The 72,089-nt window shown below is 37.0% G+C and overlaps 2 protein-coding genes across 4 annotated transcripts; one reads left to right on the top strand and one right to left on the bottom strand.

Moving 5' to 3' along the window:
* Positions 1-23,592: 23,592 nt before the first annotated feature.
* Positions 23,593-38,373, bottom strand: LOC581159 (trichohyalin). Of its 2 annotated transcripts, none has more exons than XM_011664702.2 (14): positions 38,217-38,373; positions 36,981-37,146; positions 35,994-36,270; positions 34,993-35,101; positions 33,991-34,088; positions 33,282-33,361; positions 31,110-31,316; positions 30,409-30,483; positions 29,679-29,779; positions 28,788-28,915; positions 27,590-27,745; positions 26,845-27,072; positions 26,323-26,415; positions 23,593-25,516 (listed from the first exon to the last, which is right to left on the bottom strand). In XM_011664702.2, the coding sequence occupies exons 2-14, from the start codon at positions 37,121-37,123 to the stop codon at positions 25,457-25,459; spliced, it is 1,755 nt and encodes a 584-aa protein (XP_011663004.2). In that variant the 5' UTR covers positions 37,124-37,146; positions 38,217-38,373; the 3' UTR covers positions 23,593-25,456. The 2 variants fall into 2 exon arrangements, with proteins under 2 accessions (XP_011663004.2, XP_786265.4); XM_781172.5 differs by having other exon boundaries at positions 36,981-37,162; positions 38,217-38,372.
* A 439-nt stretch (positions 38,374-38,812) lies between these two features.
* LOC752490 (cilia- and flagella-associated protein 299) lies at positions 38,813-42,903 on the top strand. Of its 2 annotated transcripts, XR_004062993.1 has the most exons (5): positions 38,813-39,065; positions 40,058-40,188; positions 40,886-41,119; positions 41,832-42,313; positions 42,351-42,903. XR_004062993.1 is itself a non-coding variant. In XM_011664700.2 (4 exons), the coding sequence occupies exons 1-4, from the start codon at positions 38,958-38,960 to the stop codon at positions 42,058-42,060; spliced, it is 702 nt and encodes a 233-aa protein (XP_011663002.2). In that variant the 5' UTR covers positions 38,813-38,957; the 3' UTR covers positions 42,061-42,903. The 2 variants fall into 2 exon arrangements, 1 of the variants encoding a protein (XP_011663002.2); XM_011664700.2 differs by having other exon boundaries at positions 41,832-42,903.
* The last annotated feature ends 29,186 nt before the right edge of the window (positions 42,904-72,089 follow it).

Below are 72,089 nucleotides of genomic sequence, written 5' to 3'. Positions count from 1 at the left end.
GGTCATCTAACCACGACAGTCCAAAAGACTGCTTTAAACCATACATGGACCTACTACCTCATAGTAGGTCCAAGGAGTTACTAAATGTCTAAACTACTCCTAGCAAAATAATCTAAAGATAGCTACCCATCCAAAATTCAACCCAATTAGTATTCAGAAAAATACCCGAGGGTAGCTATAAGTTTGAGGGCGGTTGTCCGGGAGATTGTTGTCCTATGAGAACTTGCCCTTGAACTTTGTACATTTTAACATATTAATTTAAGTTGTAATCAAGGATTTAATCTTATCGTTTACATATTTTAATATCTCATACTTTTTCTGGATCATTGCGTATAACAGAGTGGTGCACACTTTTGTGTACGTGTGCACGTTGACTACAACCGTGACAACTGCCTGAAAAAATTTCGCACATAAAAAAAGTATTTAGTCTTCCTTCTTTCTTTTATGACCAACTCTTTTAAAGGGAGTGTAGCATGACGAGACTACGTGTCTTTCCCGTGACCTGACTCGGGGCCGATCGGGTTCAATCACGTTCGTGCAACATAATGCACGCGAACGCTAGCCGCGATGACCATGTAGAGATTAGGGACTTTAAAATTTGCTTGGACTGATACGTGTGACGTCCATTCAAGGCAGTGCATTAAAAGGACGTCGATCGTAGCATAGACCTATTGGCCCGAATTCACAAAGGAGGTTTGTCGACAAACCTTGGTTCTCGTACGTCATATGACGCGTTTTAGGCGTTTTTTTTACAAACCTGGTTTGTAAAGAACAAAAGGAGGTTTGGCGAATCAAAAGGAGGTTTGAGCTCAAACCTTGGTCTGAGCTCAAACCTTGCTTTGTGAATTCGGGCCATTGTCTTCGTGCGAATCTAAAAGTCCCTATTAAGTCGCTGACAACCGTTAATCAAGCCCATTCGTTAACGTGCAGTTGTCCAAAAAAGTCGTAGATGGCGTCAACCAGTGTGCCAAGCTACTCCCCCTTAATAATGTTATGCTATTCTGCTGACAATGTCCCGACTTTTTACAAAGGAAAAAAGTTACTCGTCTGATTAAAAGAGACACCTATCAGATTAAAATAGGGTATCAGAGGTGAAAAGGGGCATACTACTTGAAAGAAAATAGGGCACTTATATTTGAAGTAAAAAGGGCACCCATCAGAGGTCTAAAAGAGCATTTATAAAAAGGGAAAGGGGCACTTATGGGAACGAAAATGGGGCACTTATCGGAAGTAAAAGGGGGCTATTTTGGAGTACTCAAAAAGGTGGGGCGCTCCTGCACAAACAAAACACACTCATCCCTCCAAAAATTGAGTTGCAGGACGTATCTTACAAACTCATGAAATGTTCATGTGTGTTATAGAGGAGCATAGCATACCCTTTAGCCTTTCACCTCGACCAGTCGACATAAGATATCGCAATAATTTGGAAAACAAGCAATAGGCCTAACATATATGCATGAAAGAAAAATTGAAGAGAAGGGATACACGAATCAATAAGGTATTTTGTTTGTCAAAAAAAAAATTGAATAGAAAAAAAGAACGCAACTGACGGATTTTTATAGCAAATTCTCATTAAGAACAGCCTAACTGATCTTCTTAAACATATCAAATTATGAATTCATCCATAAAGCAAAAGAAAGTGGCAGCTAATGGCTTACTTAGCGAAAATGCATGTATTTTAGCTTTAAATTTATTTTACTTTAATTTAACTTTTAAAAGGATTTAAAAGCAAAGAAGCACATGCATATATGCCCTGACCCACATTGGTTCATTAAGTCCAAACTAATAAATGAATAAATACATGATACATAAATAAATATATCAACTAATTTATTCATAAATGAGTGGAGAAAACGTGCGGATAAATTGATAGCTTGATTAACTGACTGCAGCTAGATTACAGTAATTGATTAATGGAATGAATAATTGTTTGCCTCACTTATAAAGAGAGATTCTATCCATAGCAATATAATATATTTCAATGAATGAACAGGCAACCCCCTCCTTAACGAAACCAGTTTTCTTGTTCGGAAGCGTAGCTGATGCTTGCGTAATAATTAATTTGACGAAGGGATAAACCGGTTGATTGATCAGTTGATAGATTGGTTGCTTGCTGGATTGCAAAGTAATTTATAGATTGACATATGAATTGATTGGTTGATTATGAATTAGCTGATTGGATCACTTCGGCGGATGGGTTGGGTCGACTCGTTTATCAAAATAATGATAAAGTGGTATGGTAGTTTTATTCACTTGACCCTCAATCTAAGGGTTGAGAGTTCGAATCCCAGTCAGATATTAGTCTTCTGTGGAAAGATGTTAATCCAAATTTGCCACTCTTCACCCAGGTATAGATGGTTACCCGACTGAGGTATTGTTATATATAGGTCCTCAGGAAGGACATCATTGATGTTGATGAGGCTTCCCTGTTTGAACAAAATCACTTTTGTTTCTATCATCATTTTGTAGCCTGTTGATATTTTCGCTCGAAGTATCACTTTTTTCATATTCTGAGATGATATCTAAACATCTGACAAATTACTAGTGTTTGATCGAAAGGTAACACTTATAGCTATGAAGTAGGACACAGTGGTACAATGTATCAAAAGGCCGTCCATTTTCGTAATGAAATCAAATTTAATGCATAAATCTGTTTTAAGTGCCTCGTTTCAATTTGTCTCATTCACTTATTATGAATAATTTCATTTCAATAGTCAAAATGCGAATGGCATACATTATTGTTGGTAGCTCGTCATACCTAACAACACGTAATGGATGTAACTCTCATTCTGACTAGCGAAATATGATTATTCGTAACAGGTGAATACAATAATTTAACAAGATTTTATGCATTAAATTTGATTTCTTTACGAAAATGACCTATTAATAATGATAATAATGATAGCGGAGTCTTCAGTCAGTAGAGCGTCTACCTCACAACCGGGAGGTCGTGGTTTCGAACCTTGAAAGATTATATAGCGCTCATGTCAGGCACATTGCCACTCCTGGCAAGTTTGACAAATGTAGATTAATGTCTTGCCAAAGGACCTTAGTGCTGCGACAGGGATTCGACCCCGTACCCTGTGGTTATCAGTGCGGAGACTTTAATATCCACTGGACCATATTACACCTCTACGGAGCAGAGTGGACAATATAGCAAAGGGGTAATGCCATTATCTTAAAGATATTAGGTGAATTTGCCTCTGATTCTAAACAAAATCCTTGATTTACCTCATGCTGCAATCATAATTATAAGCCCTTAGGTCAGAAATGAATCCCATGACTTCATATGGAAACGGTTTTTTTGTGTCTCGTAAGAGAAGTTGACCACAAACTAACTCCCTGCTTCCATACAGTGTTGAGTTCATGGGTCACAATTTGTCACTGGCTTCACCGGCCGGGCAGGTAGTTCTATTATGTTAATGGTAAATTCCGACAACAATATACAAACAGTCAAAACCAGTATAATACCAGAAGAAAGCTAACGATTAGTATATCCATTAGCCGCTCACCCCAAATCCGCCTGACCACAATGATTGGAATTCGATTACACTGCAGTATATTAGGGAAAAGGAGTATGGTTAAGCCGGTAACTCAAATACTTTTACTTGTTTTTGAAGCGATTCAGGATCATTTAGAAGCGCATTGTTTAGGGCTTCAACATTACACCATATCACATACTCTGATAACACGTAGGGCCATGCATATCAGATTTGTAAAGCTGGAAACATTGTTAAACGATGCCTTTACAAAGGGGCATTTATTCAGCTTAGAATCGAGGCTGACTGATGTATTGATTGTAACAATTTTCCCCTTATTACTAATGTCCTTTGAATTTAATAACATAGGTCTAACCTTGAATTTGTTTGTTATCGTCTATGGATTACACTGGGTAATGATAACTTTCAGGATACTATGAGCGATCTCCATCAAACATGTCAAAAAAACTCCTACATTACGATGTATAAGGAAATGTCCTGTGGAGAGTTTCACAAAGACTATAAGATCGACTTTAAGTTAGACTTAACTATGGCAGGATGTTCATGCCGCTGTCTGCTCTCACCATTTACTGACATTGGTCTCTCAAGGGATGTACAAATCATGGTCACAAATCTACAGAATTTACATTTGTTGATAATTTCAATATTCATTATTGAAGGAAAACATATTATCTTAAGATCATAGTGGTGAGAGCAACCAGTGGCATGTTTGGCCTGCCATAGTTAAGTCCAACTAAAAGTCGATCTTATTCTTTGTGACCCCCCCCCCCCCCCCTCTGAACTGATAGGTAATGTCTCGCTGATGAAATGAAATAAATTCTGAAGTTGTTTATGAATCTACAAAACCTTACAAGAACAGAACTTTTGAATTTATCATCATATTTTTCTCAATCTTTGACTCACTGCTTTTTCTATCGTTTCTGCCTATTGCCTTAATTGAAATGCAATTGAACAGTTATTTGATTGATCTGTTCATTTATTTGTTAATCAATTCAAACGGGTGAAACAAATTCAATTACTAACCTTGCATAATAGGTGTCATTGTGTAACACGTTTGCCTACCAGTCAATATCATGGACGATACGCATCATCATTGGGTATACTTTCAAAAACATATATATATACAATGGCAATTAAACTATGGAAGTAACGATATGATCGCATCATCTCTTCGATCCCATAGATAGACGGATGCACGTTTAATTGTTGCACCTTTTGACATGTAATCAGTTTTACTATCGAGTTAGATTTGATTAAAAACACGAAGCGTAGCGCAAAGTGCATTGCCTAGTGAAGTGGATAGTTGAATAATGAGGACCAATTTATTGACAATCCACATCGAGAATAATTGGTGGTACTATTGGGAAATGGGGGGGGGGGGCGGGCTGCATTCACCCCTCCCAAATATGAAGTTAGTAATATTCAGCAATCAACTATTTATCAGGACTTTCTTGCAGCTTATAATGCCAGTAATTTCCAGGTAATAATATAAATCATAATTCAGTGACTACCTATACTCCATTGACTAAAGATTAATATATATACTCTTAACGCTATATATACATAACGCTTCATCAACGGATTTTAGTAAAGTTTAAAAAGAATATTTACTTGCAACGTAACAAGAATTCGGGAAAGATACTGTCTTGTAAGGTGTAATTCGTATTGATGGGGTATAAAGTAATGTCTGTTTGAAGAAACAAAATCTATGACCACACATAATTTAGTGAACAAACTGGGAAATTGACCATCGAGTAATTTTGATACACCTCATCCCTTGGTGAATATATGAACTTGTGTCATTATGAGAACACCCACTTTATCACACCTATATATGCACGTCCAAATTACACGAGGCAGTCAACATTGGAATAAAAAATGCATGCGTATAGCAATTGCGAATATGGGTTTGCAGTTGCACAATGGTAAGTTGTACAGTGAAGCCGAATATTGAATACAAAATATAAAACCTGTAAGCACACGAAGGCGAAAGTGCCTTTTATTTACATCCACTTTGGTCTAATGAGTTGAGATAGAGGGGAAAAAAGTTACAATAAATTGATGAGAAAGTTTTTCAATTCATAGCTACTTTTTTTTGACAGTTAATTTCAAGGAATTTGTCCTTTGGTGACCTTTTGGCCAGGTGAAGTAGGTTCGGTTATAACTCAGGGGGTAGCTCTCAATACATAAAACAGAAGAAAGAAGTAGAATGGATCTATAGGATATAATCAGGGGCGTAGATAGGGAAGCACAGGGGCACGTCACACATATTAAAAAAACGACAAAACAAAGAAAGAAAGAAAAAGAGGAAAGAGAACAAAAGGAAAGAGAGACGAATGGGGAAAGGACAAGAAAACTATACAGTTAATGCACCCCCTCTCTTATCAGTGATCTTGTAAATTTGTGGGTGGACCTATTTATTATTTTTCCGAGTAAAAAAAATACCCGTACCCCCCCCCCCCAATCATGATATCAGTTCCTCCTAAATTGCGTTCGTTCTGGACAACAAGGAAATGAATAGTAAAGATTCAATTTAAAGTTGTATGAAATAAGCGTCCATTATTATTCTGCTAACCAATGCTTCACCTTTATTAACCGTACAATTTATAGCACAAACAGGTAAAGCTATCATTTTTTGGCAATGTTTGATTTGGCAATATTTTATTTTATTTAGTCATTTAATTTTTCAATTCAGGTATGATCGATGGTGTGGTATGTATGGGCCCTTTTTTAATGGGGGGGGGGGGGGGGGGAGGGGGGAAGATATGTTACCTCCATCCATCATATCTTTCCAAAAAGCAATACGTGTAATTGTATAAATATTATTTATAAACCACTCTCGGCCCTTGTGAACCTGAGTACTTCTTTTCCCCTTTTTTTGCATTTTGGAACATTGCTTAGCAAACTTGTCATCCAATTTCCCCCCACTCCTCCCCCTCGATTAAAAATGTTTTAGTGATGCCCCTGGTGTTGGGAACCCCTAACAAAAGGCATTTGAGTGTGATTGCACTCCTCTTGAGCAACTTTCGACGGGGAAAATAATTTCGTTAATGGAGAAACGAAAGCACATCCCGATAGAGGCCCCATTATGTGATGCACACATGTATTTATGTCAGGCTCGAATACATAATATACCTCACCCAATCAACTATTCACGTATATATCTAGATGATGACTGCTTCTAGCGGTCCCGACACTTCTCTATTCGTTGGAACCTCCAGGGACCGGAAGCATGATACCTCTTATGTCACACACGATGTGTGTAATGACAATGTGAAGCTCTTCACGCGTCAGACAAGGAACATGTTAATGAATTTATATTATGATATTTCTGAAATACTAATTCATGTTATTCTTTCTTCATGATCAGTAGACTTACGGTAGATGCGTAGGTATAAACTGTTTAGAACGAGTTGGGTGTTGAGTTTAATTTGGCGAAAGCGGATGAGCCGAAAGTTGTTTATAAAAAGGGGCAAAGTCTTCATTTTAGTCACATGCCTGAAAGGTATCAAAATTAATTGCAGACAGAATTTTCCCGTTCCATTTACAAGTCTGACTAGGGCTTTATATGCCGATTCGTTCCTAAATGTAAGTTCATACTCGTCATGCTACTTACATTGAGATCCGTCAAATTGTTTGAAACAGCCTACGTAGGTCAACAACTAAAAAACTTATAGTGGGAAAATGGCATGCAGTTGATTACTTCGATTGACATAATTACAGAGATTTCAATACGATGCATATCTGATTTTGACCCTAATTGAAACCTGTCATTCAAAATTATGTTCCCTATAAAGACTGAGGTGTCAGGGTAGTTGGGTCAAAATAGGGTTTTGACCAAAACAAATTGTTTTGCATCGTTTTCTGGTATATAGTGTTTGACATCAGGAACAACATACTAACGAATCTAAGAATACCATGATTTATGGGTATTTTAAGGTTTTGGCGGTCATCTTGGACGCCATTTTGAAAATATCAACTTTCCGGAGGTCCGAATTTTCTTAGAGTTTTAGTATGTTGTTTCTGTTAAAACCGTTGAAAGGCCTTTTATTGCAATCTTTTGGGGTTGGGGTGGGTTATATTGGCCGACAAGGAGTGGGTGCATGGTTTAGAGCATATCTTTGGATTCCGACGTCTGCTATTTTTAGCCGTGATATAAGTCTAACCAAAGAGATACAAAGTTTCAGTAGAAGAAGGTCATCCCGTTGGATAAAAATAAACGGATTTGTTGGAAGCAGTATCCTTGAAGTTAGTCAGTTTGTCGGTTCATCGGTAAACCATTTAACCCTTTAACTTTTTGAAATTTAATGATAAGCCTACATTTCATTTAGTTCTTTGGACAAAAATAGACCAAAAGATCAAAGTTGTAACAAAGTTAATTTGCTATTTTTTTGATTGAGCGGACGAGTCAACAAATTGACACACTGTTATCATTTTTAATGTATTTTTTAATTTTTTTTTATTTCCCCTATCTGACTGTTGTCCGATAGGTTGAAATGAATATATCTGTTGTCTATCAATCAAAGAGCATATACCGGTACTTCTTTGACACTAAGAGCGCTTGAAATGTACGCATTTTCACTATCGATGGCATATACATATATATTACAGTGCGTATCACAAAAATAGTGTACCCAACTTTGGTAGCTACGAATTAAAGAGGTTATAACTTATGTGATCTTGAATCACATTTCATGGTAAAGGGTAACTAATACCATGTCTAATGATACCGTTTGCATTATTGTGCTGCCATGAACTACTGAGCAGCAGGCCTTTAAACAATGTATTGTCAAAATCTTCTTGTACCAAGTTTGAGATGAATCAATGGATGTGGGTCAAAAGCTATTATTATTGTGTGTGTTATCTATTTCCTAAACAATTGCTCACTAAATACATTGACAGCTACATGAAGGCAGTTGAACAGAAAAGGTGTTAATATCAATTCATATCAACAATCGAATATCTAAACTCATGGGAATGTTTATGACAAGCCTATGATATTCTCTTCGTTATGATTATTACAGTCCTGACTTTGTTCGCATCTCTTGCTTAAGGTAACCCTTCTTTTATTTGCAGTTCACATTGTCACAAACGATAATCTCAAAATAAATACAATTTTTTTTAAATTCAATGATACAGAGACATGATTAAATGAAATGGAACATCTCATAAAATAGCATTCAGTAAGATTTCAATTATACTATACAGATACTATTTCATTTTTTTCTTATGGAATTCAAAACGGTTGAGTTTAAATAAAATTATGCGTTCTGTTTTTGCTAATTGTATTACAGAAAATAGGAAGGATTTAAATAAAGGTAACCCTTCTTATTGAGTGATACAAAAAGGATAAAGTTTGTAATTTTTTTATACTTATCGTCATAATTATGTTTATTTGTTTGCATGTTGCTTCAGTAACCTTTGATTTTCCATTCGCTATTCGAGATAAACACATAATGCTTCTTACGCGAGTGAAATGGCAGTGGGCAAGTGGGCAGAGAGAGAACTTAGATAATTATCATGAGAGGAGCAGTTAGAAGGCTGCTTAAAATAATGAAAGGTTATCCAATGGATTGAAACATGTTTCTCTCAAAGCATAGACACACTTCATCATTTTAGACAATGAAGCACTGAAGCCCGAGGATTTAAAATGATTTAAGATTAAAAAAAAAGAAAAGAAGCACATGTATATGGCTTGACCCACGTAGGTTACATCAACCCAAACATGAAACAGGCGATTTTAACAACACTTTTGTATAGACCTTGGTGATTTGGCTCATTCACCCGTAGCAGAACATTGGGCAGAAAACGATTAAATCTTCTTCATGAAATGGGTTTAAAGACCGATGTTATACCTTGAAGAGGTATAGTATAAGATCAAAACTGCGTATTTAATAGAAAATGAAACTATGTTTTCATATAATATCACTTCTTTGTTTGTGTCTACTAGGCCTATGTACTTTGCCAGATGTAATGAAACGACAAACTCCGTAAAAATGGTGACACAATGTGTCATGAAGGCCTCATTATTCTGCAAACAGCGTAAATGGAAATACAATCTCCTAACAGTTGAACACATTTGCTTAATCAGAAGGCAAAGTAATTTAAACTGCTGAAATAATTTGGATCTATTTTAATCCAAAGAAACAATATAATTATTGACATTTAACCGGTTACAGATGGTGATTTAAAGACTGACATACTTTAAGAAGAATACCCGCAAATATGTAATTTACCAGCAAAAGTATTTTCGGGGGCCTTCCTGAAGAAAATTTACATACATGTATGTATAAAATAAATGCAAAATAATTATTATAAAATATCACCGTAACCTGCATTTGTACTCGTTGGTCTTCCTTGTAGTAAACTAAATGAATTTTCTAACCTGTAACGTAAATACGTAACAGGGTATTTACCGTTGGGGAGATCCTCAATTAACTTACAAAGATGGAGTTTAAATCGCAAACATATTCACATTTGCACAATCATTACACCTGGGGAGTGTTTCACACAGACTAAGATCGACTTTAAGTTTGACTTAAATATGGCAGGCCGTCCATGCCACTGTTTGCTCTCACCAATGGTTTCTCAATTATGATCTTTAGATAATATTTTTTCCTTCAATAATGAACTTAACAAAATGGGTAAATTCTGTAGATTTGTGATCATGATTTTTACGTCCCTTGAGAGACCGATGCCAGTTAACGGTAAAAGTGGCCTTTTTAGGTTGATAGGTGACCTTTTTTCACTTACGCACATTTCTTCCTCTCTGTAGTGACCACTGCACAAATGAACTTACTCCAGCTTTCTCTCCCTCTCTCTCTCTCTCTCTCTCTCTCTCTCTCTCTCTCTCTCTCTCTCTCTCTATTTGTGGGTGTAGGTTTCTCAATACGAAAACATGTTCTTTTGAGCTTATCATGGGTAACAGGTCACAACGACATATAACATAATCATCCAAATTCAATCAATCTTATGACTTACCAAATGTGTTGATGAAAATTCCTACCGGCTCCACTCGAGTCTATGATCTATCACCGTGGATAAAAAAAAACCGGAAGAATGGCTCACTTAAAAATTACTTTTATAAAAAAAGGGCCTCAAATTGCCACTGTACCAAAAATAATACTCTGTGTTCATAAATAGGTGCCGCCTGTCATGAGTCTTCCTCAAAATTTAACATCAACGAAATGGTTCTGGAATCCCACTTGCGCGGTGTCACAAAACTCGCAAATAAAACATATGATGTGTTCTCTTTATCTCTGTCTCCCTTGATCATATCTGACACACACACACACAGTGATTAGTTGAAGCGGGTCTCATGCGCGAATGGTTCTTACACGCTCGCAGCTTTCCGCGTCTGTCTATTACCGATATATGCGCAACCAACCTCGTTTTATCGAAGAAACATTTCATGACAGAAAAGATGATGGCCGTATATGTATCTTTTTATCAACAAAACTAATACTCATCCCACAACACGTGCTATAGATGACAGTTATATAATGTTTTCATCACCACATCATACTCAACAGTCAATCCAATCCAGGAATTTAATAAAGCGCCAATATCTAGTTGCCTAATCCAGGCGCGGATTTCTCAGGGATGGCGGGGGGGGGGGGGGGCAAATTTGAAATCAATTTAAAATTTAGTGTTCTGAAATTTGAAAATCGTGCCGGCCGATATTTCGCTCAGTGGGAGGGAGGGGGGAGGGGGGAGGGGGGGGGGGGGGGGTAGTCAGCACTAATTTTTTTTCCCTCTTTTTTGCCCCCGGAAAATTAAAAATCGTGCCGGTCGCTATTCGCAAAGTGGGGGGGGGGGGGGGGGGGGGTACACCTTCCGCTCCCTCCTTGAGCAAAAAAAGAGGTAAATTTCTGGTCACAAATTTGTTTTTACCACGGGGGCCCGTCTTTTTTTGCGCCAGGGGGGGGGGGGGGAGGACCAAGGCCCGCTCGGCCCCTAGATCCGCGCCTGCAAGAGAACGAGGAGAAGAGAGAGAGAGAGAGAGAGAGAGAGAGAGAGAGAAAATAACAACAGGAAATTTGTTGCGTAAAAATAAAAAAGATTCAAGAGAGTAAGAAGCGGTATCTCGGTAACATTGTGGAAGGTTGGTAAAAAAACTGCGTCATTTTAGTATGAAATGTTACTTATTATATATGTTCTACTGTACTAACCCTATAACATGCAAACAATCATGAACAAAGTCTCAAACCACACAGATATTTATGGCTTTCTTTGAAGGCGTCACTGAGCGACACCCTCTAACAGTAACAGTACCAAGTCCCTTTAAAGGTCGGGTGACATCCAAACATTCGTTGATTCCTGTTGATATGCAGGGCTGCAAACTACTCATATTTTGTTGTTCAAACATCTAAATATATTTCATAGATTTCACAGTATCCAACAGCTGCTCAAAATAGATTGTGGAAGTCATTGTACTTTATTCTTTACAGTAGCATTTTGGACCATTTTTAAGTTGATTGTTAAACGATATATAACTGGGATAGACAAGATAAAAGTTGCTTCTAAACAAATATTCCATAGAGAAATTATAAAAAGATTGGAAAGTAAATCAAACATAAAGATGACCAGAAAGCTTTTACCAAAAGAACTGTTAGGTGTTATTTAAGAAAAAAGAAAAAAAGAGAGGGAAACAAAACTATCAGTATAATTATTGTTATGTTAATTATGATTCAATTGCTTAGCAAAGCAAAACTTGACTTCAATTCTTTGTTATGACAATAATAATGGTTTTTGTGATTATGTTAATTTGATTTGTAGTATTGTATCTTTGAATATAACCATGTATAAAAAGAAACAGAAAAAAAGCTTATCAAAATTCACATTTTTCATGATTTAACTTTATAAAAATTACTCTATAGTAGTGATTTTTATGTAAAGGGCAAGTCCACTCTATACATACGACCTAATTAAATTGCACTTCTAACCTCATTGATACAATATGTAAAAGTAATATAGCTTATATTTGATACAAATATAAAATTGAAATTTACACAGGGGCAGGCACGGATACACAAGGGGAGGGCCCGCCGGGCCCGCCCCCATCTCCCTCCCCCTTAAAAAAAAAAAAAGGAAAGGAATGGAAAAAGGGAGAAAGAAGTGCTAAAAACACGTGTTAGAAGTGGACCAATGGCCCCGCGGTTCAGCTAGCCATGCTTCGAATCTTGGGTTGTTTTCATGTCATTACTACAGGCATATATGATCAAAACAAAATGCCGCTGATCGCTCTACACTAGAGCGTACAAGTTACAACGTTCAAAATACTAGTAGGCCTTTACTCACTTAGCTCGAGGTCCATCTGTTGAATCATCATGCCGTTACACAATATACAGGGCTTGAGCCCCCCTTCTGTTTGGAAAAAGTATGTTTAATATAGAAATATAGAAAGAAACAAACCAAGGACAAGACCCTCTGCTAAATGCGAGACAACATTTACTTACTTAAAAGCGCAATTTAGCGAACCTAAAAAAAGTGCGAAAATAACACTCGTTTGACCAGGACCCCGTCTTATAATGAGTTGCGATTGTTCCACAACAATCTCAAATCCTCCACTTCAATCTAAAGTTTGCAGTCTCCTTTTTCTTATGTACATAGCTGCGATTGACATTAATGCCTTCATATTCAGGACACCACGGTACGATACTCCAAGCAAATATTTAATCTAATCAAATTAAATCTAATTCGTATTTCACTTAACAATTGGCAATAGTGTGTACAAAAAAAAGAGGAAAAGCATAGACATAGAGGGACACAGACAAGATGATGATGATGACAATGTAATTATAAAGCAGGCGATTCATATATCTGCCCTAAACCATGACAGACACTAATCCCTTTTGATATGGATGATATAGTCTCTGTCTGGTCAGCATAAGGTCATTATGCACAAGGAGGGTGGATGATGCCGATGATAATATGAGATGGCAATTTACTATGATTGTTTATTTTTATGAGCACAAAAAAAGAACAGACAGTAATAAAATCTTAAGAGAAAAAATTAGGTAGGAAGAAAAAAGAAAACGGATAAAGAAATCTAAACAAATCTTTTTCTAAGATTACGAGATGTACATGAGTAAATAACATCTTTACGTGTTGATTTGAAAGGATATTATATCAGTAAAAGGAATTAATATTTGCATCTTGACAAAAGAAAAAATTTTGCCCGGTAAAAGGTTGCCCGGTAAAAGGTCGCGTAGTGTGGGCGCTGGTGAAAAAAAAAGGGGGGGGGGAACCGAGAAACACGCTTTTGAAGTTTTAACCCCTACTTCAAGTGCTAAAAACCACAATATTTCTATGTTCCTTGTAGCTAAAACTATTCTTAGAGAAAGATAATTACCTGATTTAATATGTTCTCAAATTAATGTGCAAATATGCCTTTCTTTTGCTACACTACGTTTTACTGGAAAGAAAAAAAGCCCGAACGCGCAATTTAACTTCCCGGCAAAAGGTAGTGTAGCGCTATGCGACGTTTTGCCGGGCAATCAACGAACAATCACTAAAATAAAAATAATTCATTTTATTTGCATGCATGCGGCAATACAAATAATGCACCTGACTAAACTATTTGATTTTAAGTCATAGTGAGTTCATTCGGAGAAATGAGTCGTAGTGAGTTCATTCGGAGAAATGATGATCAAAGCACATGACCGAATCGGAAGAGTTCACATTCCCACCTTCCATAAAACCAACACCAATGGCGCAATATTGTTCTGATGGCACTGTGCGGAGCGGAGAAAGGGACTCAATCAGTATCCATGGGAACCAAATGGGTTGTAGAAAGGTGTCACTCTCTCCTGCGCATTCGTCTTTAATGAGTTTAATGTCAGTTGTCATATTGCATTTTGAGTAACACCAGGGAAATTCGTAAGGAGATGTAAGAATATTATGAGGAAGGAAAGTGGAGAGTCAGTGGAAAAAAAGAGGACGGGAAATTTGTGTGCGTATGTGTGTGTTGTGAGCGAGAGATAGAGAGATAGAGAGATAGAGAGATAGAGAGAGAAAGAGAGAGAGAGAGAGAGGAAGAAGATGAAGAAGAAGAAGAAGAAGAAGAAGAAGAAGAAGAAGAAGAAGAAGAAGAAGAAGAAGAAGAAGAAGAAGAAGAAGAAGAAGAAGAAATAGAAGAAGAAGACAAAGAAGAAGAAGAAGAAGAAGAAGAAGAAGAAGAAGAAGAAGAAGAAGAAGAAGAAGAAGAAGAAAAAGAAGAAGAAGATGATGATGAAGAAGAAGATGATGAAGAAGAAGAAGAAGAAGAAGACGAAGAAGAAGAAGAAGAAGAGTGAGGAGAAGAAGAAGAAGTAAAAGAATAAGATGAAGAAGAAGAATAAGATGAAGAAGAAGAAGAAGAAGACGAGTGAGGAGAAGAAGAAGAAGACGAAGAAGAAGAAGACGAAGAAAAAGAAGAAGAAGAAGAAGAAGAAGAAGAAGAAGAAGAAGAAGAAGAAGAAGAACATAGACACATGTACATGTGAATGCATAGTCAATGGGACTACTCATACACACTAGAAATTAAGGGTGCAATTGGGGTTCAGATTTGCATCCACTCTACGCGTATTTGGCAGACGGAGGTTACTGTTCATAGTTCCTTTATGTCGAGTAGTGTTCGTATGGCATTACGTTTGGTTCAGTGTTTTAAGTTATATTTAGTCATCTTTGGTATATGAGAGCATTTCATCTGACATTGATCTGTGATATTTCCCACAAAGGAATTCAAAGATTAAGAAAGTCATTTCGTTTACCGTTACCAAAAACGTGATCTTTGAAACCCCTTTTAAAGTTTTGAGAGCGCCAAAAAATTGATCTAAAAATTTCACTTAAATTGTATCATAATGTAAAAAGAGGATGTCATTCGAAACACATTTCTGCAAGAATTTTCAAAACAAATGAGTTAAAGTCAAATATTTATGAAAGAATACCAAATTTAGGTTTTCTGCTTATAACAGAAAACCCAAATTAGCCTTCATGTATACTTTTATCAATATTTGTCTTCAGACACATTTTTTAGAGGAAATCTTTGCAGAAGTGTGTCTAAAATGACATCCTCTTTCGCATTAGGATACAATGATATTTAAGTGTTATTTTTCCATCATATTTTTGGTGAATTGGGGCTCCCAACACTTTGGAGGGGCTTTGAATAAACACATACTCAGGCTTTTCCCTTTGCTAAACGTAACAATAAACAAAAGGCGAAATATACAACTAAAACAAACAATGTAGAGATTTTTTTCCTCACTATTAAAGGCTTTGAGAAAATCCCAATTCTGTCTATTTTTGGGTAACCGAGATCACCACCGGCAAAACTGTCAGCAGCAAGCAATCTCCTCTTTTATTAAATATATTTGTGGCATTCCACCCAGTAAATAAGATCGATTGATCGATCTGTATCAATAAGGTCGATTGATCGACCTGTATTGAAAAAACACAAGTCAGAAAAAATCTTGGAACCAGCGGGATTTGCTGCCCGGCAAGCAGTAGATGGCAGGTTCAAATCCCGCTGGTTCCAAGATTTTTCTGACTTGTGTTTTTTCAATACAGGTCGATCAATCGACCTTATTGATACAGATCGATCAATCGATCTTATTTACTGGGTGGAATGCCACAAATATATTTAATAATTGAAATTTCTCCCAGGAAGCATTACATTTATAAAAATCTCCTCTTTGTAGGGAAATCAAGGGATGGCGGCAAGAGGAATGGTCTTTATAGACAGTGCTGTATAGAGAAGTCTAAACTAAACAGAGACAAGAAAATGGTCTTTGTTGGCAGGTTGTCTGAAAGAGAAAGTATAATCTTAATAGTAAACCAATCTAAAAGAAAGGAGAAAAAATCAGGCTAGTGGAAGTGTGCGCAAAATCGGACACGAGATGAGAAATTTATGACTTTTTGAAAGCTGCAATCACTATTTGGAATTCCAAATTGGCTGTCACTGTGACGACGTGCCGGACAACTTTCCCATTTTTTCCAATACACAAAATAACTAAAATGTCAATTTGTTAAAATACTATGAATCATAAGGGTCTATTCACATTTAGAGAAGGTTTGTAATAATATGCTACCAACAACATTATTTTGATTAGTACCCCCAAAGTGAGAAGGCGCTCATGAGAAAACAGAAATGTATGATGTTTGTGTACACGATAAACGGGAGAGTATCTCAGAACCTAATTATCATTTTGTTTTGAATCATTAGAAAGTATTTTTTGAAATGATCCCATATTTGACTTTGAAGCCATTGATCTGTAACATCTGGTTGACGACATGAAACCGACATGAGAATGTTTTGCATATTCACGACATTACAGATTCCTCAGTTCCCTCGCAGGCTCGTGTTCCCGGCAACATAAAATACGCTGTGAGATAAAAATGGTGAAACCGTGTTTTTTCACAATTCCATTCAAAGATCTTATTTATATATTTTTTCCTAACTCATGCTCCTACTGTACCAAGTAGAACATACAAAACCTGTCTGTAACGACTTATATCAGACTGCTTTCGCATCCATGTCTAAATCTTCGAAGTCATACCGGCGTACGCAGGATTTTTTCAAGGGGGGGGGGGGGTTTAAAATCGGGCACAAAATATTTTGCTCCCAAAAAATTTAAAATCGGGGGGGGGGGGGGGGAGGGGTAAGCGGACACTTTTTTTTTTTTTTTTTTGGTCTCGAAATTTGAAAATTTGACATTTTTCTTCGTTGGGGGGGGGGGGGGGGGTAAGGTCACCTTTTTTAGGTTAGCCGTGGGCATTTTTTTTTTTTCAAAGGGGTTTTTTTAAGGTTTTTTTAGGGGGGTTTACACACATAAAAATACCAAAGGGGGGGGGGGGGTTTGAACCCCAAACCCCCCCCCCTGCGTACGCCCCTGCCCATAATGATTGTGATAAGTGTGTTCTTTGTATCTCTCTAGGTGCGCATCATCTGTGAAAAATATCGCGATGTACACATTTGCATCAAAATAATGGAAGGCCTTCGCGGCCTTTCCGCGGGGATGGTAGTGTAGTTCAATTTGGGTCTCTCACTCCAGCTCAGGGGCGGGTCCAGGATTCGACAGTTAGGGAGGGGCACCATGCCGAGGATTCTCTAACAAGAAAGCAAGAAAGCAAGAGAGAGAGAGAGAGAGAGGAAGGGAGGGAGAGAGAGAGAGAGAGAGAGAGAGAGAGAGAGAGAGAGAGAGCGAGCGCTATCACGTTTTTAATTTTTATTTTAAGGTCGAAAGAATACGCCCCCTGAACCCACTACCGCCCTGATTGTGGTACATACTGGTGGCACAAAATGAACCTGGAACTCATGTGCAGGTGCGACCATCTGTCATCTTTGGAGTACTCCTCGAGGAATAATAATCCTCAAAACATCTTTTCACTAAGAAGATTAGTATTTGGAGCGATAAAAAAAATCAAAAGCATTTGCAACTGTACTACATATTGTATACCTGACTGCAGATATGTCACAGATTTCAGAATTTGTTTCTGCTTGTAGCCAAAAGGGCATTAACTCGGTTTAAAGATATGGGTCGATCTCCTTCTAACTCCAAACAGAATATTGAGTCACCTAAACCATGGGCGACAGGGGGGGGGGGCGGAAATCTCTAGCGACGAGGGGGATCCCCCCTCCTCAACGATTTTGAGAGCGGGCGGGCACATTATCACACACGATCATGGGTCTTTTATTATGCCAAATAATGAAAATCACTCAAGACTTTATTCTCATGTACCGTGAAATTAATGAAATATGTGTAATGGTCTCTTTTTAATTTATTTGTTATTTATAATTTATATTTAATTATTTATAATTATCATAATGGTTAATCGTTTACTTTTTTAGCTCAACAAAGGAATCTAGATTTAATAATCTATCGCTTCCACGCTTGAAAAGAGAGGAGTTTTTTTATTTGTACTTTCAATGCAATTTAATCATCCCTACCTAAATCCCTACCGAAATTGAATTAATATGCTGCAAGATGTGATATCTTGACGTTTATCGATGTGATTGACTTTGAATTTCAAGTAGAATCTAATAATGTCTCGTCATGTCAATTCATGAGGGTTGAATTCAATATCGGAGTTAAGGATATTTGTTTTGACATCCACAAGCAGAATACAAATTGAAGTGTGTCTTCTGAAGTCATTTAAGAATATAAAACGACGCTCGTCATTTTTTAATTTAAAGGTCAAACTAAATACTTTAATTTCCTAAAGATGGAATTATAAATAAAGATAGAGGTTTTGTAGTTGAGTGGTTTAATCATTCCACAATCGTGCAAAGCTCATGGGTTCAAACCCCTGCACGGCACTGACGTCCTCGGTCATGGCATTTCATTTATCCCTGTTCTGTACCTGGGGATATATATATAGGTACCTGGTAGGTAGAATGCAGACATCATCGGAGCTGGATTGCAGCCGTAGCTGGATTGAATCTATAGCATTTGAGAACCTGTTAATATTCGATTTTTATGTTCAGGATCCTTATTGTAACAAGTGACCAGGGAAATTATATATTGCAAGTCTTTTGGTTACACTTAACGAAGTAATAGGTAAATAACATTTGGTCCGAATGTTAAGGTTCAAGTTGGTGACCGGCGGTCAACTTTAATTTATGCACATTTTTCGTAGTTACCATGTCAACGAAAAGCCGAGGAGGGCTCAAGTACATGTGCAAGCCATGATGTGAATACATCTTCTTTCTTTCTTTCCTTTCTGCCTTCAGTCTCCCATTTTCTTCACAACTTCACCTCCCTGCTTTATTTACCCATCTCTCTCTCCCTCTATCTCTCTCTCTCTCCCTCTCTCTCTCCTCTTCCTCCCCTCCTCCTCCTTCTTCTCATTTTCCTTCGTCTCCTCTTTTACCTCGGTCTCTCTCTCCCTCTCACTTTCATCCATTTCACCAATCACGTTCGACCCTACCCTTTCTCTTACTCCTACCTTATCTTATGTATCTCTGTCTCTCCTTGGCCTTGCTCTACTTTCTCCCCCCCCCCTCTCTCTCTGTCTCCCATCTCTCTCCTCTCTCTCTCTCTCTCTTTTTCTCCCTCCTCTCTCTCCCCCTCCCTCTCTCTCTTTTTCTCTCTCTCTTCCCTCTCTCTTTTTTTTCTTTTCTTCACTCCCTACCCCCTCCCACTCTCTCTCTCTTTCTCTCTCTCTCTCTCTCTCTCTCTCTCTCTCTCTCTCTCTCTCTCTCTCTCTCTCTCTCTCTCTCTCATTACCCTCACCACACACGTTCCTCCTGCCTCCTCCTTCCTCTTAACCCTTACTCCTTACCACGCGTCTTGCATGCCGGGCCGGTGAAGCATCTCACATGCGATTGACAGTGATCATGGGAGAAATGGAGTGTATTTAATTGGTTCTTGTGATTTACATTGTCATCAATCTAGTCTGTACATGGTGTGTTTAAAGTGTTGATAGAGACCCGGCCATCTCGTATGCCTGATATGAAGTAACAGTGCAAGGTTCGTTCGTTGTTTTCCTCTTAGAAAACAGAAGATCTCTAAAATTAAGATAATATTTTACTCTTCCAGGGCCATGGCGCTGACAGTGATCCAAATTAAGGAAGCGAAAAAGGCAAAGGCAGTTTTTGTTTAAAGTGGCGGATTTAAGAGAGACGCGGGGTGGGTGGGGCAAATGGGCACGTGCGTTTACTGGCACTGACCCTGTCTTGGCAAATTTCCACCTGATCATATGCCTATATCTTAACTACACGACAAACACAAATGGTCGTCATTTTGTGAAGGCGTGTCCCCTGTCGAAGTTGTAATCCTGTGTTCTTGATTGATAGAGAGTTTGTTTTCCAGAATGTGTCAACCACCCCCCCTTTCAAATCGTCAGAGATTTTTCTATCCGCAACTGACTATGTGTGGCACGTTTCTGCGAAAAATAAAATGAGACTGTATCATCTGCTTGCTAAAGACAACGAAATGTAATAAAGAAGGTGGCATTTTCTTATTTAACATATTAATTGCAGATGATGAATCGCTCGAAATTGATTTGAAAGGTATTATTTCAATTATCGTCGGAGAATGGCATGGTGCTCATGATTTTCAAAATGCATGTAATAATGTTTTCTGCAAAAATTGGAGTAATGATACCGCAGCTGGTTATGAAAAATTGTGACACATTGGCCCCGTCTTACAACAGTATTGTTGATATTAATCGAAAATTATATCAATCGCATATAAGAGATAGGAGATCGCAAACCTGCGATTGATTAGAGGAATCGCGACTGATTCGGATCAATCGAAACTCTTTATGAGACCTAGACCCTCATACATAAAACTTGTTCCATGACAGGTTATTATCTACGTGTATTACTATTATAAGCTACTGAAATCGTTGCATTTGATTGAACGAGAGCATAGAAATTAGGCGTTTGCTATTGAAAAGAAGTTTTATGAAACATTGCACTGCATGAGCATTGTATGTAAGTGCGAGAATGTAGGCAGCCCATCCAATGCAGGCTTGACCCATTTAACATACTAAAAGCTCGATAATGCGATTTGATGTTTCATTGATTACTCGTTCAATGGCTTATCGAAGTGGCAAGAAAGTGCCGGAGGTATCGAAATTTTATTTGTTACTCCCCCCCCCCCCCCATAACTATAGAGAGCATTTAACGAATTCCTTCGCTTCCGGGCAACTGACGGTCAAATGATTTATATAGAACTGAAAAGTGCCTCATCCAGTCTATCTTCGAAATATCCTACATAATCATGAAGTCCTTGCTCTATTACTGCCTGTGTCAATAACGATGAATCAAGAACAATCGATCAATCTCGGGTCTTTCGCTCGAATCAATTCTCTAGATATCAATCGTTGATTAATTGTCTTAAATTGCTTTTAAGGCTATACTTTCGCCCAATTTCCTCCTAGTATACCTGTGACGTACACGCTCTCGAAGCCGATTACGATCATGCATTAGCGTAATTGATCATGATCGACAAATCCTTCTTGATATCGGAAATAATGTGTCGTCTGCGTAAAAGGGCATGCACGTTTTTGGCCGGAGACGAAACGTTTAGAATGCTTTTATCGCACAAAGAGATCTTGTTGAGCGCAATTAGATATGTCGGCAGTGATTTACTCTTCTTTCGAAGTCTACTTGCTCTCGAGGCGTTGTCAGAACATTCTAAACGTCTCAAGTGGAAGGAGGGGGGGGGGGGGGGGGGGGGGGGGGGGAGTGGTTGACATGCCTACATACCTTCATACACCTGAGTGCCAGCATCTATGCACTGTCGGTCCGTTCCATCCGTATAGGTCGCTTATTCCATTACTTCCTGAAGATTTAGAGATGTGCACCGGCCCACATCTAAAACTTTTAAATGCGTCACAATCAATAGGCCCACAATCTGCCGTCAGTGCATGGACGTCAATACATGTTCACTATGTGAAGAGGTGGGGGGGGGGGGGGGGGTGCAAACACATACCAGGAATGACTGCCCCCTCGACCACCTACCAATAGGATTACTACTTTCAGGACATGTACCCTGGACAACTACCCCCTCAAACTACCTAGGTATAAACGACTTAGTGGATAGTTTTCTAGGGGTAGTTGTCTGGGGGCAATTGTATCGTACGTGTGACATTTATTCTTGAATATCCCCCCCCCCCCCCAAGGCTACAGAACAGGGTCAATCCATTTGTCTGCAGGACTTTCAAACTAAGAACAAACCAGGAAGCTGTAATGAACAGACTTTTCAGGAATGACTTTTCCAAGGTCAAGGCAATGCCTTTATATATTTCATTTATTATTTTCAGCCTTCAAGGATAGTAATTATTATATATACAATATTGAATTATACGCGATTGGAATGGCAAAATAAACATCATATATGCAGTGAGATAAAGTGTCGAAAATGTGACCCCCCCAAAAAACCCAAATCGACATTCATAATACAAAATTCAACTTGAATGGGAACAAATGCAAAAGGCACATGATATTGAAGGAGAAAATATCCTATGCTTATGGGTAACAGTTTTAAATGTTATGCTTGCACTCTTGATAACATTCTGGATTTGCAATGTCAAAGCACTTTATAGATATGTGTATATTCAGTAAAAGTGCTTAATAGTTTCACTCATCTTATCAAGTCATATTTGTTCATTTTGACCAAAAAGTTGTTAGCATCTCATTGGTTAGACATAGAAGTAGGCCTATAATTCATAATAATAATAATGGAAGTTTAGAATACTATCACTCATAACTATCAGTAATACTGCACAGTAATAGACACCTATCAATCAGTCATTTGCATAGATTTCAAAGCATACTTTCAACAAACACACAGTATAATTTAACATTATTACTATGTAATCAGTCATAAAATATAGCACATAAAAGGCAGCCTTACAATACTTGTGCGAGAAACCTTAAAATAATGGGATGCAAACTATTACCATGCCCCATTAACCAATACCAAGCCCTAGCATATACACAGTGCACAGTATACATGTAGTTTTATATTATCACTATGTCATCTGTGATACAATATAGCACAGAAAAGGCGGCCATTACAATACTTATGCAAGAAACCTTTAAAATGGGATGCACGCCAATACATTCTATTCAGCTCTAGTGGATGTCTCTGATCCAATTCCATGATGGTTGCATGAATACTTCAACAAGAATGAAATACTTGATTAATTTATTTCTTTTGACTGAAATATTACTTCACCAATTTTTTTTCTTTTGATTTAGATTGAGGCATCTTTATAAGGGAAAAGACCAAAGGCTTTCCATGTCCATTATATGCCTATACATTTCCTTTTCAAACTAGATTTTCTTTAAAAAAATAAAATATGAAAATTACAAATGAATGATTGTCAAAGTCAGCTGGAATCGGTTACACACAATCAGAAGATAAATCGAATGTCTTTCAATAATTAATGCAAAAAATCATGTCAATTATTAAAGATCATGGTTGTTTACCACACAAGCAATAAGTTTGGTTTACCATACCTAAATTTTGATTATATGTACTTCAGTAACAGGTGAATGCAAATTCAAGAATTGCACTTTGCCGAAATTCTGCACATGATGGAAAATTGAATATCAGCATATTTTCACTAATTCATTAACCAGAGGTGACAATTTGCCCTATCTAGCAAATAAAATGCATATTTATTTTTAAAAGGCACAGTTAGATAATTTCATATTGCATAGACAGACGGTACGTAATATACACCATATATTTGTTAAATCATATTCACTTTAAGATACACATTAACCTTATGTTATAAGAAAGATACTTGCCCTAATATCTGGAGAATGTGTGTTAATCTTCATACAAGTCATAATCTAAATTCTAAAAACATGTGATTGCTTTCATTTATACTGGCAGGTAATTCTGCAGTTTTGTTGTAAGTATTTTACATACAAGTTGTAGATTAAGTGCTCTGCTGGCTTTCACAAGACAACGTTTGCTTCCACTGTGTAATACAAAATGTCTCCATACCTGATTCATTGCATTACTTGAATAATAAAGGTTTCACAATATATATCAGCAGCATATTTTAAGTAATGAAAGACAATGACAATTCATCTCTTCAAATTGATAAAAGTGTAAGAATACCTAAAGCAAAAGCACAATAAATCAAATCAAAAGTTCAATATCAATTTCAGACTCCATCAATTTAAAATATGTGATACCTCTATTATTCAAAACCAGAATACACATCCTATAAAATATATGAGAAGAAAACCAGACATAGTGCAAGAACAGCAGCTTTTTCATAAATCTTTTTATAAATAATAACTGACTGTAGCTACAATGTAGCATAGCAAGGAACACATTTAATGCAGGAATGTGGTAGTTATCTTCTATAACAATTTTATGAAACAGGGCCAAGAAGGCTATCTACCATGTCCATTTTCAACAGACAGAGACTTCCATTAGTGATACAAAAAGAGGCAATATGATTTACACAAATGGATGCATTCCCCAAAGGATTCCAAGAACCCTTACCCAATCATAGCTCAATTTGATCAGTGCCTGCATCATATGGGCTTAATAGGTTGTGTTTTTTTAATTCATAAGCAAATGGAAATAATGTTCTTGCCTTCTACCTATCCCTAATATCTCAGAAAAATCAGCAATCATTTCAAATAAAGAATTTGAAATACTAAAAAATAGGTAAAGTTTGGTGAGGCCACTCACTGACATTACTGTAAATGGCTTTAAAGAAACTAATATAACTTGTGCAATTTCATGTAAATATGTGTGAGCACTCTTTACCAATTAAAGAGACTGGTAGAAGTCCTCTCTTGGAAGAAAGAAAAACGTAATGTAAAGTGATGCTTCAGTCTGAGAAAAGTAGTCCTTTACATCAGAGTCCAAGCAAGTGCCAAAAGTTGAGATTATATGGTTGACCCGCGACCCTCTGTCGCGTATGGTAGTTTAGCAAAGTGTAGTGGCACGATAAAGACGCATCCGGAACACGTACAAGAGGCATATGGTAGTCGGTGAATCAAAAGTGGTTATTTGTGACATCTGAAATATAACTTTGGGTATTTCAGGGCCTAATAAAAGGTAGTAAAGGTATTTATCAATTTCATGTTCTTATCTTATTCTACTTCAATGCACTAAGAATATGATTGCAACAATTATGTTTTTTTGGTGCATTTCCGATACGTCTTTTCATGCCAGTCTCTTTCGCTAAGCTCCCTAGGAGTGGCATCAAGGTCTTGACTTGACAACTTCTTTCCAGATCAACCTACGTGTATACAGCAACCATATCACAGAGAGGAAGAGTGAAGATCTTGCATAGCCCATCGATAAAGGAAGGTGTCACCATGGATACGCATCACATGTCATGCTCAGATGGGAGGATGATTAACCCTCCTTACATGTTCATTATGATTTAAGCCTCTGCATACCGTACGCTCAAAATGCCATCAGAAACTATACATGGCAATTCCACATATGAAACTCAGAGAGTTAAAGGCGTATGCTCTGAGATGATCAAGGTACACTGCTCAGCACGTCACTTTTTTGTCCTATCCTCATCAGCCTTTGATGTTCCTGTGTCAAGAAAAAACAATCTATAATCAGTGGACAAGCAAACATAACCTGGCTGTTAAATTCCATAAATTATGCCATAAGACTGTAATCTGCATTTGTAATGTTTATGCAGGAGGGAAAAAATCCTATTAGCATTTGAAAAAACATGGCAAATGGTGGGGAATTATGCTCCTAAAATGGAGAGGTGCGCATGTTGTGTGAGGACTGGTGTCATGATATAAAGCATTTACAGATTAAAGCTAACCCTGAGTAAAGGTTCTGGGATTGTAATTCTGGATGGTCTATTATGCAGTAACGTTGGTAGTTTAAACCAGCGAATATTAGTATGATGGGGACCACATATCATAGCATATTAAGCACACATAATAGAGATGACCATGCACCCTACTTTACTGTGATGCATTTCTACCCAAATCATTTGGCACATGCTATTTCTTTGTATTCGCAGACTCACTGTATGTTTTGTTTATTTTATGTCAATACGAGGTCTCAAGATTACAGGCCCATCTAAAAAGGTGGTGGGGAAGTGGTTTGATAAGTGTGACCCCCCCCCTTTCAGAGTGAAAACATGACCACAACAATCTGATATTTTTTCTTCTTCTTTTGTTTTGTTGCTTGTCAGAGAATTTTGTATGCATCCCCCTCATTGGTGAAGAGAGATTTCCAGCTAAACACATATGTCATATTTTAATGAAAGAATGCTGTACCCTTTTTCAAAAAGCTTCATATGGACCTTGATTATCTTTTAATCTTTTAATAATGATCTTTCTCTAGAAATGATTTAACAGTAGTCTAGTCTATCTCACCCTGGCAGTCTCGCTGAGTATATTGACATCCTCCACCATAGACATCCTGTGCTTCTGGAGTGTAAGATACCCCTCTTCACGGTTAGTATGAGCCTGTTTACAAAAAATGAATTGTTCAGTTGATGTTTGTTATAATAGATACAAGTCAAGATGAGTTTTTAGTTGTCAGAAGAGGAATCCACATGATTGCTAAACACAATATATACCACAGATTTTTTTAAAACATGACGTAAAGGGTAATATGCATCACATTATTGTAACACAGAGCTCAGCGAATATGAGCAGGACCTTTGTTGCACGCAGTCGACACATCTTTATACATTTAAAAGAAACATGATTTTTTTTGTTGGTGGTGCATGGTTTACCATGCCACATCTGACGAGCCTTGACGGTACTAAAAACAGTTTCAAATAAAGGTTAATCATATATACTGAGTGACAGTTGTTCAGAAGTTAGTTGTCCAGCTGGTAGCAGTCTGGCTCATAGTTGTTCTAGAATCCACACACAAAAATAGATACACACCTTTGCTAATTCCGACTGCTGCCTGAGTAGTTTCTGCTCTAGATCTCTCTCCTTGTTGGCACAGTCGATCATCTGTTGCTTGATGAGCATCTGATGTTGCCTCTTCATCTCAGCCAGCTTGCTGCTGAGGCGCCTGGCCTGCTGCTCCTGCTGCTTGCGAGACAGCTCCGAGTCTCGCACTCGGTTTGATATGTTGTGCTCGATCTCCTCCAGCTTAGATACAGTCCTCTGTTAAACAATGATGCAATAATGATTGTTCAAATAAAATGTGGTAACTAAATATAATTTCAGATACATAAATGGAAAATTTCATCTTTTCCCGAAGTACAAACATGGCTATATGAAGTCAATAAGGAAATGATATCCATGAGCTAAAGTGTTTTTTCTTCTTCATTACAGAACAATACATCACTGACTGGTTGTTTAAAAGATGGTATGACAAAAAAAGTGAGACACATATAAAATAAATCAATAAGAACATAGACCACAGTCACGATAACGAATTACAAACATAAACAATATCATTAAGATAAACAAAAATAATGTGAACAGTCATATCATATATATTTTTAAACATATATAATAACATGAACATAGGACAAAACATAGAGGGAACATTATATGCAACCATGCAATGGGAAGACATCACTTTACATGCTGAAGACACACATATAGGATGAGACGTTCTGTGCTAAGAATGTTTTTGGAAGAACATGTGAGATGAAAACCAATCCCGACATCCTACCTGCGCATGTTTCATTGCATCTTCGTTCTGTCTCCTGGAAGCGTCGTAATATTTCTTGCTGTATCTCTCGGTCCACTTAGCCACAGACGCCTTGTGTTGTCCCTTCTTATCGGTGGTGATGTTCTGCAGTCTCTTCTCTCTCCTTGCATTGTGAATCTGAATGGAAAAACAAATATTGATAAGATATTTGTCACCTTGAAATGGTTGCTCATTTCACTAACTGCCCTTCCTTGAATAGGGAATTCTCCTTTAAAGGGATCCGGTAACATTGTCTCAGATTCTGAAACAAAATCCTGGATTTAGCTCTTGCTGCAATGATAATTATAAACCTTTTATAGGTCAGTCAGGAACTCCATGACTTTTACAAGCCGATCGCCTGTCTGATTATCAAGATATTTCTATTTGGAATTACAAATTTTGAAGACCATTTGCCAAACGGTTGTCATAACACTACAGTCTATTGGGGATAATGAGTATGGTAAAACTGGTCACTCACAGATTTTTACTATTTTGAGGCACTTCTTAATCACTTTGAAGCGCGATTTTTTTTAGGGCTTCAATATTACACCATATCACAGACACTGGTAACATGTAGGGCCATGCATCTCAGATTTAACATATGATTGTTAAACGATCCCTTTAAAAGGAATCTGATATTCTTTTACTCAGAAACTGTTATTATTCAGTTACTGCTGACTCTTTGCTCTCCTAGCATTGTCAAGCTGATGTAAAAATTTAAACTTTTGTAATTCTTGAATATTTACAGTTTAACTGATCTTTTTCCAAAGGAAACAATTCTCTTTATAAGGGAATCTGATATTTCATTCAGTATTTGGTATAATTTCTTTATTCAGAATACGCTCTGATGCTCTGCTATCTCCTTTCCCTTGTTGCATCGAGAAGCAAATGCAAAAATCACAACTTCAAATGTGTCAGTCTGAAATGCTCATTATTTTCTTTATTAATTAACTTGAAAGGAGGCAAATATCTTTGAATGCAAATATCTTATTCTTTATTCATCACCAAAGCCCTTCCAGAAAATGTAGATATATTCTTGATAAAAAAAGTTATAATTCTATCTTTGGTGCATTGTTTAAAAGGTCTGAAGAAATAGTTTGCCATCAAGGATGGGGGATGGAGGGGGGGGGGGGGGGGTGGGAAGTACACAAATGTCAGCTCTGTCTTTCCTAATTCTTACCTGAAGCCTTCTTTCTATCTTCCTATTGGTCAGGTCTAGCTTGGTATTGAGAGCCTCCTCTTGTAGTTTCTTCTGGGTGAAGCGGTTATCTCCCAGTTGATTCCTGGTATCCAGTAAAGCTCTACCCTCTGGGCATTAGCAACCAGATAAAAAGAAAATTGATATTTAAATGAATTTTGAACGATGATATTGAGAATTCAATTTTGTTGATGAAAAATATGCAGATATGTTAATTATCATTTACAAATAACAGGTGTCATGGTCTTATGGATAAGTCGTCAGAATTATATAAAGCTCAGCATACAGGGTTTAAATCCATGCCATGCACAGCATTAATACTGTTCACGCATCCTTGGGTAAATAAGACATGTTATTCCTATTCCAAATTGTTTTTCCAAATTAGAAAATATCCCTACTTGTTGTATCAGTTTGGTATTGTAGGGAAAATGAATGAGTTATATATGAAACATATCTCATTTAATTTTTAGTAATAATTATACATCTGTGACACGAGGGGTAAAAGTATAACAAGAATACCACACAGAGGGTCCTATGGGCCAAAAATAGCATCTTATTGAAGAGATGTTATTACAAAACAGATGAAGTAAACCTACTGCCTATGGCAACCAGGTGGCTCATGTATCAGTAAAGCATGTGAGATTAAAGAGAATTCTTTAGTCAACAGGTTACAAGAAAATAGTTGGTATTTACTGTTTTTTTTCTCCTCTCTTTACAAAAAAAGAAAAAAAAAGAAGACATTTACAATGTACTTGATACAGATAGAAACCATCACAATACGTCCCTCGTTACTTCTCCCAAAATACAGCTAGGCAAGATCACATATTCTGTTACATATCATCATAGAAAGTGATAATAGGCATGTTCTCTCACCATCACGTATCTTTTCCTCCATTCCAGTTCTTGCTAGTGATTTATCAAGACTCAGTTTCCTCTTGCTGTTCTCAAATACGTCTGCCTTGTCCTTCGTTTTCCTAAACACAAAAACAAAAAAAAGTCAATGGTAAGTATTAACTTGATAAGTTTTTCACGAAGTGTAGACATTGTTTTTGGCCAGCATTATAGTGAACCAGAACATGTCTACAATATACACACATTTTACAGTTTGACATAAAGGAAACAATTCTTGCACATCAAATTGATAATACCTTTTATTCACCATCAACCACACATAAGTATCAAATAATTAGTAAGCATAACAGAAACAATTCGTATAACAGCTAACATTCTAATACAATGAAAAAAAATGGAAAATCCAATGTCTTGGAACCATGACAACATAGTAAATACTCAATTCCGGTAGCCCTTTCTTCGGATCAGGTCTATATGATTCCATTTTAGTGGAGAAATGCCTACATTTTGCCTAAATCATTCTGCCCTAATTCACAAACCATTTGACAAGTAATCTGTAATATATAGATTGAATTTGCTTTGAGGTTAATTTTTAGACTCTCCAAATTAACCTTCAACCCTGGAGTCTACATTACATCAAACACTAAAGCCTCATACTAACCTAACACTATATATTTGACAAAATTAACAAAAGTAAATGTAGAAAATATTGGAAAACAATCACCAAATTATCTTGTTCTATCAAACTTACTTGAGCTTTTGTTCGTATTTCCTTTCTGTCTCGTTTGTCTGCCTCCACCTATCGTTGCCTTCAGCCAGAGCATCTCTGTAAGAGAGTAAATGAGAAAAGACACAGTGTGTTAACATGGTAAAATAACAGAAATATAGATTTAGAACATATATGTTTAACCTCAAGGGTACAACAAAGTTTACAAATGTGTAAACAACTCTGATTTTCACACCCTTGTACCTAATCGAATGGTGTTCATTTTGTGCCAAGCAAAGATTCAATCAGTTTAATTTTGGCCATTACAAGAAGTGGGTTATTGTTGTAAACAAATGCTCATGTACCCTTTACAGCTCATTGTATGTATGTTATTACCAAAGAAAAAAAAGTCAGGCAGTTACTCAATAGTGTCTGACAATGAAGTCTAAAAAGTACACAGGTTTCCTTGCATAATTTGAATACTAGGACATTGCTAACTTTTAAATTTCACAGATAGGACATACATGACATATTCATAATTCCTGCAAAGTTCTACAGAATTTGAAGTTGGCTGCAAATGGGACACAGCATCTTTAATCTACATTTGTTACTCTACACCCAGGTGTATAAATGGGTACCTAGGAAATTGCTAGGGTAATAGAAATTGCAGGGCCTTCAGGAAGAATAGCATTGACGATGATGACGAGGCTTTCCTGGGTAAGCAAAATAATTATGAAGGAGCTTACTCTCTAGTGTCTTTGATGACGGTCTGGTTCTTCTTGATCTCCATGTTGATGTTGAGAGCGAGGTCTGTGAGTTCATTGTTGAGTCGATGGGTCTCTTCTTCCTTGAGAACCATCCTCTTGGTGAACTCCTCGCTCAGTTTCTGAACCTCGATGCGGCGCAGCTCAATCTCATCCATCTTGGCACGGTACTTCCTTTCCAAGTCACCACTGTAGGGTGATAAAGTAGAACAGGAAGATATTAAGATATATTCATATAACTATATAGATGAATATGAATTAATGAAGAAGGTGGTAGTAGCAATTAGAGCAATATTATTACCTAATCCCAATGTTAAAGACCGTCAATACTACTGGGCCAGAAGGGATTAGACCACACAGCGAGGTCACTGACAGGTGGCTATCTCATTAACTCAGCTCTCAACTAACATTATAGAAAAAGAGGATCATGGGGGACCAACAGGCACCGATTGGAAGTTTTTTTTTATATAGAGGGAGCAAGTAGCTACAAGTAGGACAGTGGGGCTTTAAGGACGTCCAGTTAAGTAGGTAAATATGATTGTCAAAATCACAATATTATTGTAACTGATTGAGGAAGTGGATACCTGGTAAAAAATACATGTAACTAGGAACATCTGAAGCTTACATATGGACATTAAGACTTACAAGAAAACAAGGGGATTTCCCCTTTGCCTCCTAAGGGGGTACTTGTAAAGAGGGTAAAATGGTGGTTGTTCATTCACTGGTGGTAGTATGGGGGTATTTAATTCAGAGTTTCCTTGTCAGCTCTTGGTTGAAATGAGTTTATTTGTTTCTCTGGGCAGAATTTGGGAACTAGCTTATGAAAGAAAAATGTATAAATTACATACATTGTTAAGTACTACCACTTTGTCCCCCAAATGAAAAAGACACCATGGTGCACGTAATTACACCACACAAACACCAGAATAAGGGACAGCCTGCAAAGTTATGAAACAGATGAGATACCAGTGCAATAGAGTCCTGTTTGTACAAACACCAGAAAATTTAGTGTTCCTTGGGTTCTGCAACATGATTTCTTTATGTTAACCAAGTGAACAATGAAAACTAAGTGTTTTGTAAGGTTTTACCAACCACAGCTAGTACTAAAGTTGAAACAGGTATCTATGACCCCAGTATACATGTACAGAGTCCTTTTCCCTACAGCAATTTTTGTTGTTGTTTAAATTGTGAAACTGCACAAAAAAAGGCCAGTTCAGGTATCAACAAACAGTGTTTGACAGCTGTTCAAACCAGCAATCAACAGCAGCAGTACGGACAGTCACAAATAGACCAATCAAATTGGTTCAAGCTTTGTCTCAGGACTAATTAAGACACCTTCCAGACTACATGTAGCTCTCACAGCTAACAATGATTGAAATCCAAAGCCAGGTGTCCAAAGAACCCAAACCTCATTAATAGGACAACTTCTAATTTGCAAAGCAATTCAAACATGATTCAGTCACCTGAGACGTATTGGCATACATTTCCTCTTTAGAAATGGATTTCTTTTAAAATTGGAGTAAATAAATGGAAAACAAAATGGAGTCAGTAAAAGCTGTTAAAATATATCTTGCCCAAATCACTGTGCCTCAATTAACTTTAAGTCACCAATACCAAACACTGAAGAATATCTGTGTTTTTTGAAAGAATTTACAATTTGGATTTTGAATGCACATTTTGAATCCGATAGGCCTTCTACGGAGGCATCATCTATACAAACGTATAAAGCTATCCAATAATTACAGTACAAATTTCAAGCCCTTATTGAAGATCTTTGTCCTCATTTGCCCATTTGCATACCGTATCCAATGACTGACACAAACACAATTTTGACAATCAACCAAGCAACAGCAACCACTTGTGTAGAAAGACCAATTTTTGTTGTTCCCTTGAACAGTGTTTTATAGAAATGTGCTATTAAATAAACAAAATTACATACAAACCACCTGCCCATAAAGACCACTTTTATCGTCTTCCTTGATTGGTGTGTATGTAAAGGTTTCAATAAAATAAAGGAAGACAACCTCCCTACAAAGACCATTTTTCCTGTCTCTGTTTAGTGTTCTTTTTTTATGTACATGTTTTATTCCTGTCTTTCATAAACTCTTCTTGTCTCCCTTGAGTGGTCTTTATATACAGGTTCATGATACTCACACTGATAGAAGAAGCTTTCTGTCTTCATCCTTGAGTTGTTGCTGTTTCGCTACAGTTTTCTCTATATTCTTCTTTGTGAGCTGAATGAAATAAAGACAGAAAATATGGAAGGATTAAACTATGTGCAGATGAGCAATTGAATCCAATGACCAGGGTAATTATAATTACAAAGCAAAACGTTAAGAAACATACATGTATATTAAGCGCCATATATATTTATATACGACAATAAAAGATTGGTATATGTACTACACAATAATACATGTACATTGCTATTTGTCTGCTTGCTTTACTGAATTAGTTGTATATAATTGAGCATTTTGGTATTAAATAAATGCAATATGCACAATATGCATGTAGGGTATATCTATTGTGTATGTTTGTGGAAAAGCTAAACTGTAAAACTCAATGAAAATAGTATTTCATATTTCACACTGTGTTGCCAATTTAGAGCATTTTAATGAGAATTTAGAGCATTTTAATGAGAATTAAAATCAAATCGCTTTTATTTGAGAACGGCACATGCATTGCATTGGAAATAGACTCAGAATTTTATGTGATTTTTGCTCTTTCTGCTAATATGTAAAGTGTAATTCCCAGCATTCCAGATTAAAAATTAGTGCAAAAACATCACTTAAAGATGACACTGTACTGCTAAAGCTTGACTTATGGTACAGGTAGTATAGTGAAAGAGCAAAACACAACTTACCCCTTCTTTTTGATGAACGTAATCCCTTGTAATGAAAAACTCCTTCTGTTTATTATCCAACATCTTTTGGTCTTCTGACTGTTTCCTACGACTGATGGCTGTGAGATGGAGAAAACAAATATCAACAAATAAATAGTTTTGTTAATGTTGCATACACTATGAACATGACTGACAAAGAAAGCGGACAAAATATACTGTTCCTCAGGTAGACAAAGGAACATCCCTTCACTTCTATTATGTAAAAGGTGAATATGCATGTGACACCTGTTCTACACATTTTTACATAATAGCACTGAAGGGATGTTCCTTTATCTACCTGAGGAACTGTATATTTTGTCCGCTTCCTTTGTCAGTCATACTCATAGTGATAGTAGTGGGCTCTTATGGGGAATTTGACACCATCTGGGTGTTTACCCAATAACAGGTGTTGTCAATCACCAGGATTAGCCTTCATAGTTTTATTTAAAATAGTCATATACAATGCTCCGCATTTTCCACCCGTCCCATCCATATAATACAATTATTAATCTTACATTTCCCTCACCAGAAGACTCTCTGAGAAACTAGGGGGTATTTGGTGATGGGACCACAGGTTTGCTGTGTGCGAGACTTTTACAAACTGTACACCTATTAATGGGTTTTCCATCAAATCTGGTTTAAGTGAATTATGCACCTTCTACATATTGAAACTTCTGATCGTACAACCAACTTTTGAAAGATATGTTTAAATGTCAACGGTTACAAGATGTATGTATGGACAGCTCATTATGATCATGTAAAAAGGTTAATTATCGCTAAATATCCATCGCATCAAAAACCAGTTACCTCTGCATACATTAAAGTCTACAAGTCAAATCTTTGTTGAATCAATAATTTGGACCAACTATGCAAAATATGTGTTATCTACACTTTCAAAGTCAAATTTTGCATAAGTCAAACTATTTATGCAGAACTAACAGATTTGACTTATTCAGAGTTATATGTTTGTAAATGTTTCCTTACCTATTTCATAGTCCCTCATGGTCCTTTTGAGAGAGGCCTGGTTCTTCATAAGGTCTCCTTCTGCCCTCTTCAGATCTCTCTCTTCTTGTCTATGCTGCCACATGTGATCCTATGTACATGTAGAAGAGGAAAGGTTTATCAAATCAAAATAAATTCAAGTTTATGACATGGAGTTTGATTTTTTTTTTGGAATAGAAGTATACAATAGTCTAAAACAAATACTTCTAGGAATTGTGGAAAGAAAAACCCTTGAAACATATTTTTAAAGCTGGGTACTTTCTTGATTAAACTTTGACACTATCTTGTATTTGCAGTACATGCACATGCATGTGTATCATAAAAAAAGATATTACGATATAACGCCTATATCTGAAAAAAGCTTTAGAGACCCCGATGAAGAACAGATCAACACTGTCAGTCAATCTGAAGTAGGTGATATCCCTTGATCTTCATTTTAATTCCATTATTTTCCTCTAGAATAGTTTATGAAAAATATTTTAGTGTTTTGATTCTTCATGTGTTATTATGTTTTGTATTTCAATTTTAAAACCAACCAACCACCAACCAAGCATAGAAGGCACAATCAGCCACTTCTAGGAAAATTTAAATGGATTGGGTATCTTAATTTGCATCAGATTCTAAAAAAAATCATAATTAAAAACCTTTGGGTCAGTCAGGAATTCCATGACTTTTACAAGCCAATCGCCTGCCTGATTATCAAGATATTTATGATTGGTCTTAGAAATTTAAAAAACTGTTTCCCAAAGGTTTTTATAAAACTACAGTCTATTGGGTAAAACCGGTCACTCAAAGATTTTTACTTTTTTATAGCACTTCATGATCATTTTAAAGCGCAATTTCTTTAGGGCTCCAATAAACTTTATTACAGACACTGAAAACAGGTATGCCATGCATCTCAGATTTGTAAAACTAGAAAAAATGTTAAACAATGCCCATAATGTTTGCATTTATTAAATTTGAAACTTGGATGATCTTCTCACCTCAATGACTTTCATCCTCCTGCCATGTTCCCTCTCATCCTGGGCTACCTTCTGCATCACGTCCACCACCGTCTCCACCTTCTTGGGCCCTGATAGATCCCCCATGGACTGCGCCCCTAGAGTGGGTGGGGCAGACTTGGCTAGCGCCGGTGATATGGTTCCATCCTTCTTGGGTTTGTTACCCTTGGAGTCCAGGACCTTCCCGCGTACCTGGAAGGAGTGGGTGTACTTGTTGGAGTCAAGGTATCCATCTGGACCACACTTCCTTTCTTGAGCTCTGGATCAATCAATATGGAAACATGAATATTAACATTTTACTTAAAAACTACCAACAACAAGAAAGACGTGAAGTAGTCACTTATTAATAAATATGTGTATAACATATAAATGAGGTATGATAAAACTGTGATTAAATATGAGGAAATTTATTATTTTTAAGATTTTGGTTCTACTTTTTATTGTACATGGAGCATTTTGTCCACAACATTGTTTTCAGAATTTTCAAAATATAAAAATACAACTTTTTTTTCTCTCAAAGCATTTGTAATATTCATCATTAAGGCAGCACGCATCAACATGAATGTATATATCCTATATTTGTTAAACTTGACAAAATGATTATTAAAATTATATCAATAACTATATAGTCCATTTTTTCATAGATAAATGGCATCTATCACTAGCACTTAGGGGTCACAGATTTAAAATTAAGTGCAGAGCAAATATAAATATTTGTAGTAATTTCTTCTCTATGATAGTTAATACGTGGAACAGCCTTCCAAGTGAAGTTGTTGAGGCTGAATACTATGTTTAATTTGGAAATAGGCTGGAAAAACTGTGGCAATGCCTATATACTGCCAGAGTACTACCAATTAGCCAGGACATAGAGGCATCTCTATCTTCATACAGAAGTCAACCTTAAGTAACCTTTAGTATAGATTTGACACAATTATTTCCTTCCGATATCTATTACAAGTCAAGCCTTACTTCAAGAATGAAGCGTATTCCTTAGCCTCCTCTGGCTCTGGTTCATCGGTCGTTACTGCTAGAGTCTGGTAGCGAGACTTGCCCCTTGGACTGGACTCAAAGCTCAGTAGGACCTTCCCGCTTGGCATGTCTTGCTTCAACATGATGAACGTCTGCCTTCCTTACTCTGCAAATATATGATCCTATTTATATGGAGAAGAGATTTTTTTTTTTACTAGTGATCATAAATTTGAAATAGTGAGTAGATTTTAAGTAAAATTAATTATAGCTGTAAAGATATCCTAGAAGTGCAGTATATGTTCTACAATGTACATGTAAATAAGAATGAAACATAAAACAATAACTGTTGATATAGAAAAATAACAATTATAATTTCATTGTTTAAACAGGTCGTTAATAAAGTTCAAAGCACTATACTCATGGTATTTGAAGTTTTATTTATTCCACATTTTACATAGAAAAAGAGTGTATATTCTTTTTTGTAATTTCTTTTATATAGGCGTTTATTATTATAAGATTAGATTTCACACAAGAAAAAAAAACATTGATAATATAATGATGAAAAAATAAAATAAATAGAATAATAATGATATTAATCATCATCTTCATGAGGATAATATAATAATAAAAAAGTAATAAAGAAGTTATAATGATGATATAATGATGATGCTAATAATGATGATGAACAAAAATGTTAACAAGATTATAGGCCTCCATATAACAATAATGATATTAAATGAATCAAAATTTCGCTTGTAGAAAAAAAGAGTAAATTTTCATTCAGGGTTTTAAAACATATCATCACGCATCGATTATCAAATATATGCTGCCACTTGTGCCAGTGCAGCTGCATGCTGCAGTGCCATCAATTAAAAGAAGTTTTCCTTTTAATTTAATTGTATATTTATAAACAACAATACAAATATATATGCCGTATCATTCAGTATGATAATGATGGCAACATGCGTAACCATGTCCATTTCACAGATCATAACTCTAACCTTTAAAATGTTATGAAAATATGAAATTAGGTAAACCTTTATCTCCGCTCAATATACATGCGCCGTGATACGCGTGACAGACCAGGCGTTCTCTATGCGTAATCCATCGGTCCAGTCCCCGGGCGATTACGATCTCTAAAAATGGGTATTATTCGAAGCCAGCGCGCGGCTGCACAAAACACCCTGCAAATCATCAGCTTTTTCAAAACCTCACACGTAAAACAACGATTCTTACCTTACAGCACTCTTGATGACAGATCTTTGCTTTAAAAATGCATAAAAAAGGAAGACAAAATTATAACAGGAACAAATGTGAGAGATATTTGTTGTTTACTATTTATTTCGGATACACGACCGCACGAGTCACAAGCCAGATAGCGATACATGTCGCTATGGGAGACATGAGACAATTACATATGCAAATGAGCACTTGCACGAGCGACAGGTGTATGCAGTGAGTTGGGAGGGGCTACGCTCCGTAGTCTGGGCGCACTTCCTCGGCGAATGAATATAGGAGTACCTCATTCCTTATTATCATAAATATTATCTAAAATTACTATAATTTTAATTAATATTATCACCATTACCTTCAACTGATTTAGCAATACCATTGTGAACAATAAATATATTAATATATTTAGGAAGTTTTTAGTTTTTACCATTTCCCTTACTTCATAGACGTTGCCTAGCAACAGTCCACACAGGTCGAATCGTTATTTTACAAGAAATAAAGTGAAATCGACGGGGTTTTTCGTCAGATGCAATTTTAATACTAATTACATTTTATTTAATTCCTGAATTCATGAGATTTCCATGTGAATATTAGATTTATGCCTTCTGTATACTGAATTCAAGGAACTATTTCCATTCTTTGCCCGACTGCGCATTCTTATCAAAACAGACAGCGTGATACGTAACAACATTGGGAAGTTGACAAAATTTCTGCTGCAAAGGACATCAATTTGTACCTTAAAACATGGAGGAAGAAATAACATCAGGAAGTGACAACATAGTTACTGAATTCAATACTTATGAGGATTTCTTAGATTCGCAAATTTCTTCACTAGATTTGTATTATTTAGAGGTGAGTTGAAGAGCTGTTCATTTAGACTTGTCCCACATATTGACTTTCGTGTAATGTTATTTGTCTGTTGTAGGAATATCGGCGCTATGACAAACTGCAGTACCCTGGTAGCTGCTGATCTCCGATAGAGCGGAGGAGGAAGAAGAAGAAGAAGAAGAAGAAGAAGAAGAAGAAGAAGAAGCTTGTTCAGAAACCTATCCAAATTTTGACCCGTAACTCCGGCGTGGAGATACTAAAACATAGTCTACTCCAAATTAAGTAAATATTCATTAAATTTCCAAATAAAGACCATGAGTTAAAAGTCGATAGACCCTATGTTTATTACCTGTTTCGTGTCAATTTTCTTGTTATTTTTGGAGTATTTTTCGGAAAAAACAAATGCCCATTACTAGATCGATCTACTCGTCTCAAGTCAAGGGATATGGAGACTGGGCATTTTCCTCTATTGCTCCTCGCCTGTGGAATTCCCTCCCATCATCTATTGAAATTGACAACCTGGATCACTTTAAAGCTTCACTCAAAACTCACATCTTCCTTCAGACATTTAAATGCTTACTTTATTGGAGGAGCTTGTGCCTTTGAATGCTTTTTTGAACAGATATGGCGGGATACAAATGCTGGGAATCATCATCATCATCTTCAACCCTAACCCTATACACCGGAGTCTGTGTTACCCTATAGGCCTATACTTTTGTTTTCAATTTTAGTGGGGGGTACATGCATACCCCTGTAAAGAACTCTAGCCTTTATCTGTTATCTGGTTATCTTGATTAATTGGATTAACTTGTTGGAACCGATTTGAAAATCCTTTCCTGGATGCCCCGGCACGATTATGTTTTCAGGAACAGAGTGCTCAATGCAGTTGCCCTTTCCATTTTTATTTTGAAGTAAGGGTATCAAGAAATGGGTTAAATCTGAGATAAAACCTATACCGTGGAATTCTTTACACAATTTTCATGTTTTATTACTGATCATTTATTCTAATCTTCCAGGATGAAGAACTTGCGAGACAACTTGTTGAACTGGGATACAGAGGGAGTGGGGAAGTCTTGAAGAGAGAAGAATTTGAAGCCAGAAAACAAGCGGCAGAAGCCAGTAGACTGTCAAAAAGAAGCCAACAAAAGTAAGTCTTGTCGTATGTTAGATAGAAAAATCTGTCTGCTTGGAGGAGTTTCTTTTTAACATACACTGTATTATGTCTTTTGACATTCTCCTCCAAGACATTTGGTGAACCCAGATGTAGTTTCGGTGGAAAATTATCAACTAATGAAAGAGACTGATTTGTCTGTATGTATGTACATGTACATTCTCCTTTACAGGTCTTCTGTCTCAAATACACATGTTTGATAGAGGATGGGCATGAAGTAAACAAAAAATATGGGAATTTATATCATGTTGTAAGAAGTTGTGTTGGTTTATTGTCTAGTTTTAGGAACTTGTGCCCAAAGTGCTTGTCACTCCCTACCTCCCATCAGTAATGCCATGGTGAATGCCATAAGAAAATACATCATCTGTATCCATGTATTGGAATTTTTTATATGACAATATCAAGCAAAAACTAATAATAAACACAAAAAGGAACATTCATTGTATACATGTACATATGTATATATTATTATTTTTAGGGGGTGGTTAATACACATGGATATTCAAGTAAAATTTAAACATTATATTTATGTGAGCCATAATCATTGAAGGCTTCCATGGTGGTGAAAGGTATGAGTAAAGCATGTGATTACAACACATATTCTTTTGGGTGTAATAAGTGTTCATTGAATTCATATATTTAATCTTTCAAATGATTTATTATGAATGGTCAGGACTCTAGCCAGCTCTGGAAAGGATCTGAAGAACTCATTCTTGAAGGCCCTAGCCCAGCGGGAGGAAGCCAACAGGAGTGGTAAGATGACCTCAATCATCTTCATCCGAGACAAGAACTCGAGAGGACAGGAGATCTCAGGGTACATTGACTACGCTCATAGACTCAAGACGGAGGACTTTGAACCGTACTTCAGCGGAAGGAAGAGGCTTCTCCCGAGGCCGTCAGACTTGAGGTGGGTATCCCCTTTCCAATCAGGGTGTAATCCATCATATCATAACCTTCATGCATCTAGGACAAACTATAAGTTATTTAAGTTATTTGTCATTTATGTATTGGTTTGTAAAATCTGATCAGCAGCAGAAGCTGAATGATAAGTCATATGAAACCTAGAAATATTGTAATAATAATAATAATAATTAACAACATTTGTATAGCGCTTATCACAAAATATGTCTCTAAGCGCTTAATAAAAATAGAAAGAGAAGGAATTTTTGTATGTACATGTATGATTATGAATCTTGTAATGCAAATAATTACATGTGAGATGCATAATACAACAGGAGTTTGCATAGAATTTTTGTTCTACAGGTGGTGAGCTAAATGTTAGGGGTCTCATGCATCAGGTCCTTGTCGACTGAATAAAGTTGAGTACATCCAGAGCATAGGAGATATTAAGGAGAGAGAAAGAAATAAACTGGTAGGGATTGATTGGGGGGGGGGGCGGGGGGGGGGGGGGAGACAGCGAGGAGAAATTGTTGGATTGAAAGCTGTCCATAGGAAGAGTATGTTCATTCATTGCGTGATTGTTCAAGAATCAAGCAATGAAGTACTCTTTCGCTCATTTGAACCTACTAAATGTAATGGTACCAAAGACAATAGTTGAAATCTAACCTTCCTACCTACTGTTAATTTATGAAGTATTCTTGTTGTCTTCTTTCCAACAGCTTTTACAATTGGGAGACACAGACATCAACATCTAACCCAACTCCAAACTACCAGGTCATCGCTGAGAATGCAACCGGGCTCCTCTTCAAGAATAAACGTGATCGCAAGATCCTCAATGTGGATCCTAAAGCGCCCTCTCCAGGTGATAACTCTACAAGGACTCCCATCGAGTGTCCACAGTACATCCAGGTCGTCATCTATGATCATATCACCAGGAGAAAGACATAAGAAATTAGAAATTTGGGGCTTTGGAAGGACTTTAAAAAGAAAAATCACCTGTCAGACACAATTATATTCTATAGTAACAACACTTAAAAGGTGACAGACATGAGAACTGAGAAATTTCTAAATTTAGAAGAAACTTTGAAAATCTGCTATTGGAAAATTAGCCTTTCACATACTGTATTAGATATTATGCCAACAGCCACATTAAACCTGCACCACCTCCCCCTCTCTATTTCAGCTGTTATATTTGTACAAGGTCAATATTTTCCAATGAAAATAGTTCTCTTGTGTAGGTGCATTTCTAATTTATTGAATAAAGCATGAGATCCATTTGCTATTGAGTCTATTAATAGTCCTAAACTGAAAGGTCTGCAAATTAAGGCTACATGTATATATCAAGCAACTTTTTAGAAATCAAATCCCTTAATTTTAGACAAAAATCCTTGTCTAAGTTGAAATTGTACATGTGGAGGGGTTGTGATTTTATTCATTCATCATTACTATTAATTATTTTTGCCCGTTTAATAATACATTGTTCAAATACCTTACATTATCTAATTAAATATGACCATAGGCTTAAATCTATTGGGCCTTGTGTAATACTAACTTTATAATATGACTTCACCAATGTTATAATGCCTTTCAAGTTATCAGGAACCCCCCCCCCCCTTCAAGTTTATTTTCTGAATGGACTGAAAAGAATAAAGAACTAAGAATGACATTTCTCATTTGACATGCCTTTCTTTGCCGAGATTTATTCCAAGAAAGATCACTCACGATTCAGCTACCTTCATGTTCTATAAAATATTGTTAGTGCTTTCTTTTTTATGAAGTTAGATTATTATTTGGAACATTCTTGTTTGTTATTGTCTAAGTGTGAACTGTTTGTTTGTTATAGTGTATTCTTACCTTTGGGGGGGGGGGGGGGGGGAGGTTAGGCATTTAAATCTGGTCCTAAAATTATGAAAAAAAGATCAGAAATGTTAATGTTACTATACCAAGGACATGATATAGCATTATTTGTATAAAATATTGTGAATTGTAAATATTGTATATTTTATATCTTATTGCTTAAATAATATCATTAAATGCATAAGGAAGTAGCTGATAACGATTTTTGACTGTACTTTTTTGCAAGGAAAAGGAGGCTATTTGTGTTATGTGATGTTAGTTCTTCACAAGATTTTTCTTTTACTAATAGATAATAGGTAGGTATTATATTCAAAGAAACAGAAGAAATGAGATGTGGGGAGTGAGTAAATAGGAAATGTCACCCATTATAAGAGAGAGAAAAAGTAGAAAAGAAGACAAGGGAAAGGAAGGGGAGAGAAGAAGAAGAAGAAAACGAGAGAGGGAGAGAGAGGGGGGAGAGAGAGAGAGAGGGGGTGAGAGAGAGATGAGTTTCTCATATCATGGACTCGCAAAACGGGAAACTGAGTTTTCAATCTAGTCAACTTTGTACTGAGATAATAGCTTGAATAGCGCCACCTTTCGATTGACTGCTATATTTCAGCTTTTAAAGAAGTTTTCGACAGGGCATCTACACAAAGAATTTACATGATGTGCTTTCGCATATCAGACAATGGGCCTGCTATATTATTAGGAAGATTAAATGTTTAACTTGGCCTTCTATTTTGCTCACATCAAGTTCCAATTTCTTCTTTAAATCTTGTAATCCTAACCAATTATCGTATCCAAACAGTTATTTTTTTCAAAAGCAAGGATACCAACAAGTTTTTTGTTTAAATTTACAATATCGTACAAAGCTATCCATCTCTCTCTCTCTCTCTCTCTCTCTCTCTCTCTCTCTCTCTCTCTCTCTCTCTCTCTCTCTCCTTCTCTCTCCTCTCTCTCTCTCTCTCTCTCTCCTCTCTCCCTCCCTCCCTCTCTCTCTCTCTCTCTCTCTCTCTCTCTCTCTCTCTCTCTCTCTCTCTCCCTACCTCCTCCTTCTCCCCTCTCCTATATTCTTCCTTCAGTATTTTCTCTATTATATGCCAGAACACCGATGTGAGAAACTATCCGTAATCATGAATACCCATCAAGAATATTTTCTCTTGCCGATGATTCTTTCGTTTGCTTACTCCCCCCCCCCCTCTCTATCTCTCTCTCTCTCTCTCACTTACTCTCTGTTTTTCGTTCTTTCTGTCTTTCTTTCAGTCTTTCATTCTTTCTTTCTTTATTTCTATGTTATACTTGATTTACTCCTAGCCCCTAATAACCTTACATGCCCTTGTCACAGTTTTCAATATGTACTTGGGAGAATATTTGTAACAGAATACTTCTGAAACACTATTTGTGACCTAAAAGAACACGATGGTTATTTTTTCTTCAATAACGCTCCTGTCCCCCTCGGCTCATTTCGCAGACTGATGTTCTAATTTATGTCCATTGGGAGACAATATAGACATATTTTATCTCGCGAACTGTGGCGTGTCGGACAAAAACTATACTTTTTAAGATTTGTGGGTTCATGGTCACTATCAACCTCATCACGGGAAAGGTGCACGTTAATAGGTGGCTACTTTAAAGGAAATATCCGGGCTCAAATCAAACAAATAGTAGTATGTTTGAGATATTTAAAGGGAAATAGTCAAGCATGACGTGAAGTGGCCAGAGGTTATTAGTTATTAAATTAACTCGGACGAACGCTTGGCTTGATTTCGAAAACCTTTGTTATCTACCTTTGTAATTCTCTCAAAGTTTAAATTTCGGAAGGAAATTTGTTTTGGGGTATTTTTTCAACTTAAACTGACTTATTAGCCATATGATTTTTTAAAAATATTTTGTTAATAGCATAATCAAATTGCCAAACCCAGGCTAGGGAAAAGTTGAAATAAGTCATCGCTCACAGCCATACTTGTAAAGCGAACTCATATAATTTAGAGCTGTCAGCCTATTATATTAACGAACCAGATCAATTTCCAAAACGAGCCCCCACCCGGCCATCCCTCCCCTCACCCACCCCTTCCCTCATTTCAATGCCTGTGCGACCTGGAGCTTTCTCTTTGTAGGGGCCTTTCATCATGAAGTTCTTTTAAAATGAGAATGTTTCTCTCATTCTTCTTTTCTTTACTGTACGAGATACTCCGTTCAGTTAATTCCCACTTTAATATCATACCAGATTGATAGGTTTGAGGTAACAAACAATACATTAGATTCATACTTACTACTCTGCTTGACACTCGCCATCAGCAATATGAATGAAAGAATCTATTCATCGACAACTATAGAATGTGTCATCTCATAGTGCAGAGAAGCATTTTAACCCTTCTGAACTAACGATGAACTATATTTAGAAGTATTGAAGGAAAAATAATTGAAATGTAATCATGTAATCAATTACATTATAAAAAAAAACAGTTGACCGGATGATTAACATCATCTTTTTTAAATATTTAATTATTGAAATATCGTCATGACCAAGAAGCTATAACTATCATTATGTATGCAAATAAATGTTCTGTGGATAATTTAAAAAAGAGTCAATCGCAAGGCAAAGTTCAAGTCAATAACATAAGATATATTTATATTTTTAAAAGCACGACTATCTCCCACATATTACAATTTTGGAGAGCATAAAATCGCAGGAAGTCGCAAGTGATGTAACTTGACCCTTTTCTGCCTTTCATTTAGCCTAACATTTTCTTTCATAAGATCTATATTCAAGCTCCATGTCCTTATGATTTTACAGTTTATAGTTTGTGATATCGAATTTTCTTTATCATGGTAAAGCCGGAGCAGCGACAAATGAAAATGAAACTAGACTAAACTAGACTAAACGAGACGGTTGACTTTTTAAGAATATCATTTGAGTTGACATTATCCTGTCATCATAGGATACCTGCATTTATCGTTTGATTAAAAACAATTGCCAAATCATGAAATAAGTTAACATTTTCAAATCCTTTAATGTAGAAGGAGGTAGAACAATATATTTTACCTGGAAACCGAACCGTATTTGATTAGAATTTAGTAGAAATGTCATGAATATCTAGAACAAGGATTTACTCCATTTATCTTCGACATATCATTGTCCTGTCTGTCCCTGGGTTATCCTGGTTGTCGGGAAGCTCTTCATGCTTCCTTTCGTTCAACAAAGTCATCGTTTCTCGCTTTTAAAATTATTTCGAGTCTCTGATCCGTCATTCTTGAAACAAAGAACTGGCAATCTTCAAATCTTCAAATATTCAACTTCTCACTTAGATTGCTGACTTACTCTTCTTTCCTTTAGCTTTGTACCGATATGGATGGCAGACTGAGAACAGTATCAATACATTTACTTCCATCCTATTCAAGTTGGTTTGAATTCTACTAATTCAGTTTAACCCAACACTGGGTAGCTGGGTATAAGATCATAGTTATCAAAGGAAAACTTGTACCTCAGACCATGCTATGACTAACTTTCTTTGTTAAACAAAAATATGAGCAAAATCGTAAATCCAGCGTCGGGTTTAAAGTTTAGTAGAAGACGGGGTATTGTGTTTGACAACCAGCTTTCTCTTGTCGCAAAAATCAGAGTAATTTTATACTGCATATTTGTCATTAAAAAAAAATAGTGCTACAATGTTATATTTTATACTGCATATTTGTCATTAAAAGAAAATAGTGCTACAATGTTATATTTTATACTGCATATTTGTCATTAAAAGAAAATAGTGCTACAATGTTATCGCAAGTTAAGTAGGCGTTGAACCTGTTTGTTTTTTTCTCCACAAAACACAATTCTGGTCGGGTAAATGTAGCCCATACGTTACGAAGCAAAATAGTGTTATCTGAAATGATATATTTCTTGACAAATAAAAACCATTTCTTGCAATGATTTTAGAAAAAAATGAACCAGACACTAAACTAACGTCAACCTCCGGCGAGTTGTAGCAGTCTCCCGAGGGATATCTTTGTCTTCAGACCACAGGACTCGTGTTCAACGACGGAAAAATCGGGAGAACTTTATCGGCGCGCGTCAATCATCTCGTACTTTTGGTTACCATGCCAACTAAATTGGCGGCGCGGTTTACTGACCGTGCGGTAGCGGTATGAAAGAAAGTATACAATGAAGATATTTATAAATAATGAAATATGACTTTAATAATCTGTGCTCCTCATCATTAAGTTAATGCTGGTAAACAAAGTGGTAATGGAAAACTATTATCTTGTTTTTCGCTTGTGATGTTCTAAATATAGGCTTTGTTTACCTCATGTGGAAGTTTGAATAACATTGAACGAATTTTCTATTTTATTTCGTTATTAATTTTGTTTTTATTTCTGTTTCAAAAGCTATGGAAATTAAAATTAATTTCTAATGGATCGTTTGACTTCAAAAGTGCACTTATTAGGGCATCATACAATTTGTTGCATATTTTCAATTGCATCATTTATGTTTTGCTTTGTTTTTGCTGTTATTTGTTAATGTTTTTTTTTCTTCTTTTCTTTTGCCCTTTTTTTTGGGGGGGGGGGGGGGTGGGGGTCTTTTGATTTGTTTCTTTGTATTGGTTTGTGCTGTTCTCTGAAATTATTATTAATTTGATGAATACTGACAAAATGGTGCAAGAGAAGTGTCAATATTAATCTTATATAAATTATATAGTACTTTCAAATTGGGGTTGTGGCTCAACCTATTTTTATTTTCTATAATGATCACTTGCTTTCTGTCTGACCTGTGTCAATGCACTTGTTTAGCCAGGTGTAGACAGCAATCGAAGATTGTGATATGTGTAATTTCCTATGCACAGTCGGCGGAAACACACATGACGAAATGCATGCAAGAAAGATCTTAAATCTAATCGTGAACAGCAACAGCAGCATGAACAACAGCAACATAAGCAATCACATTATTTAATTCATCGACTCAGCAAGCACCGGACACAATGTTTTGATTAGTTATTGCAAATTGGCGTAGCGTTAGGAGGAGCAAGGGGCGTGATAAATCGAATGACCTCAACAACACCCTCCAAAAGAGAGAGAGAGAAAGAGAGAGAGAGAGAGAGAGAGAGAGAGAGAGGGAGAGAGAGAGAGAGAGAGAGAGAGATAGATAGATAGAGAGAGAGAGGGGGGGGGGACAATATTGGACGAAATGGAGAGGGGAAAAGCAACGAGAAAAAAAAAACATACGAGAAAACAGACGATTTAACACTTATTATTTCCTCGCATTTCATCCTCCTAGTTATCTTTGAATTAAGTATCTTTTAAAAGTTTTTATTTTGCTGTTGTCGTTATCATTATCATCATTAATACAAACGAAAATTGTCAACATGGATGTATGACTGTTTGCAACTGAATGATTTTAAATACCGCGACGGCCAATAAGCGGCATCTTAGCCGAAACTCTAGGGGAGGACGGAAAATAAATAGCTCCCCCATTATGTTCTCGAACATTCATAATTACGTCGTTAGGGGTGTAGTCTGTACATACAGTCCATCTTAGAGACATGAGACGTACTTTCGAAATCGAATAATAGTGTCCTTCATTCAATATAATAAATATTTATGTGTCTTGAGTTTTGGTCGAGAACACAAAATAACATTGTGTACAAAATATCTACTCAGATACATTGTAGGTATTTTGTGACATAAGAGGCCTACTTGTATTTTAGGGGAAGAAAGATATTGTAGAACTTTCAAGCAGATTTGAATTTCAAAGATATTCTTCTGAGTTTTGATAATAAAGACGGAAACAAAGTAATCCTAAAAGCTTGTACATAGAGAGAGAACAAGAAGTTATTTAGTGTGATGATATCATTAGCCTCTATTTCTTTAAAACTCAATATCTACAAAAGACTGTAAACTTGAAGAGACAATATCACCGATTTAATCATTTTTATAAGAAATATTTCTCTCCTTGAATGTCTCCTTGCTTATCTCGAGGTCCATAATATTATTGTTCGCCATTGTCTCAAAATTTTCCATCAGTCTATCATCATATTCTGGAAATGTGAGTTATATATCTGGTATACTTTCCTGTCGACCTCAAAAAAGTTTCCAGATTAAAACTATAAGAATGTTACGAATATTACGCACCATGAAGAGTGTAATAGTTCTCCAGGATCTAACGAGCAGGGGGTGGTTAGCAAAGGAGCGACCCGCCTTAGCATCTGGTCTCCGGTGCAACATCGGTGTGATGCGGCCTGTTCGGAGGGATCGGCATGTCGTCTCGTTACCATGGTAACCAGATGTTGCATGTCTTGGAGCGCTGGAGCAGACTCAACTGGTTCCGCCAATGACGAGCATGTTTCTCATGCTCATCATTTATCGCATAAGGCAATACACGTGGTGTTTTAGGAATGCATGGATTAAAAGTCGAAAACATTTCATTGATTGTAGTATTGTAGTATAGGCCTAATAGCTCGGCGATGGGTCGAGCCAAATAGAGAGACGGGGCATGGATACATAGATATTAAGATAGGGAGAGAGAGAGAGAGGGGGGGGGGGGAGGGGTAGAGGACGTTTCAATCGTTGTATGAATGTAGGTTAATAGACCCCTAAGTAAAGAACTTATTTCCTAGCTAACAAGAGAAATGATAACTAAAAAGATGAACATGACGTCACGCGTACGTCATTTATGCAGACTGTTAATGTATTGGACTTACGAATTCAATAATATTTGTTATCGAGTACTTGGACTCTTACGTCATTAGTGACCATGATGAAGTGGCGCATTACAGGTAATAAGGATCCTGAATGAAAACAAATAATTGTAGAATAAAGAATTAAAAGTATTCATCGAATAATAATAATAATAATAGCTAGTTCTAATATATAGCGCTTTTCAGGACAGACGGCCCTCTCAAAGCGCTTTACAGATATAAATATTATTACCCTGGTCATTGGATTCAGGCTTACCGGCACACAATGTATGCACATTCTCCACTACCTGGGGAGCATTCCAGCCAGGCGTCTTTTTTTTACAAGCGCACACTTGCTAATCTAAGCACATAAGCTTTCGCATTCTACCGGGTACCCATTTAACACCTGGGTGGAGAGTGGCAAATGTAGATCAATGTCTTGCCAAGGGACATTAGTGCCGCGGTGGGACTTGAACCGCGGACCTTGTGATCCTCTGTCCAGTAACATATCCACTCGTCCACGACAGCTCTAATAATGCCATTATTCGATGAATACTTTTAATCATTAATGGGTATGGTAAAGTGGAATGCCTACAAATCTTCATATTCTGTTATTTTGTCAATTATAGTCGGATGTTTAGATTTTTAAACCAACGTTTTATCCCTATGCAAGACAAATTTACAAAGTAATGAGGCTGTACAATATGGATGCGAGTACAGATAAGGTTTCAACACATACATGTATATTTGTTAGAGTAGGCGTGAGGGCTGAGTGGTAGAGCAGTGATATTCTAACCGGGGGATCCCGGGTTCGGAACCAAGTCAATTCACTATAATGCCATTTGGTTAGGCAAAAATTATCATTACCAAGTCTGTCGGTCCACTGGTTGCTTACTTACAGGCCTAAATATGCTTTGCTGGCAGTCAGGTAGAACAAACATCATCATCAAACAAATGAAAATGGTAATAAACATTATGATAGCAAGATAATATCGCTACATGTACCTTCATTATGAAGGGCTGATTATCATTATTGATGAAACAAATTTGTGCAATATCTTTTTAATTATTCAAAATGGGTTATGTGCCAGACGTATTTTGATCAAAACGGATCAATATTCACAGCCTATTACTTTGCAAAATATTCCACTTACAGGCAAACAGATGTCTATAGTTTTCTCAAATGAACAGTAACTGAAGTCATTTATATAGACAAGTGAAGAAGAAATAATTAAAAGGGATTTAGAGCCGAAAATGTCTCGAAGTATCTTTTACGGTTGTTTCATCATTTCTTCCTCACTTGTCTATTTTTCGTCAACCCCCGCAGGGCTACTTTTACGTATTATCTCCTTCATTTATATATATATCTTCTATCGATCGTAGTAATGGTTGATTAACGCTCAGACATCTAATTATAGCATGGTGAGAGAATGCTTTCGTGGAGCTGTCTTCTCATCATTGACTTATTGATTGTCTGTATGTATATTTACATCAGATGAGTTCTAAAAAGCATAAATTATACCTAGCATCATGACATGCGTTTTCATCATAAAAAACTCATCTGATTTGATTTGATTTGATTTTTTTTTTAGAGTCTAGAAAGTCTTGTCTTTTACCAACTAGTACTTTTCAGTGTATGATCATATAGTTTACAATATCTGTTCGTAATGCTGAAAATGATATATAGAGGGACCTTATCTAAATATAATGCGGAATTACGAAGCCCTAATGACCATTACCCGAATGACGAACCCTATTTTATGTTTTGAATTATATATTGAGCCCAACAATTATTTCGGAAAGTTTCAGTCCAAACAAAAAAGCGACACTTACTGCATGTGCTTAAACTAAACATCTCTTCATTCGGATGCTTGAGCTAGTTGTAGACGGCTAACAGAAGACATATGGAAAATATTCACTATTTTAGAACAAGCCATCCGGTAATTTTGTTTTATTAGTTAATTATAATGTCCCAAATACATCGTATTGTTAAAAACAAATGATGATCCCACCCCGACCCCTCCCCCCCCCCCCGCATGCTAAATAATACCTTAAATTCTACAATATCAGGTTTAAAATCAATTACAATGCTGACAGCAATGGTCATTGTTACACATAATACGGGGGACATAATTCATTCTTTGTCAGACGATCACGACTGATCAATGCCCTATCGATATGTCAACGAGTATATTTACTCCCAGTAAATTGACTGAATAACACCTTGGCTAAATTGCTTCAATACTTGTCGCAGAAAATTTGCGAATAATTCAATCAAAGCCGAAAATGTGGGTCACGGTATATTTCTCCAGTGTGCCACATATCAATTTTTGCGAGCTTGATGTTTTATTTGAGGAGGTATAGAGCAAAATAAAGCTAGCTTTCAACGACTTGACTCCCACGACCTCACCTACTCATGTTTGCAATGAGGGGGATAAATGGACGGCCTAGATTGCGTTGTGCAGGAAATAGATGTATTGGCAAGAGGTGTGAGGTATTGTGATGACTTTATGAAGAGATGTCAACATTTAAGGCCGTGTTCTCATTATGGAATTCTGCTTGATTTGAACCAACTTCGTATGAATCATGTTGGCTCCCTATACGGTTCCACGCAGTTTACGGGATCAGTACCCTCAAGGAGCGGTTTATCGCTATTGCGTAGGCACGATGTGGCCCATGTTAGAATAGGACAAATCCCTCTTAAAGGGGCTATAGCATGACGAGACTATGCGTCTTTCCCGAGGGCCACTCGGAGAAAATCGGGTATAATACGACTACGGACGACGCGACCGCAGTAGGCCTACGTATTCACGTGTGTGCAACATATATACGAGAAACCGAAGTGTGAGGAGAACTTCGGTCTGTTTCGCGAACGCTAGCGCGCGCTCGTTAATCAAGTCCATTCGTCGTGCAGTTGTCCAAAAGAAGACATAGATGGCGTCAACCAGTATTTCCCATGCTACAGCGCCCTTTAAAGGAACATGATTTCCATGTTTTGTTATGTCCCCTCTTAATCATTCCAAAAATGTAATTTGGTTGTTCTTGTTATCACCCACTTATCTGTAAAAGGTCTTAATTATCTATATGCAGCCTACATGTATTTATAGTATCTTTTGAGTATACATGTATGTATTTTCCACTATGCCACAACACATTGTTGCAAGTGGTGCGTATACGCCCCCTGCCGACAGTGCTCGGATGATAGTGACAACACGGTGTACTATAGTGATAGTGGAAATTTAGGGTCAAGTGTATAAGTCATTATTCAATGTAGAGGGTCTTATTAGTTTAATCGAGAAAATATTTGTGTGGTACTGCTCATCTTTCGCTCTGACCCCATCCCCCGTAAAAATTAACGCCCACGTAAACATAATTTACAGAAAGGATAACGTGAAGATTAAGCATTTGTTTCTTCCATGATTTCCTACATTAGTTTCACGATTTCCAATCGAAATTAAAATCCCCCATTCGTCCTCTTTCTCTCCATATGATATTCATTTTCGACGCGTCTATTTATTGTAAGGCTCCCATGACCCAATTGTTGAATGAGTAACCTCTTTGTAAGGCAATAAGACATTATCGTTCCACTTCTTGATTTGATTTGACACTTTCCTCGATCAAGGGGTTGATGTTAGGTCATGTGATAAATCAAAATGCAACATTTCCAACACCTCACAAAAATGATTAATTGTTCGAAATACAACTGCGCCTGAACTTCGCGTGAGCTTTGCCCAGAAGTGGTAGAATTTTTATTACACCGGAACGTATATTTACGAAGTGTGATTTATGATTTACAGTTTATTCCCAAAAATCTTTCACCACACGTATCCATGCAGTCTGTTCTAAAAAGAATATACGAATTCAGGGGGAAAAGGCAAAATCAAAAGTTAAGAATTGCAAGAAATGAATTGTAATGTCAAAAAGTTCTTTAAACATCACATCAAGATATTTTTGTAATATTACTAGGCAATTTTTCTGACGTATATAAAGTCGAACTTCTTTTTTACGCGTTTAGGAAGACTTACAGTATTAATATTGATCAATACCAATGAGGCTACCCTTGATTTAATAATTTAAAACAATTTGTCGGAGTTACATGTAATATCCTCTAAAGAATTCTGACAAGCCCACCGATGCCTGTGTATAACATTTTTTGTGTGCCCCTAACTGAAATAACTAATTAAAATTTGAAATGGCATTTGGGGGTGGGGGGGGGGTGTAATTTCAGATTCAATGGAGAATGGCAAATGTAGAGTAATTTCTTACCAAAGGACTTTACTGCCGAGCTGGGATTCGAACCCTTAACCCTAGGATTGAGAGTACAGTGACACCACTATCATGTGAATATGGGATGGTTAAAAAAGCTTATTATCTTTACGATGTGAATATGTATGATGCTACGACACATGTCCAAATGAATGTTATCCGGTAATCCATCAGGCATATGTCCACTGCAGCCTTCCATTTTGACAACACACCGGTGACAAGTCTTCTCAAATTAGCTCGTTTGAAGGCGCTAAGACAGTGCTCTGTCAGTAAACGTCGTTAGGACTGAATACCGGGGCACGGAGAGCTATTGGTGGTATGCAAGTACTCCAGCCAGCCCACCCCTATGGAGTCTAGAGAGGGTTGGTAGTGGTGCTAGTGGAAGGGGTATCGATGGTAAAAGCAGGGATGCAAACCTGTTTCCCGTCTATGTGGAGGTGTCTTGGTCTAGTAGAAACGTCACCGGACTGTGGATCACAGGGCTCGCGGTTCAAGAGTGTAAGGGTGCGTTCAATCGAATTTTCGAAGCTAGAATCACAAACATGAATCACAAATCAAAACGCCATTACAAAAAACAAGGTCACTGCGGTTAGCGTTCAAGCGATTTTTCATCAACGCTGATTCTAGCTCATTTCGAGCCCAGCCACTGCGGATCACACTTGCAGTTTGACCCAGGAAGTAAAGGTCAACTTCGGCGCGCGCTTTTTGGAATTGTTTACGGCCGACTGTCGACTGCTGTTTTGAGCATAGATCGCAATAATAAAACAAAGAGAGAAGGTGATGGAAGGAAGAAACAAAAAATAACATAAGGAAAGACAGAAAGAGAAAGTGATAGAATGATTGAAACAAAGATAACATAAGAGAAAGTGATAGAATTATAAAAACAAAGAACAACATAAGAGAAGGTGATAGAAGGAAGGAACAAAGAATAACATAAGGAAAGACAGAAAGAGTGAATGTGATAGAATGCTTAAAACAAAGAATTACATTAAAAATGCTGATAGAAGGAAAAAAACAAAGATTAACATAAGAATAGAAGGAAGAAACAAAGAATAACAAAAGAGAAAGTGATAGAATTATAAAAACAAAGAATAACATAAGAGAAGGTGATAGAAGGAAAAAACAAAGAATAACATAAGAATAAAAGGAAGAAACGAAGAATAACATAATGAAAGACAAAAAGAGAATGTGATACAAGGAAGAAACAAAGAATAACATAAGGAAAGACAGAAAGAGAAAGTGATAGAATGATTGAAACAAAGAACAACATAAGAGAAAGTGATAGAATCATAAAAACAAAGAACAACATAAAGAGAAGTTGATAGAAGGAAGGAAAAAAGAATAACAAAAGAGAAAGTGATAGAATTATAAAAACAAAGAATAACATAAAAGAAGGTGATAGAAGGAAAAAACAAAGAATAACATAAGAATAAAAGGAAGAAACAAAGAATAACATAATGAAAGACAAAAAGAGAATGTGATACAAGGAAGAAACAAAGAATAACATAAGGAAAGACAGAAAGAGAAAGTGATAGAATGATTGAAACAAAGAATAACATAAGAGAAAGTGATAGAATTATAAAACAAAGAACAACATAAAGAGAAGTTGATAGAAGGAAGCAGGGGCGTAGACAACGGGGGGGATGAGGGGGATGGCATGTACAATCATCCCCCCCAGGTTTTGGGGAATGATATTTGCTTACTTAATAAGTCATAATGATGATAATAATATTAATAATAATAATCATTATGATGATGATAATAATAATCCTCATCATTATTGTAATTGTGTTTATTGTTATTAGCCGCATTCACACGGTGAAAGCCAATTCAGACGGTAAAAAAAAGAAAATCTTACAAGTATTTTGTGGTTATCTTGTGGTTTGGAAACCAGAAGATAACCACAAGATTAAACAGGCACGGATCTACGGAGGGGGGGGGGGGTTAGGGGGTTTAGGGGGTTTAAACCCCCCCCCCCTTGGGCGGCCCAAAAAACAAACAAAACAAAAACAGGAAAAAAAAGAAAAAAAGAAAGAAAAAAGAACGCACGCTGGATAGAAACCCTTTCAAGTGCAAATATTGTGAGAAGATATTCAACTCATCTGGTAACTTAACCAAACACATGATAACTCTAGATATAACTGTGTATTTAACTGTTACTTGATTTAAAAAGACGTTATCATGCACTGCTTTTTATGGTCTCCATTGTGTTAATAGATGCCAGGAAAACATCACTTACGGGGTTCAAATAAACACCCCCAAAAAAAATCGGCTCGCCGCTTCGCGGCTCGTGGACGATGCTCCGCATCGTCATTATTTTGGTCAACCCCCCCCCCCTTAGCAAAAAGCTAGATCCGCCCCTGAGTCATCCCCCCAGGTGTACGAACCTGTCTACGCCACTGGAAGGAAGGAAAAAAGAATAACAAAAGAGAAAGTGATAGAATTATAAAAACAAAGAATAACATAAAAGAAGGTGATAGAAGGAAAAAACAAAGAATAACATAAGAATAAAAGGAAGAAACAAAGAATAACATAATGAAAGACAAAAAGAGAATGTGATACAAGGAAGAAACAAAGAATAACATAAGGAAAGACAGAAAGAGAAAGTGATAGAATGATTGAAACAAAGAATAACAAAAGAGAAAGTGATAGAATTATAAAAACAAAGAATTACATAAGAAAAGCTGATAGAAGGAAAAGAACAAAGATTAACATAAGAATAGAAGGAAGAAACAAAGAATATCAAAAGAGAAAGTGATAGAATTATAAAAATAAAGAATAACAAAAGAGAAGGTGATAGAAGGACAAAAACAAAGAATAACATAAGAATAGAAGGAAGAAACAAAGAATAACATAAGGAAAGACAGAAAGAGAAAAAGATAGAAGGAAAACAAGGTATAACATAACGGAACAGGCCACGATAAAGAGCATGGTATAGTAAATGCAAATTGCATGAAAAGCAGGCGCGCGGTTTTTGCCCAAACCGGAACAGGCCCCGTCATACAATCATGATTGAGAACTCTGTCCGTTCAATCGAATTTTAGCGACCGTGATTCTGCAGAATCATGATACAAAACGCATCTTTTTCAGCGTTTCATGTTTGTGTTTTCAAACACGTTTATTTTTACGACCGACGAAAAAATCGCTTGAACGCATTGCGTTTTAAACTAAACGTCTTTAGAAACCGTGATTCTAGGGTGAAAAAGTGTCGATTAAACGCACCCTTAGTCAAGGGGTAATCGTCCTAGAATCCTCAACACACCCCGCCCCCTCTTTCAACATCCTTCTCCCTATCCTGGAGATGCCTTTGACCGGTCGTTTAATGGATGTTGTAAAATGTCACGGGCAAACGATATGGATCACTAATCCAAGGGATTAAACTAGAGATGTAATAATCTGATTAAATTAAGGCATCAATTAATTATCCTCGTTCGTTATGTCATAACTTGAGCGTCACTTCACTTTTTCCGTTTTGTTTGTGCTACACGCAATGTGATGTACATGTACCCTTAGGGGAGGTGGTTAAACATGAAAATCATCCTTTAGGAATGTTATCTTGCTCAGGTGTTAGAATTAAGGGGAGGTCTACCTTGATATTAAGTTGGTTTAAGAAAACGAGTCAGTAAAAGTTTGAGCGAATTATTAAATAAATAAGTGAAAAAAATGAATGAATAACAAAAATAACAATGAGGTTGAATTATATTTATCAAGTATATAAGTGTATATAAGTGAATAAATGAATAAATAAACAAAATAACAATGAGGCTAAATTATATTTATCAAGTATATAGGGTATAGGGTCACTAATTATTTAGGCACCTACATGATTTGTCCATTGTTTTGTTTATCGAGCAATACACGGAAAAGAGGAAAGTAGGAGAAATCAAAAGAGAGCTCAGGAAATGAAATAAAAGGAGAAGCAGCAAAAGATGATAAAAGAGAAAATGTGAATGACTGACGAAGAAGAAGAATGGAAAAGAGAAGAAAAAACAAGGCAAATAAAAAGAAGAAGATCGTAGAAGGAGAAGCATAAAGAAGGTGACGAAGAGGAGGAGAAGAAGAAGAAGAAAAAGTAGTTGAAGACGAAGAAAATATAGAAGAAGAAATACGGTAAAGAAAGAAGAAAAACTAGAGGATGATGAGAAAGGAGACTAAGAAAACAAATAAAAAGAAGAAGATGAAAAAGAAGAAGGGAGATGGGGAGGAAAGAAAGAGACCAAAGAGGAGGAAGAGGAGTAACAAACGGAGATAAGGGTATGAAGGCTGGTGGAGGGGAAGGTGAAAAGGAGGCCGAAGCTTCTAGCACTCTGCTTCCTCTTCATATCTGTTTATCATATTTACTCCCTTGCATTTCTGAGGAGAAATTCCTTCGCATAGTTTCTGACAAGCATAACCCATTGCGACGTTCGTAATGACATGTTTATAATAATTGGAGGTGACACGCCCTCTATGATCTCTATTTGTGACAGTACAGCAGTCGGCCGGATGGATACCAAAGGGAGGATTCATGCACAGTTAACACAGCTTCGTCGCTGCCTGTATTCGCCATTGAACACACCATTCCTTAAATTTTGAGCAGGCACAGCGGCAAAATACAATCATGTAATTACAGAGAAACATGTGTTTAATGATAATCACATTAATTTTTTTATTTAGCACATAGTCACATTCGAATCAAGGTCCGATCATTCCCCTGGCTCTGTGGCCGAGTTGCTGTGTAATCATTGGGGGGGGGGGGGGGGGATGGCTTACATGAGGATGATTATAATATATGTCAGATACAAATTTATGAAATTACTATTTCGAGACTAGTGTGGTTTTTGCTCAATGTATGATAAAAGAGGATTGTGATTGAGCACTACATAGCCTAAATTGTGCACACAATTGCCCTAATGTAAGCCAGCTCGGAGTGTTTTTGAGGGTATGTAAATTTTCGTTTTGACAGTCGACTACGTTCATCATTCTAAATGGATACCCTGATATTGTTATAAGATAAAATTGTTTCTCACTTTTGTTTTTCCTGTGTCTAGTACACTCCCCCTTTCTTTCTCTCTCTCTCTCTTTCTCTCTCTCTCTCTCTCTTAATATATATACCACCCAAAATATAATGTAAATGACTCTTCATTTGTGATAGGCCTATATAGTATCATATCAGAATTGGAGGTACTTGTAGTAATTAATCCTCTTTCATCATTTATCATTATACTTTACCGAGTCTGGTAAAGCAGACTACGCGATGGCCTAAAGACAAGGGGCTTCCCCTCTTTCTGTTTACTTTCCGAGCGTAAATTTCCGTCTTCCTCCTTCTTTCGTTACTCTCAGCAGCCATGAGTACATCCTTCCCGCCGGGGTACCTGTCGCTGAGAGAGATATACCCAGACGTTCCCCCGTCTGGTTGAGCTCGATCCTTCCTGCTGGAGGTTGTCGAAGTTCACTAAGAAAAGATGTACCTCAAAACCTCCTGAATTGATTCTAGTTTGATGACAAAATTAAAGTTTCACAGAACGCAGCGCGATTTAGAGACTATCAGTATTTTGTTGCACGTACTCTCACAATGATATACAATTCAAACTGCATAAACATCCAAGGAAATTGTGACATGTGTGATGGCATCATTTCGATCCGTCACTGCCAACACAATACGCGGTCTTGTTTGTGCATTTTAAAGACCGTCAATACTACTGGGCCAGAAGGGATTAGACCACACATCTCATTAAATCAGCTCTCAACTAACATAAGAAAAAGAGGATCATGGGGGACCAACAGGCACCGATTGGGGAAGTTTTCTATATAGAGGGAGCAAGTAGCTACAAGTAGGACAGTGGGGCTTTAAGTGTTTGTGCTCGAATTTCAGAGCATCTTACTTTCAACTACTGTAACAATTCAAACAACAAACCTAGGGTATATTGAAATTTGATATAGACATTTAAAAACATGTTTCACTCAAAAAGCAGTTTTCTTTAATAATAATATAGCCTATAAGATTATTATCATGAACTTTAGCATCAGCGCAAGCTAAATAGTTACCGAGACAGTTTGGCACGTTTCAGTTTTGTTGATATAAAAAGCAATAAAAACGTAGGCGTGTATTTTACGACAAACAATCAACTTACACAAATTAACAGGCATTTTGAAATATTGTTCTCTAACTTTAATACGTAAAATAAGAGCTATCGAAATTAATTGTTACTCTTTTCTCCCCGCACAAATATGATTCTCCGCCTGGCATATTTTACGAAATAGAACGGGAGAGATGATTATGGACGAAGCCGCCAACATCACTGTTTGGATATCTCTATGATACTTTAACTTGCAACGAAGTGTACATCAGAGCATTGGGCCTGCTGTAGATCAATCGGAGATAAAGAGAAGATAAGTTTGCTTTGTATATTCCCTTATCACCAAGCCACTACTGCTGTATATATCACAACGTGGTGGGTCGGTATAGGACGGTCATTTTTCATTCGAATCAGAAGAATAAAACCTGGGCAAGATAGATAGAACGAGAGAGAGAGGGGGAGAGAGAGAGAGAGAGAGAGAGAGAGAGAGCGAGAGAGAGAGATGGAGCGGGATGAGGGGAGAGGGGGAGAGGGAGGAAGGAAGAGAGAGAGAGAGAGAGAGGGAGAGGGAGAGGGGGCAGCGAAAGGGAGGGGAGAGATAATGATGGTGGGAGGGGGTTGAGTTAGTGAGGGACAGTTAGAAAGAAACACAGAATAATAAAAATGAATTAGGATAAGAGAACAAATTGAAGAGAAAGGTCGAGAGAAACAATGGGGAAACAGAAGGGAGAGAGAGAGAGAGAGAGAGAGAGAGAGACACGACAAGAGGGAAAATTATGACAGTGATATGCATAGTAGAACTTCAAGAGAGAGATGGGGGCAAGAGAGAGTGAGAGAGAGAGAGAGAGAGAGAGAGAGAGAGAGAGAGAGAGAAGGACAGGGGTGGGGGAGGTGGGAGAGAGCGGGAGTGAATTACCTGACTTGGGATGTCTCTACTGCGCTAGCTCGCAGCCTCTGGGATAATAAAAACGCAAACAATTTCGAGTGACGCGATATGATATGAATTGATAGTGGCGGTGCGTAGGCAGAAAGGCGGATCGTTCGTTCACTGCCACTCACACTCGCACATCACTCTAGACCCTACTCTACGAAGGTTGCGAAAGAGACCTACCTTGTTCACTGGCATTACAAGAGCTTTATATTCGTGATTCCTTTTATTGAAAACACTTTTGATTTATTCACATATTATCTAATTTGAGAGAATACCGCACGATGTTGTCTCAGAGGACGATTTCGCTTTGGATTTTAACATTTGGGATGATGTTTGCGACGATGTCGGCCATCCCCGTCGTCGTTTACCCCATGTCGCCGGCCTCCGAACCAGTGCGAGCGGACCCTAACCCGGATCATAATATACACCAAGCTGGAATACCAGACGGAGCTCTCTCCGGGCCACCCGTCAGCGAGACCGAGGTCCATCCCGTAGACGATCAGGACGTATCGGTGTTCGATGACGAAAACGACGACGACCGCGACTTTGAACTGGACGACGATGAGGGTGATGACTTTGTCGAGATGGACGACGAGATGGCGATAGAGGAGGAGATCTTCAGGAAGTTGGAAGGGAGTACGGTACCGAAGAGAGTGGTCAAGATGATGAAGGAGATTTCGGAGGATGATGAGTTCATGGACGACAAAGGAAACACTGTTCGAAGTTACATGCCTCTCAAAAGTAAGTCATTAATATTTTATCACAATCTCCCCCATGTCTTTACCTAACTCAAGTTGTCTCTGTTTTCCCTTTTCTCCAGTATACATGTATGTATTTTAAAATGAAGTTACGCTTGCAAAGCGAAGTGAACAGAAAACTTCTTCTCCTTCTTTTCCTTGTTTCTATCATTTGCTGAAAAATGAGATTTGTACCAGTGCAACAATTAATCTTGTCAGCGTTTTTTTTTTTTTTTTAAATATCAGATAATGTAAAGTGTGCCAACTCAAAGTAATTAGGGGTGAGAAAAAAAAGGAAATCCTCTGCACCAAAATTTGCGCAAGTCTTTTCAATAATTTAAATTCAGTTCACTAGATCATATAATATACTGCACAGTACACAGACTATAATTATTGTACATTTTTATAATGTTCAAAATACCATGTAAATTACAATACAACTTTTACATTTAAGATAGATTGTATACGCCTTTTTATCGAGTTACGGGAAAATAACCAGTCACTGATATTAAGTCTGCATTAAATGGCTGGTGTTATAGAAATATATATTTATTTTAAATGTATTTACACTTCACTACTGTCTATGATAATAATAAATACAGCGTAAAATTTGTTGAGTCTAAATGTATGGAATAATGAAATTAGAAGAAACAGCTGAAAATCTCGACTGAGCGTTATTTTAGTCACATTCCAAGTGCCAACCCTAGAAGGATGGAGGAAAGAAAAGTTGAAAACATTCCTTTCATCATGAAATCTGGGTATATATAACAAGCTAGCTAGCAAAAACACAATCCTCCACATTTTGAAAAACAAGAAGATCACTCGTCGCTCGCTCTATGGGTGATAAAAACATGAGCAGAGTTGTAAGCTATAAGGTGTATTTTCATCGAAAAGCCACAAACAAAATCATAAAAAACGATCTTTTGATAAACCCATAATTTCGGAGTTCATCATTCAAGATTTTGCTGGACTGCAAAGTTGTGGTTGTTGCGTGGTGCGTTAATATCAATACAACCCCTTTGGCCATTCTGATTTATATAGGTGTAAAAAAAACAATTCTTTGCCTGTGTACAGACAGGTAGGAATAATAGGAATCTATGGACGGTATATGAACTACAAAGTTTAGCTAAAACGTGTAGAATTGGCCTAGACAACCAGGTACATACTGTCTGTCTCCAAAACAATAATGTTATTGGTCCCAATGGATCGATGTTTCGTGTATAAAATACTGAATATTTGTGGCACATATCTTGAAGGCGTTAGTAACTATACTACTTCATACAAAATGATTGGCATATTCTAATAATATTTAAACATGTAGACCTATTGTCATTGTAAGATTTTGATACAATTATTTAATGTATAAAACATAATTTTCTCATGTTCAGTATTAGTATATACTTTTAGCTTTACGAATGCGATGTAAAAAAAAAAGATTAAGAAAAGAAAAAAATTGCTTTACTAATAGCCCCACTGTGGGGGAACTAAAAGCGTATACAAATCGACAACAATAAAATGGCCCCTTTCGGTCAACACGTTTCTTGACCTACACAACATGTTAACACTGTATGTATTCATGTTACATGTATACTTCCAGTGTAATGACTGCGGTTTATTTCCGGTATTCCCGTTCTCAATTATATAACGATTTTTTTTTCTCATAACAATCAGAAAGCCTTGGATAAATCAATATGGTCATGCACAATTTGGTGTCTGAATTATATCAACGCCAGCAGCGCATTGTCTTATAAGCAAGAAGATGAGAAAAGAAACAATATAATTACCACCGATTGTTGTATAGAGTTTCTCGTTAAAAGAAATGAAGTACAACTGTTTCTTTGCACTCTAAGACTCAATGCGAAAGACTAAATTCCTGTCGTTTTTTTTTTTCAATACTGAATTTTGAGTGTAACCCGGTATTTCCCCTTGAACTGCAAGGCGGGATAGTTTACATTATAATATACAGTAATATATATATTTCTATTTAAGCAACTGGCCTACATGTACTTACAAAATGATGTGGAAGAAAGGGGGAGATTGAGAAAGTGGGAAAAGGGATGAATAAAAGAGTGTGATTAGCGAGAAGAGAGATGGGGAATAAGGAGGAAGAAGAATAGAAGGGGAGGAGGTGGAAAGAGGGAGGGAGGGAGAGAGAGAGAGAGAGAGAGAGAGAGAGAGAGAGGGGGGGGGGTCGCATATCCCACGAATATTCGGGAAACTATGTCCTGAATAATACTATAATTATGTTTCCTTTTATGTGAAAGTAGTCTTGACCTATTTCTTTTCATTAAAACAAAATGATAACCTGACTAATCAAAAACATACCGACCTGAACATTCTTTTGCTAAATGAAACACATTTAAGTTTTTTCGTTTCTTTTTAAATTCACACCGAATACTAGACCTCCGAGTCTCGATTTGTGCCTGTACTCAATTGGGATTTGCCACACAAATCATATACAATAAAACACAAATGGGTTAGCAGAATATTGGAACAACCCTTCTGCAACCAACCCATGTCCCACTTCCCACCAATCTTGTCGAAGCAAAGAGGATAGTAAACAGGTTTTGTTAGTGGTCGTAACGAGAGGTTGACGCTCTACATGTTTCGGTTTGTCAATGTATAATTTGCCCTTGCTTGGTACTCTTCAAAAACCAAGACATTGTCTCGTCAAAACCACTCTAATTTCACGGCCATTTTTTGAAAAGAGGAATCGCTGACAGGGCCCAATTAGCTGCACAAACACCTTCATTATAGTAGAGCTAACAGCTGCGGCAACAGTGGTATCTCATTCGTGTTCCAGCGAACCGCTTTTACCCCCCTTCTTTCAAAAATTCAATATCCTTTGACCAGAAATAAGGAAATTCAAACATTTTCCACCAGAGAAATGTCAACAATCGCACTCTGGTCCATGTACATTTCGAGTTGATCTCGCTTTGTCGTTGGCCGTGTCTTCAAAATCACTTTCAATTAGGTTATTCCCTTATGAATATTATGACCTAATAATATTATCGACTATTCATGGCTTTCTTGAAAGGGTTTGAGAAAGCAAATTATTTGCTTTTGAGGAGTTTGGTGAGGGTGTTTTATTGCTTGTTGACACGTTAAATCTGTCAGTGGATGTAAATGTTAGCTTTGTTTCCTTTTACCTTTAGTACATTTGACTTGTAGATTGAACTTTGGGTTTATTCTTCGCATGTTTTGTATAATTTTTTTTCATAATTCTATTAGCGCTTTGACGAAGACCTGAAACGTGTTGATAAGCTGTCATCACGTTGATTACATCTTCTATTACATCGTTAGAGAATATGTATCTCATGCACATATTTAAGAGGGATATAAGGATGAATAGTGTTGAACGAAGAGGTAATGCGAGTATAGCTGATGAAAGAGGAGGGGGCAGAGAGAGGAGAAGGAAGAGTTAGAGAAAGAGAGAGCGATATTAGAGAGAGAGAGAGAGAGAGAGAGAGAGAGAGAGAGAGAGAGAGAATTGGGACGAATATTTAGAACAAGTTCTTATACAGTAGGCTTGCGGGTGCACCATGTGAGAGAGAGAGAGAGAGAGAGAGAGAGAGAGAGAGAGAGAGAGAGAGAGAGAGAGAGAATTGGGACGAATATTTAGAATAAGTTCTTATACAGTAGGCTTGCGGGTGCACCATGTGAGAGAGAGAGAGAGAGAGAGAGAGAGAGAGAGAGAGAGAATTGGGACGAATATTTAGAATAAGTTCTTATACAGTAGGCTTGCGGGTGCACCATGTGAGAGAGAGAGAGATGGTTGAGGAGTCCTGAGTTCTTCTTAGCAATATAGTAGGCGATTTTTAAAAACCAAATTACACATGCACATGTTTGTTACTTTTCCAGTCAATTTACAAATCTAAGTGATTGATTTCACTTGTTTCAATATACCTGCGATGAAATGATTGATAAATGATTTGATTAATTTCTTTTACCTAAAGCTCCACCTGATGTTATTGAACTAATTATGTTTATTTAACTTACCACCTCCTTTTTCAAATAAAACAAATTAGAATTATATGTGGTTTATGTATATGCGATACTACATTGTTGTGTAAGTTTTCCAACACATTCTTCACGTATCTCGTTTACTCAGCGAAAATAGAAGTTATAACAACAGTTTATCTCCCTGATTGGAGAAGCTAACCCACTGCACGTAATTAATATTAAAAATTGCGTCAATTCATTGCATCAAAAGTATTTATAAACATCAGTTAATTACCCGGAAATTTGACTCTACACCTCAATGAAAATTAAAAAAAAAGAAGTTAGACAGCCAGACCACGGCATGTGCAAGTATTGAGTCACGTGAATGACCGAGAGATGGTAGAGATACTTTCGACTCGTGGGATTGTATTGCTAAATATTGTGAGAAAGCATCAGTTTTTTTTTTTTTTTTTTTTTTTTTTTTTGGGGGGGGGGGGGGGTTGCAACACAATATTACGTCTCCGACAATGACTCTGCAGCAATTACCGAATTTCTATAACTTCAATCCTGGACCCACCACTCTACCTATAGCCATAAACCTAACCCTCAACCCAAACCTAACCTAAAACAAATTTGCAACCCGTCTCTTCTTATACCCTAACGCTAATCCTCCTAGATTACGAAATAAAGCCTGGAGTAATTATGAATGGAGGAAATGTCGGATCATAGTTGGATGACAAGAAAATGGAGAAGGGATTGGGATGCAGAGTGGGAAGGGGTAAAATAAATTAAGAGAGCGGACAAGCGAAAAAGGAGTGAAGGCGATGCGATAGAGGTGAGGGGAGATGAGTGGGAGATGAAGATATAACTCAGTAGATCATCTATTACAGGTTTATGATTATTAGATTCAATTCGGTTAAATTATGTTATCTTAGTTATTTCCTTTAAATTTTTGCAATAAAAATCATACCAACTGTTCAGCCTATACATTAAACAAGAACGTAATTGTTTGCATTCTGTTCGGGTTAAAGAAAGAGATGACGCGTCTCTCCTACTTCCATAAATCGCATATGGATAAAATTTAGCCAAGACGCTACGCCCCTGAAAAAGCCGGATCTGGCCAAGTTTTGCTTCAGCGAAACCGGGTCTCACCCTCCCATTGCTCCAATATTCCAATTTCACCTCACATTCAAAGATAACAAAAAGAAATACAGAATTGTGTCTCATTTTATGCCACATCATGACTGGGTATTATCACCATCTAATGCGGTCTTCTTGTCGAGTCGTGTTTCTATACTCCAACGACTTCCGCGTGATATTAATGACGTCATCGTTGAGGGATCATTTAAGACAATGATCATGAACTCATGATCTTAAAAGCTTACACGATTTTGTAATTTAGAACATTGTTGGCCTCTATTTTTCCTTCCTGACCGTAATACTCGAGGTTGCATCATTTTGCTGAGTGATGGATTCATTCTAAGCTTTGGAATTTGAAGAATAAAGTGATGATGTTGGTACTCATGGTGATAATAGGAACATCACAAATTATGATCGCAAGTTCGTATGATTGTGTTGTCAGGCTTATAATATGTCGGAAAACTCGAAATTTAAGGACGCTTGTAATATGGAACTCCTGTCGGCAGTAAAATAAAAAAAAAGAAACGTTTTATGACATACTTGAATATCCCCTTGTCCCTCCCCCACACCTTTCTATCTCTCTCTTTTCTCTCCCCCATCCTTCCCCTCCCTCCCTCCCTCTTTATGACATAATGTATGTCTGTATTCTTATGGTGACCCCAGTCACTTCGTGCTTTCAAGGTCAAGGAACTTTGCCTCCTTCCTCCATGCATTAAATGTAAGTTTCCTTTTATGTTTAAATTCTTTGATTATAAGAAAGGAAATTAAATATCTCTTAAATCCTATATCTCGAAATCTTTTGTGGGTCATTAAAAAGTTCTGCTGATGACCCAGCCCGGGCCAAAGTTAGGGATTTACTACTTTTGGAATTAGGAGAAGAAAAAAGAATCGTTCCTTATTCCATTTCCATTCCTCATTATGTTGTTTTTATCTTGATAGGACAATTATTTACCTAACCTGCTCATTAAATGTAAGAAAAATCATGATGACGAAGCCCTTTGTAAGATAGCAAAGCTCTTGTAATTTGTTGAATAGTGTGGTTTTATTTTTCGTTGTGATTATAGTAAATCTAGTGTAAAGAAAAATGCGAATTCATTTATGATAATCAGGTTTTTTATAATCAAGCAAATCCTAATTATATTAATTAATATTTTTGGCATTACGGCTTGTCACGACAATAAATTGACAACCGCAAAACCTGTAAAGTTGGGGCATGGAAAAAATGACATTATTAAATTTTCACCTGGAAACTTGTTAAGATATGAAAGATGTCCTCTTGGTTATTAATGGTCTTCCGATATTGTCTCCGTTCCGCTAGGGAACTGATGAAAGACAGTCACAGGCCTGTAGTAGTTGTCGTTTTAGACTTTTTTTTAGTCCTTTTCTTTAGGGCGAGGTAGTTGTTGGTAATTTAAACTAATTAAAGTATAAGAACTCTAAAACAATGATACGTATTTGGTAGGGCAATTGACAATCCAAAAGTTTGATATATATATATATATATATATATATATATATTATATATATATATATATATATATATATATGTGTGTGTACCATACACTTACAAATAATATCATTAAAAAAAACATTATTACACACATATACTTGTTGGTCAACCAAATATTTTGCTCGGATTATAATTTAATAAGCACGTATTAAAGTGAAATGTAAGAACATAGCACGTCTGTTCTTTTCCCATCAAATCAGTGAAGACTATGAAAAGGCAGTAGATATAGAATCATATTCCGCCTTTCATTACATTTCCTCGTCCTTTGTAATTATTAAAGATTGTTGCTAATTATTTCTGTTTTTTTGTTTTGTTTTTGTTTTTAAATGTAACCTATGGACAGGGAAATTAGCGTTGGTAGACGTTAGAACACGTTACCGTGCTGAAATTATTTCAGTTGAGATATAAAGAAAATGACGCAGAAGCTGCGTATAATACAAATCATAGTACCCTTTCCCAAATATATCCCAGATTTAAGGTTTTAATAACTGGAATTAATCATTAGGACATACGTATCAAAACTAATGACCTAAAAACTCAATAACTTACTAATGAAGATTAATATTAGACTTGAAAGTTCAAAAATCCTTAGCTAAGCGCAAATGCTTGCGATGTGCTGTTGTTGTTGTTGTTGTTTTCGTATTAAAGGCGTGTGTCATTCAATTATGAATATTTACGCCGAATTCAAGTTGTATTAACAACTTTAAATGGAAGCAGAAAGGAGAAGGAAAAAAAAAATCGACGCTGTTCATTTCTTCGCATTTTGCAGAGATTCCAGACAGGCTGTCTACATAAAATCATTTGACCGTTTTGTGTGTATTTTCGGGCCAGCCCGGTTCGATACATTGAACAGGCTTCTCGGCTTGCATGTTCGGAGATGATTAGTCTTCTCAAATCACATATTCAAACAGTTTACATTTTCTATTAAAAGCGGCATTGCCAATTTCAAGATGACCTGTCGATCGTCTGCTCGAGGAACAAGGTGTGTCGCACAATCAGGGAATGAGGTCAACTCCGTCAAGAAAAAAGGAACTTCGAGTTGTCATGGGGAAGGAATCTATCTGTCTTCGGATACTTCAGATTTTCCGTTTTATCCTCCATCCATACACCGAGATAAGACAGATTCACAATCCCTCCTTTTTTAATAGTTTAAATGGTAAATTTATGATATAGAATGAAGAGATAGGCTGAGGTGGCATAACAAGTTCTGTGACGTTTTGTGGGTCTTGACCTACATGTACTACTAGAGGCCAATGACCTGGGCTGACGTTAATATTCAGATTTCTATATTTCGTAGTTTAAAATAACGGATATGAGGCTAATTGATGAAATGGGAAATGAGATTGTAAACTTGAAACTCGAAACCCTGAACTTGAAGAAGTTAAAACATAATACATTCAGAATGAAGTAAAGTCTAGAGTTCAAAGAGTATGGTCGATTTTTAGTCAATGTTCTTTTGAGAAAAGAAAACATTATGGATTAGCCGACTGTAGCTGTATACTGCGAAAAGGCGCTTAATATATGATGTCTATTAACCCGGTCATCGGATTCAATACAATATATACAAACTATTGGACCTACTCTATCTGCTATGAATCGCCATAACCCCAAATAACTCTGTGGAACCCACACATTAATTGGTAAAGTTTAAGGGAATAATCCTTTTTCTTTGCCTTAATCTAATGGCAAATTTCATTATGCTTCCAAGATAGGCACATGGAAACACACAACACATACACATGGACATGGATTGCATGACATATCTCAGGGGGGTGGGGTTATAGAACTCTTGACTCTAATTGTATTGGATTATTGCACCCTATGTAGGTGGTTTGATCTAGTGGACAAGCCTCGGAACTGTGAACCACAAAAGGTTCGAATCCCTGTCGCAGCACCATCGTCATATAGAAAGACATTTATCTCTATTTCCCACACTTAAACCACATTGACCCAGGTGTAGTAAGCTACCTGATAGGATTCATCCCTTGAATGAACTGAGCACTATGTTTCCTGGGATAACAGTATTTAATATCCTATGGAAGCGCATAGAGACTGTATAATGTGATTAAGCGCTATACAAGACCGACACATTATTATTTAGAGGGAGTTTACCTACCCTCATACTCACACTCAATCCACATACCCCATTGATATACAAGCAGAGCTAGATAATAGTGATGAGATGGATAGATAAGATACCGCGGGCCTGAAATATTGCAGTTGTGATCAATAAAAAAAGACATCATTGTCATCGAAAATGAGTAAGAGCAACATTGCATTATAATGGCAGACTGGCTTTTATTTCGATGAGACATTTCATCAATTCTCTTATTAGACTCTGGCGTCTTAGTTAATCCTAAATTGAATAGAGACCCTCATTCTAGTCTCCACTCCTCGCAGGCCACCCCTCGCAGACCATCCCCGCCTCCAATCAAAGAACTTGTATAATGAGAAGCAATTTCCAGGTTATTATACATCTGCCTATAGTAAACGTGAGCCAGAGGGATCACTCATCAATAATCGTTAAATTATCCGTATAGTCCATACTCTGCAAATCAGTTATTTCCTCCATACAGGAATGTTAGTGTATTTCTGGTGTAGTTCGTCACTGATTGAGGTCCAATTGCTTGAGTTACATCTCCCCTCCGTTCTTGGCGAGGCATGCCTTGCAATTCCGCTGCCCCGTCGCCTACCAACTCAAAGCAATATCATCAAAGAACAATCCGTTTAATAAAGGCAGTTACGATGCCGATAAATGCGAAAAGGGGAGGATCCTATCCCATAAAAAGACCCCTAATCCCGTCATATTAGTGATGAAATGGAAAAGAGGAATACTTTGAAAAGATGCTCTATCGCCGGAGGCTTTTAGTTGATGATGTTAATGATAACAAAACCCTCAAATAGAGTCACCACAATAGGGGGAATGATCCAACTATGGGGTCACGTTTTTACTTTGAACTTTTAAATGCTGCCAGCCTCTTTCTTGCTTCCAAATAAAATAGTTTGGAAAGAATAGCCTTTCGCCGATGTTGGAGTCAGTCGATCTGAAAGAGGGGATTGCTTGTGGAGCTTTGGAGGGGTAATGGGAGGGTACCACTATGACAAATACATATTTGGATGGTTCTATTTTTATTAAGAGAGCTATTGTATGAACTTTCAAAGAAAGAGGGAGAGAGATATATAAATGGAGAGAATGTGTACAGTGACAGGAGAGAGAGAGAGAGAGAGAGAGAGAGAGAGAAATAGAGAGAGAGGGAGAGAGAAATGGGATACAGAGAGAGAGAGAGAGAGAGAGAGAGAGAGAGAGAGAGAGAGAGAAAGATCTATATTTGTCTTTCTTATTCAATGACGTCGCTGTATATCCAGAGTATTGCATTTTAGATTCCCTTCGGGATATCACCAAAGTTCAACAACCATTTGTTATACACAGGCATTATTATCACCATCCTCTAACGTTCAAAGGTCATTGAAATCAATAATTCTTTCTATTTCCCTCCATTTTCACCATCCTCATGCAATCATTGTGCATACCACCTGTATCTATAGAGTCCTCTCCATCTACCAGTCAACGAAACTTTCTGGTTAAAAAGAAAGTTGAGCTCCGGGAAAGATGAAAAATAGTTCTTTTTCATTCTTTCTATGTTAGTGTGGAATAGTAATATAATAGACAAAATATCCCATGACAAGAAAAACGTAGCCCAGCACTTGCCATGCTTAAAGTCTCCTGGCAAGGCATTAATCCACATTTGCCACTCTCCAGTCTCCACCCAGGAGTATATGGGTACCTGGCAATTACTGTTTGTAAACATAATTCAAGGGGCCGCAGGTAGATCCGTATTACTTCTGATGTGGCTACCCTGGGTAACTATATCTCCCACTTATTTTTGT

Source organism: Strongylocentrotus purpuratus, unplaced genomic scaffold, assembly GCF_000002235.5.
Source record: "Strongylocentrotus purpuratus isolate Spur 01 unplaced genomic scaffold, Spur_5.0 spur5_scaffold_10, whole genome shotgun sequence".
NCBI lineage: Eukaryota > Metazoa > Echinodermata > Echinoidea > Camarodonta > Strongylocentrotidae > Strongylocentrotus > Strongylocentrotus purpuratus.
Note: the sequence above shows the minus strand (reverse complement) of the source record. Positions and strands in the feature narration are given on the sequence as shown.

Coding starts and splice junctions, on each gene's coding strand:
- LOC581159 (XM_011664702.2), bottom strand. CDS start 37,123: ATGTTGAAGCAAGACATGCCAAGCGGGAAGGTCCTACTGAGCTTTGAG. Junction 29,780..30,408: donor AAATACGAACAAAAGCTCAA/GTAAGTTTGATA, acceptor TTTTGTGTTTAG/GAAAACGAAGGACAAGGCAG. Junction 26,416..26,844: donor AGCAGTCGGAATTAGCAAAG/GTGTGTATCTAT, acceptor TTTTGTAAACAG/GCTCATACTAACCGTGAAGA.
- LOC752490 (XM_011664700.2), top strand. CDS start 38,958: ATGGAGGAAGAAATAACATCAGGAAGTGACAACATAGTTACTGAATTC. Junction 40,189..40,885: donor TCAAAAAGAAGCCAACAAAA/GTAAGTCTTGTC, acceptor ATGAATGGTCAG/GACTCTAGCCAGCTCTGGAA. Junction 41,120..41,831: donor CCGAGGCCGTCAGACTTGAG/GTGGGTATCCCC, acceptor TCTTTCCAACAG/CTTTTACAATTGGGAGACAC.